Source organism: Phaenicophaeus curvirostris, chromosome 2, assembly GCF_032191515.1.
Source record: "Phaenicophaeus curvirostris isolate KB17595 chromosome 2, BPBGC_Pcur_1.0, whole genome shotgun sequence".
NCBI classification, from domain to species: domain Eukaryota; kingdom Metazoa; phylum Chordata; class Aves; order Cuculiformes; family Cuculidae; genus Phaenicophaeus; species Phaenicophaeus curvirostris.
The window spans coordinates 93,731,629-93,803,717 of NC_091393.1; the positions used below are offsets into that span (position 1 = coordinate 93,731,629).

Here is a 72,089-nt window from a genome sequence, read left to right on the forward strand (position 1 = left end):
GTACCAAGTTCCTCACAGAACTTACTTGTAAATATAATCAGCTGGCAAAGTACCCAAGACCCATCAAAAGAACCACACAAGGATGTACAAATCAGGAAACAAAAATTAATAAATTAATCACACAGGTGAGTGATCTGGACTTGCAGTATCAGGTAACAGCCACAGGCTCCCACTATCAAGAATCGCGTTCAGCGTCCCCTTTCTCCAAAAAAAAAATAACCAACCAAAAAAACTCACCACAGCCACACATCCAAATCTTGGTTTAATATTTTTTGGGTTTTTTTTTTTCTTTAATAAAAGACAGCTTCCAGATACCTTATCATTACTGTGCTGTTTGTGCAGAACAAACAAACTTTAAATACTAAAATACACAAGGCAAGTTGAAAGAAGCCGTTTCAAACTGCTCAGCGGTGCAGCCTCAAGCGCTTATTTGCAATGGCTTTTACTCTTTGTACAATCAGTTCTATGTAGCAATGACTGTATATAAAGACTATAGTACACACTATTGTTTTCATTGTCAATTTACAAGGAGAAAAAAAATAAATATTTCCCATTATTATTATTAACACTTCTGTAGAAAGTTACAGCTGTTGTGTTGGCATGACCTGCAACTTCAGGAGGAAAAAGGACATGCAAGCCTATCTATTAAGAACTCTAACCTATGACTTTGTAATAAGTTACAGAGGAGAGATAGCAGACAACAGAGTATTGATTATCCGAATCCAGTACATCTGTGATTCTTGCTTCGAGGAAAATCAAACAAAAAAAAATCTTGCACAATACAAAAGCTCATAGCTTGTAGTATGTGACTAGACAAACCATGTATGGTACAGCCTTTCTTAAAATGTTTGTGGATAACAGGCTTGTAGTTTTAGGCAGAGACGATCAAGCAGTTGAGTTAGTCCTTGCACCCTTCACACAAAACTAGCACCGTAAAGATGCAAGGACCTCAGCAAACACCTAAATTTCATGCTTAACTAAAGCATGCATTTGTAGAGTTTGTGCAGGGTACATAATTCTGTTTGTTACTGTGCAAAAAAGATTCTCAACCACTGAAGATGTTTCCGTAATTCTGTTAAAATTATTAGCAACATCTCTAAAGTTTAGCAGGCCTGTGCAAGATTCATAAAGAAAATAAAAATATCATACTTGTGGTTCACCCCTGACTGTGGTGCAGACACTGTACCAGTGAATTGGCAAGTCAGAAAGTAATGGCAGCAGCCTAAATGTCCAATGAAGTGGGGGAGAAATGAGTTAATATGCATTGCAGTTTACTTAAGGATACACAGATGCTTTTAAATGGCACAAAGCTTTCTACAGATGGATCTATCAGTGCAAGTATGTATATACGAGGTACCACTGTATTTGGGCCAGATCTAATTGTGTGTATCTTACAACGATGCTCTTAGATTCCTGTTGTCAGCTGAAAAGCTATAGCACTGAAGTAAAATCAAACCCCAAACATTTTTTCAGCATATGCATTACCAGATCGTTGTAATTTTCCTACACTAAAGTTTCAGGGCTTCTCCACTTCTCAGACTGTTTATTTTTACTTATTTTTAAAAGCACAGTGTTAATACTCAATTTTCTTTTTCAAGATCTGAGATTTGATTACAGGAAAACATTAAAACTGCAAATGTAAACTGGAACTATAACCAGCTGAATGTTTTAACATTGTTTGAAATTTTACCAAGTACTTTCAGGAAGAAGGAACTCAGTTATTGCTATCTGGGGACTTAAAAATAAAACAAACCTGGAGGTATAGATAGCACTGTTCCAATAGTGGAAATTAAACAGGTACAAAAGAGCATTCTGCCTAGAATCAGTCCTTTTGCATATGAACACTCATCAAGTTATCTACAGCTTTCTCTTCCAGACAATTATGATGACATTTACATGGAGATAGGGATTTAAAGTGGCTAACTGTGGGACACACACAGCTTTTCAACTCTGGTAATTCCTTCTTGAGACGTTCCAGCTGCTCCACCTGGAATATGTTTGGTTGCTCAGGATTCGAGTCATATATCCTGCATAAATGAGAAAAGGAAAACACCAATTAGCAACATAACCTGACAGTTCACAGAAATATAGACTAGAAGGAGCACCTGGGATTTTTTTCCTCCTCGAGTAAAATTAGGTATCAGCAAATCTATAAAACCACTATGATCGAGGTCAGTACCATAGATTTTACTGCTCAACGGTATTCCTTTTACAGAGGTTTATGTTTCATTGGATATACCAAAAAACTACCCACTAGCACTTACCTCATCTACTTCCCTGAAAAACGTGATTTTACAGGTGGCACAAAACAGTGAAGAGCAGAGTTGGAGGTTTCAAAAATCAAAGCATAAGAAATTTCAGAGTCCTGAGATTATTTGAAAAGATTGTAATATGCTACTTGTACATAATGCTGAATGGAGTTTGTACTTACTGTTTCAATAAGTATTTTACACCCACCTCCAATTCAGAACCATTTTTTAAAACTATCATTACAATATTAGGTGAAGAGTGAAAAACAGAACATCTGCTCTTTATACACCTAAAGCAAATTTAACCATTTACACTACTTGAAATAGTACATCCTCTTTTCATTTTATTTTCACACATGTAAACAAAGCTGCAGGATATGAACTCTCAGCATTGTACCAGATCAACCAAATCCAAAACACACTGAGCTTGTAGGCGCATGCATACATTCTGTAGGCACAAGCACAACTAAAATTTTCATGTAATACATTATAAAGCAAAAGCATTCATGCTCTCATAACCTAACTCTGGTACAATTACTGTGACAAGGATACAGTTATTAATTAATGCTGATCTCCCAGCATTAATTTCTAACATCGGTATGTTATTGGTATCCAAAATTTAAATCCTGGCATCCAGTTCCCCTGACTTGTAGCTATTGCGCTTACACAGTTTCAGATATTGCAGGTCACAAGGTTTGTCTTTATTGAATGAAAGCTTCTGGAAGAAATTACCGTGGCTTCTGCTTTAGCCTCTTATGAATACTTTCATTCGTGATTCCTTCAAGAAAGTGGTTTGTTTTTATTGCAGTATTCTTTCTCTTCAATACCATAATTTCCAGGGGTGCCCAAAACTGACTCAGTGTCACAACCAAAAGAACAGGGTGCTATATGACAGACTGCCAGGTGACTTTTTACCCCAGCAAGACAACTTGCGAATTTTTTTGCAAGTCCAAGACAAAAAATAACACGCGGCTCAACCACAGATAGAGTAAATGGAACTCAAAACGAGGAAACACTTCTGCAGGGAAAAACTGACATCAATCAGGTTTCCTAGAGTAAGATCAAAGATAGTTTCGGTAAAGAAACTCATAGAAGGAAGGGCTTCTAGGACTGGAAATGCTGTCCAGTTTTGCGGAAGGCAAAACAAAGTCACAGCAGCTAAATTACTTGCGCAAAGCCTATAATCTAATATAGGCCTAAGACACAACCTGAAATTGCCTAATAGAAACTATCTGCAAAATAAAAGTTGAACTTCCATTCTTTCCTTCCAGTATGCAGGTACAAAACATGCGCCTTCTTCAGTTAAGTTAGCTTATGTATTCTAAATTTCTCTACGCATTCAAGACAAAGCACTAGCATTAGAAGATGAGTTTTCTATATAGCAATACACTTTAGGAATTGCAAATCTTAAGTCCTTCCCATGAGTCAGGCACTAGAAAAACAAAGGCACATTTCTAAGCCCCCTGTTCACAGCACATAAGTAAACATGTTTCTAAGCAGCTTCTGGTAGGTATTTTATTAGTTCTTTACTAGGACAAGTACAAATTCTGTAATTCTTCCTTCATATTCAACTCTCTACAACTGAGATTTCAGAGAAGTCCAACCCTCCAAGCTCCTTTCAGACCACAGAACCAGTCTGCCTCAATGTGTATATAATATTTCATCCAAACCAAAAGCAGAGAAGACAACTTGAAGCACAGCTACCCTCACACCTCAACATTTCTTGTCCCACTTTTTGTTTGGGTCCATGAAACTACAGCATCAGTCAACAAGACCTGGAGCTCCAGGACTTATCTTATGAATTATTTCCAACATCACTGGCAAAATAAGGAATAAACTCTCATCTCCCTATCCTTCATTCTTCAACAGCACAATTATTTACAAGTAACTATGAACCACAGTCACTCCAACCTACTTCCTATTCACAAGCAAGCCCTGAAAACATCTGGGGAGTCTTCTAATACTACTTTTTTAAGTAAGCACTTTCTACAGAAAGCTTTGCAGGAAATTCCAGGGTTGTGCAGTGCACAGAGAACTGATGTGCTTATCTCCTATGAGGTGTTTTTTAAACCTCTGAAAACACATACATCCAGCAAGTCTCAGTCACAGCTTTTTAAATTTGTTATTGGTTGGTCTAAAACCAAAGAGTCAGCACCACCAAAATATTGTTTTCATCCCAAAAAGATTTCCTGAAGCTTTTGATTAAAGCTTTAAATTCTTTACACCTCGAGGTAAACTTGAGTTTACTTTGCAACTCACCACATAGGAAAGACAGATTGCCATTGCATAACATCTTAATTCGATCAGCAAGTAGATTATTATAAATCAGCAAACACCCTTAACTTCCTTCATATATTCATGCTGTTATTTCAGTAATGTTCTGTTTCAGGCAAATAAACAGTACAGATCTAGACACTCTTCTAGTCCTGAGAAATGTTTTGAATGTTTTTGCCTTTATTGCCAACTAAATTTGTGTTAGGTATAGAATGCTACCAGTAACAACAGAGCACAGAGCTTTTCTCTGGAATCTGCAAATGCAACCTGCAACCACAAGGAACTGTGCTTAAAGAGAAGACAAACAAACTGAAGATTCTCATGGAAAAGCTTTCAGCATAAATGTTTGAGGATTACAGGTTTAATTATATGCATGCAGCTCTGTGTATTATTAAAAAACCAGAACTTAGAGTGTAAAGTGAACTAAAAAAAAGATAATGCAAGGGTAAGTTAGCGACCACCCTCTCTCCACATTGTTATTTTACTACGTAGCCAACCGGTGTAAAACAATAAGATGGCATTGTTCTCATTGAGTTAAGTATATTCCAATACAAATGTTTTCTGTGTTATTTACAAGCTTATCCAGGATAAAAATACCAAAGAAGCACACCACAAATCATGCTTTAAAATTCATAGGTTTTGCCAATCCAGAGGATTTCACTACGCTATAAAGTTTCCTCTCTAAAGAAAAAAAATCCAAACAAACTGACACTGTTTTAAGCATGAGATTTAATTTTTTTGCATGAACAGAAGACACCTGGTCATGCATTTAAAGTACTTTTCTGGATTAGGGCACCAAATAGAGGTGGCACCTTTCTGCAAGCTGCCGTTCTAAACACAAGGGGTTTGGATACCTGAGATGCTGAGGCCAGTGCCAGTTGAACACAGAAAAAAATGAAGAACATTATCCCAGCAACTGCACTAGATGATCCATTTGCTTTAATGACTTTGGGTGCAACTAATAACCTGCAGCCCAAGTGGAGAAAGGACTGGGGGGAGGAGGGTGGAATTCTTTCCCCTGCCCAATTGAGATTGTTCTTTTAATAGCGTTGGCATTTGTAAGCTGCTCAGATTTAGTCTTGCAGTTTCTCACCATGCAAAACAAAGTCAGACCCCCTACCTGCAGGGTTTTTTTTGCCCAACACGATGTCAGCAACTTTTGGTATTCAGGACACAGTTTTCCTGCCATCTTCATGAGCGGCTACAATGTTTTGCCCAATTCTACATGGATGATTGAAGTTCGGAAAAAATAATTTATAGAAATCCTCTCTACCCAGACAGTTCATTATCTTTGATGTAATTACTGCATGCAATAACAATAACTGAGGGCCACATGCAGGCAACCTAAAATTCACTAACATTCCTGTATTTACTCCTTACCTTATTCAGACAAATAACACTTAAGATAATTTCACTAAAGGCCTAGTAAAGAGCAACACAAACCAGCAGGCATAGCAATTTTTGATAAATATCTGGACTTGGCTTTAAGTCTGGAGGAAAATTCTGCAGGAGCCATGGAAGAAGCACATCTTGATTCAGCCCTGGAAATGTTCTGGAGCTTGAAGAAAGCGAGTATAAACTGGCTTTACACTAATGAACAGATTACTGCAATCCCTACTTCCTTCTAGACCCTGAAAAAGGATCTTTTTTCAGGTAAGCAATATGCAAAGCAATGCTGAAGCAAAAGGTTTAAAAGCCTTCTTTAACTTGACACTTCAGTTACAATTAATGCTTTCCCAGGTACATATTCTTTGTAACCTACCAGAATTTAATGCAGCTTCCCAAATTAATCATCATCTTGTAATAAGGAATTTCCCATCTTTTATGATAAAGGAGTCAAAACTTTTGGGTTTTGTAAGGAACTAAAATAACACTATCATTCAAAGATTTACCATAGTATTCTGATGTGCACCTGAGCTGTGTGGCTATGACTGCTTTCTGAAACGACCGGTTTGGCAGTTTGCCCTGGGGAGTCACTCCAAGCTAGCTTTAATAGGAAAAACGATGAATTCACAGCTTGCAAACACAACAGAACATTGGCCAAAAAAATTAAGTTAAAAACATTCAATAAAGATTTCCACAACTAAACGTAAAAAGCTGACGATTTCAGCCACACAGTTAAACATTATCCTCACCATATGTCACATACGAAGTTTAAAAATTACCATCAGGAATGTTAACGGCATGTTAAATGTGTATGCTGTGCGCTAGTTCCTTAAAGAATCAAATTATATTTGCGTTAGCCTCAGGAGAAACAAAGCTATTTCACACCGTATATACAGATGGATGAGTAGGAATTAAGTGTCAGCCATGGTCTTGAGATTTGTACTTGGAGCATAAGAACCTAAGGAAGATATTCTGCACCCAGTCAATGAAAAAGCTATGCAAAATTTCCCAAGAATTAGGATAATAATAAAGCTGAGAAGCTACTGTATCATTTCCAAAACACAATTAAGTACCTGTCATATATCAGTCCATGAACACCGTATTCTCTCAACTTCTTCCTGTTATCTGGGTCATTTGCATCATCACCCCATGAAAAAATAACTAAGCCTTTCGATTTGGCCCTTTTAATAAAAGATGGGTTCCGCAGCAGGTCTTCAGAATGCACATTAATTCCCTGAAATACAAAATACTTCAATTGCAATCCATGTTTCTGAAACTCTCACACCAGTTTTTCTAATCTTTTGACACTTGCAGCTCCTACTACATTTATGAGACTACTACTTTCATGAGATCAGTTGTAATTCTAAACAACAGTGCCAGAAGTGATAGATTTACAACTAGGAATAATTTAGTTTCATTTCACTGCAGAGTAATATCAGAACTTGACAGCTTACCAGCAAGTTTTCAAACTGTGCAAAAGTAATGGCAATTGGAGTTGTACGAGATCTAAGATCCATAAGTTCTGGATAGAGTTTAGATTCTCCTTGGGTGAGAAATAACACAGGATACTTGTTCTGCTTATGCCGAACCCTGGTAGAGAAAAAAGTCAGCAAGTAGCAAACGTGTTAAAAAAGCACATGAATTCAATCTTACTGTTTGAGGAGAATTATGCTTTTTACTGTGAGTTCTTCCAGTTCCAAGCCAGTGCAATGAGATAGTACTACAGTTTAATATCAAACTGTGTGACCAATTGTTCCAACTGTTCCTTTTACCACTGTTATACATTAACACAGTTTAAGGGAAGCTAGACTCCCAGCTGAATGCAGATCTACATCCTCAGGATGTTTAATTCAAAATCCTCAAAGACGGTTCAATTCCGTAATTTTCTTATTAGATGAATTTCTGAACATGGTTAATACACAACACCTAACCTTACTGATGTATTTTTCAAGCTAGATACCAGTACAGTGGTATAAAATGACAATAGACGGAAGCAAAATTTTGGCATTAGCCTGTTACGCACTCTGGCACGCTTAACTCTTATCAATACCTTGATTTGGTTTTGTTCCTCCCATAAACCCTTTCAATAGTATTTCATCCATGCAGCCTCCCAGCCACTGGTATTTCCACAAAGCCTTTCATCGACAGAGCTACATTACTTCTTGTTACAAGGTACTACAGCATAATTAGTTGACAAGTATCCCAACAGTCTGCTCCCCAGTTCAACTCCTATGCCTTCGATATGACAACCCAGAAAAGGAAAGCAAGTTGCTTAACCCAAAAAAAAAAACAAACCACCAAGGTAGATATAGCATAAAAGTTCTAAAAAGATAGTTCCGTTTAAGTTAGGCTTTCATACCCCTTAAGTATGACTTTCTAATACCAGAAGAAATCTCGACCTTTACTTCATTGTGTGAAGAATGACTGAAGCATTCTGGAAGGCACTCGTCAAAAATATCTACTTTGATTTTGTTCTTATTTTATTTTTGGCACAGCTCAGATGGCAATGTGGTCTCGTTTCAACTCCCATCTATTCTGGTACCCAAAGTTTAGGTGTAATCAGAAACATGCGTTATTTGTTTTCTGGCGAGTACTCTTACGTCCAAAGTATGTTTTGCCAAACAATAAAATAAACAGAAGAGGAAAATATAGTACTTCTCTCTCCTTAACTTACATCGTACAAATATCTGCATTAAAAGAAGAAAATACAATTCTTCTTCTTCCAGCATTCATCAAAACTGTTTTTAGAATAATATCTAGAAAGAGGTTCATATCAAAGTAAGTTGACAAGTTGCCATCCCACTGTCCATCCTAGAAAAAGAAAGGACAGGTTTCAGCCATTTAAATTACTGCTTACTAAAACTATTTTAACAAGCAATTATTTTATTCAACCTGAGCAACATGAGAATTCAATTTGCAAGACCAAATACAGAAGTCACTCCTTCAATCTATGAAGGAGTTACAGCCTCTACCGGACTGTCAGTCTGTGAGGTGCAGCTGAATTCTAACAGCAATAAGATTCAATGAAAAATTCACCGTCTTCCCATCCAAGTAGAGTTTCTATAAAGCCATTTTTAATTTTGAAAACACAAAGGAATTCCACGAAGATCACAAAAACCCAATTACAGATATTTTGTATTGCTATTTCTAGATATAAAAAGGTACAATAAGATTTGTAGAAAAAAGTTATATTCTTTGAGAATAGCTGGTTCCAGTCTTTCTGCAGCTGACCCACCTCTGAGTGTCTACGCCTAGACTTTCACCTACCATTCCACTTAGTTTCTTTTCCCTGCTCCAGGTCTCCAGTCCTAGCCATAACAGTCTCCTTCTAGACCAAATGCTAAGCAATCCAGTTGATTGTGCAGTACTGTGGACTAGAAGCAGTCGCCTGGATTACTGCACCATGGTGTAGCTGCTCCTGCACTGTGCCGAGAGAGTCTGAATTTCCTGTCACTTCTCCCACGTACAGCATGCTTGACCTCTTGTGATCCACTGACTTTAAAAGCCCGACACGCAGTATCAACTCAATTTTAGCAATATTTCCTGTTGTTTTAAGAGTAAGTTTATTCATTTCCTAGAGCACTGATATTACATTCCCAGTTTCAAAGATAGTGGGTTTATAATAAAACAAGGAAGTCACATAAAACCCCCAAAACTACGCCTTTGTATGCAGCTCAAATTGCTGTATCGAGTTAAAAGCTTTGGCCATGAGAAGAGCAAAGTACCAAACTAAATCACATGTACATTTACTTACCCTTTGTTGGCAGATCCATTTGATTTCTATGTTGAACCCAACATCTTCAGAAACAGATTCCAGGACCTGAAGAAAATTTCATTATAAAGAGAAGCCAGAGCAAAGGACGGCAACCAAGATCTATGAGGGCCATTACTGGGAGAATACACTGGAATTCAACGCCAATGCGGTCTAACAGAAAAAAAACCCACCTAAGTTTTTAACATGTAACACAAGATACATATGTACCTTTTTCTACTTCAGTTCAAAGAACATCAAAATGAATAAAATCTTAAGGACGTTTTGACAAGTTACAAATGCAAATCAATTCACCTCAACACATGTGAGAAATGCCCCACTTGTACTCCTAAAGAAGAAATGTTTACTTCTACAGAAAGTTATTTTTGAACGCAGGAAGTATCTTAAATAACACATAATCCTCATACAAAATCCGTGAGCTTGCCATTGTGACGATGATGATAAATGAATGTGAAATTCTTGCAGAGAATTACCTGTAAGGTGACTCCAAATCAAAAGGTGAAGCTAACAACTTATTAAGCTAATTAACTTACAAGCTAATGAAATTAAGGAAACATTGGTAGATGATTCTTTAACCCAGTAAGGATTACAGGTACAGAAGAGCAGAGAAACACACTCTTTCTTACAGGCAGAAAATTAAATTTGGGGAATCAGAACAGGCAGAGGAATTGAACCTCAGTAGTCTGGACTGTTCCACAAAGTTGTTTTTTCTGCAGTTACGCAGTCATCTGATTAGACAGTAAAAATACAGTGGGGCACATAACCTGAAACTGACAGATATTTCAAATACGCTCTAACATAAGTCAATAAATAACTGGATATTAATCATCTCCATAATCCAAATAAAAAGGAGTATTGTTGTATAAAGCAAGTCCCTAGAAGGCACGTTAATGAACAGTTCAAACATTAGGAAAAAACAGTAGTTCTAGAAAACGAAACCACATTGAATTGCGTCAAACTGTATTCACTCAACAATTATCAATTGTTCTACACAAAGCCCAGAGTTCATAAGTAGTCATTAATGGGAACAGACTAGAAACTGACTTAACATTTCTCCATGCCTGGCTCTGCTAGATGGCCAAGAGTAATAAACTGCCAAAGGCCAGTTTTTTTCAAAATTAGCAAACAATTGCCACTGCATTACAATGCAACACCCAGACACTAACCAGCTGTAAAACTGAGTGTATCCTGAGTAACACAACTTGGGTTCATGAATTAAGAAGCTTGAAAAATATGCAAACTGGTACTTTTAAGTACTGAAAAGGCTTGAGTGGCCAACAATAAAGCCTTATTCTCATTCCAGCATTGATATCAGAGGCCTAAAACCTAAAATGAATGTCCCTTGCTATGTGTGCCAAATAGAAAGAAAAAAGCATGTTTCCACGTTCCACAATCATCACAACTGCTTTATGTTCACTGCTTACTCTCTGCAGAGAAGGAAATGGCTGGGTCTCAAAAGCAGAGTTTTCTTCTTCTTTAAAAGATGCTGAAAAGAGACACAAAATATTAAATCACAACAAAGAGCAGCACTGCTAATCCCAGTAAGAAAAGTCTGGCCTTCAGGAGTCAAGAATGGAAATCAGGTCTATCTTTTGATTACCTAAGCTTTTCCTCTTAACACTGACATACTCCAATGATGCTGCTGGAAATTCCTGTTTTGCCAGTGGGAAAACTTCCTGACCCCCATTAAAAGCCTTGCCAGAATATTCATCAGAAACAGCTTCTCTCATCCCTTTCTGTTCCAGTCACTAAAATGCATCCAATAGAAGCAGCCTTGCCTGTCGAGGCTTAATATTATCTTTTCCCAAACAAGTAGGACATGTGAGACACTTTATAGGTACAGTAAAATGGCAAGGGGGATAAATTAAGCCCAAAGCACTGGTAAGACACCCATCAGCAGTTACCAAAGTTCTTGTTAGCAATTCTGAAAGGCTGCCAAAAAGGTACAGCTAGAGAAGCATAAAATGGAAACATTAGTGGCAACTGTTATCAATATTCATAAATATATATTTATCAATGCATTCATCCTCTACCCTCTTGTTCGCTCTTCCCAGGGGAGTAACTCGCATCCAGGTATTTGCCTCCCAGCAAAACACTCCACAGCATGCACAAAATTAAACAATATAAGCATTCAGAAGTGTTCAGGAAGAAGCCAAATGTGATTACCAGAAGTGAGGGCAACCACAGAATACATATCATTACAATTAATACATAAATCTCAAGACTCTTGCTAACTAGTACCTACCATTGTGATCTTTGACTTTCATGGCAGTCACGTGAGCCAGCTAAAGAGTATAAGAAGAGTAAAATTAACAAATACTCCATCATAGAGACCTTACACATCGAAAATGTAACTAATTTCCCTTATAAATTGTATTTTAAGTTTTAGGATGCAGTATAGACACAACTTCAGTAAAGGAATAAAAGAAATCCAGTAAAAATCATAATTTTCTTTCAAAGTATAAACCAAAGATTCCACAGGAATCTCAAAACCAAACTGAAAATTCAGAAAATACGTTCAAAGGCAGAAACATAACTTAACATTAAGATGTGAAGAAGTCTGAACATTAAACACTCCTCTACCAGGTGTGGGACTATTTCCAGTAAAGTGCAGACAGAGGACTAACAGTGGTTTTCTGGTGTAGTCACAAACTGAGATAGTTGGGCCAGGGATAGGACCAACGCCTTCACTCAGTTCAAATTCCCTCTCCATAAAAGTTAAGGGAACAAGTAATTTTAAGTAAAAAGAAACAAATAGTTCTTGGTCCAGCTGAGGTCCTAGGCCTTGACTGAAGACGATATCTCAGATGGGTCTTCAGTGGCCCAGTCTCAACCCCTTGACTCTCCCCTTCTATGTAGGAAAGCTATTTCTGTTTGGAAGATACGGTGATACCCAATTAAATGAAAACAATCAATTACTTCTAGCCAGTTAGTCCAATCCATATAATTGAATTGAATCATGGATTCTTCTATACTTCCACATGCACCTGCAAAGAGGAGGCCAACAGAACCGAGACCTCCCTCGTTAATATGGAAACATTTACAAATAAGAGATAGACTTTGTAAGGATTATCTTCCTTCTTCAACAAAGACTCTAAAGCATCAGCTCTAAATGCATGCCACCATCACTTTCAACCTTCCTTATTTTTGATAAAAAGTTGCTGGACTTTCTTTCTAGAAGATAAGTAAAAAGTTTATTCAAGCTGTAATGATGGTGTAAAAGTCCTAATCCTGAGATTAGCTTTCTCTACCTGTGCAATTTTTAAAACTTGTGCCCTCTCATGCTACCTGTACTTATCAAACCTAAAAACCTAAGCTTCACAGTTCCACACCCAGCATATCATACTTGCCAAAGTAACAATACCTTCAGCAACTGCAGCTGATCAAATGTGAGTTCTTTGACTGCAATCTCAAACAGTTCTAAAGGCTCTGTATCCAGTTTCTTTGAAGAGAAATAATACATAATTAAGCATTGCTGAAAACTGCAAAAAAGCCCACATGCTTTTAATATGGATACATTAAACACAGCTAATTTTCTCTTTTATTGATAAAGATACAAGTTATATCTTGTTATAATACAAATAAGATGGAACAGTTTTCAGGAGACTACACAGGCACTCAAGCATAAAGAACAGCTGTCAGTCTGAAATAACAAGATTTGGTCTTTCATGCAAGTCAGAGGTTTCAATGCTCCTTTTTTGTAAAAAGTTACCACATTTATTCTGTACAAACTCGATCGGTTAATTTATTCAGGAAAAAAGTCTGCAGGTAAAGAAATGGATTAAAGATTACTCCAAGGCAGTCCAGTTTATTATTGTCTATCTAGCATCTCAGAAATCAATTTAAAATAACAGTGTCCTGTTAAAATTGAGACACCAAGAGGTCTGATGACGAAAAAAAAATAAAATCGTCAAACCATTTCTCACTTCCTCTCCTGACTATAAAGAAATTTTTACTCAACAAGACAATTCAATACACACTGAAAATGCATTTCCCTTAGTCAAAGTGCCATTTCCACAACTGTTCAAAACCAAGCTACTTAGGAACTGCAACAGCACAATGGTCGTGACAGTTGGAGGACACAAACTTAGTGCTAAGAAGCAAGAACTCATCTTGCAGTCTGCCCTCCCATGCTATCTTTGTTTTCATTGCCAGAACCAGAAAAGAAGAAAACTACAACAGAATGGAGTCCAGTCTCTCTGCACTGCCGCTGAACACAAGTGTTCTGGCCTCAGTGGAGAACATGCAACCAGAGCAGATGCAGAAGCACCTCAGTGGCTTTTTTGAGTGACTTGTCCTTATGCCTGTGGTCCTCTCGATATTAAGTGTTATGTCACTTTACTCTATGAAAACATTCAAACGTTATGCTTCATAGAACTTGGATATTTGAGAAGTATTGTGACAGTCTGTTGCCAGCACCTTTCAAGGAATGCTTATCTGTACGTATGAGTAACAGTCCTTCCTGTCCACTCGGGCTCACAGTACTCTTAATGCTTATAAAAACAGCACAAGGAAGCTTTTTGGTTAAAAAAGAACAAGCAACTGCAACCTCACGAAATAAGCGAGGTAAGGTAGACTTTGGTTTGACCTAAGCAGCTACACACTCATAAATGCTCTTTAAGAAAAGGTTTAACTATCAGCAGGAGTGAGAATCACAGAATCACAGAATAACCAGGTTGGAAGAGACCCACCGGATCACCGAGTCCAACCGTTCCTACCAAACACTAAACCATATCCCTCAGCACCTCGTCCACCCGTGCCTTAAACACCTCCAGGGAAGGTGACTCAACCACCTCCCTGGGCAGCCTGTTCCAGTGCCCAATGACCCTTTCTGTAAAGAATTTTTTCCTAACGTCTAGCCTAAACCTCCCCTGTCGGAGCTTGAGGCCATTCCCTCTTGTCCTGTCCCCTGTCACTTGGGAGAAGAGGCCAGCACCCTCCTCTCTACAACGTCCTTTCAGGTAGTTGTAGAGAGCAATGAGGTCACCCCTCAGCCTCCTCTTCTCCAGGCTAAACAACCCCAGCTCTCTCAGCCGCTCCTCATAAGGCCTGTTCTCCAGCCCTTTCACCAGCTTTGTTGCTCTTCTCTGGACTCTCTCCAGAGCCTCAACATCCTTCTTGTGGTGAGGGGCCCAGAACTGAACACAGTATTCGAGGAGCGGTCTCACCAGTGCCGAGTACAGAGGGAGGATAACCTCCCTGGACCTGCTGGTCACGCCGTTTCTGATACAAGCCAAGATGCCATTGGCCTTCTTGGCCACCTGGGCACACTGCTGGCTCATGTTCAGTCCCCTGTCAACCAACACCCCCAGGTCCCTCTCCTCCAGGCAGCTTTCTAGACAGACTCCTCCCAGTCTGTAGCACTGCACAGGGTTGTTGTGCCCCAAGTGCAGGACCCGGCATTTGGCCTTGTTAAACCTCATGCCATTGGACTCTGCCCAGCGGCCCAGCCTGTTCAGATCCCTTTGCAGAGCCTCCCGACCCTCCAGCAGATCGACACTTCCACCCAGCTTAGTGTCATCCGCAAACTTGCTAAGGGTGCATTCGATGCCTTCATCCAGGTCATTGATGAAGACATTGAACAGGGCTGGACCCAGCACTGAGCCCTGGGGAACCCCACTTGTCACTGGCAAGAAAAAGTCACGCTGTGAGTCACACAAACTCTCTCTCAGAACAGAAACAACCAGAAGTTCTTATTCTGACAGTCTAAGAGACCCAGAGGCGCTACTGAAAGGAGTTGTCTGCATTCTTCATCCAAAGCATAAAAAAACCCAAACCACTCAAAAATAACTGCAATGTATGCTTAAAGAGCCTCAAAACCATACATCTGAAATGCTGTTGCTGCAACATCAAAAAGGAAAAGTTTAACTTTCTTGCTCTACTTTATACACGCAATAATGCTGCATATTTATTCCCATTCCATCCCTTGATTCCCAAGTATTAGTTCCATAAAAAGCCTGGCACTCTTGTTTGTGGAATGGTCACATTTAAAGATACATACAGGTATCATCATTATCTTTACCTTTTTCATGGCCATGCAACACGTGAGATCGTGGTATACAATAGGAACATGATCTTTAGAAAGATGTACATCAAATTCCACATATGCTGCTCCCTACAAAACATTGAAAAACACACAAAACAAAACAAATGCATTAACTATTTATGCACAAGGACTACACTACTGCAGACAAGTTGCTGAGTATTCACAGGTCCTGGACATCAAGAAGCTGAATGCAGCTGGCTGTTACCAGACAAATTATACTGAAACAATTGACTGGGAACGAAAAATGCAGTTCTGACATATATATATAACTTGCTTAAACTTGTAAGCCCTCTAATAACATCCAAGTATTATATACTTTATTTCAGACAAAGGCTAGGATGATGTTTTTAAACACAGATGCCTTTGCAGCGCTCTTTCTCCCTCCTCCCCATGGCCTCACCAAGAGGCAAGTGATTGCTACGAACTGGCAAAGCTTTAGGGAGATAGTCCATATACCAAGGAGCTTCTGAAATCACTAGTGACTAATGCTGTAGCAGTGGTGCTACAGTAAGTGCAAGCGCAGAAACAGTGACATCCAGTATTTTCCTATTCTTTTCAACTGTACTTTCTGTTAAGATTAAACAGGAAGAAAGATCAAACAAGAGCTCTGATTACAAACTTTTAAAAGAGGGAGGGTCAGGAGAAAAAATAAAAAGAAATCCACTTTTTTTTTTTTAACTTATTTTTATCTGTCTGTAAATTCTTCCTTTGAAAAACCTCTAAGAAAAACATCCATCAAATTATCATGCCGACTCGCATACTCTTTTGTTCAGTACAGAAAGGGTTTCTTTCCAGCCCTTTCCTCAGTAGGAATATTTGTAGAGCTGTGGCTTTCAGCATTTTCATCTACAGAGAGTTAAAATGACTTTTCTGGTGACGCTGACGATGACTTCACAGTAAATTTCCGCCTCCATGCATATTACTTGCAGGTTTTTTAAAAAGCTGTCTATGAACCTGCTGTGTCCACTCAGAAATTAAGAACTATTGTTCAAAACGAGTGCTTAGTAGCTGCAGTTTTCTTTTGCTCTGCAGTGAGTGCGTGCTTCACAAACTGTGTTCAAATTATACTCTTGACTCCCAAACGAGAGAAAGCTTTCAGCTGTGACTCTTGGGCAGTACAGTACTCCAGAATCATTAGCAAATAAGCATAATACTCCAGATTCTGCTCCCATCCCTTTAACAACTTCAAAAGATGTTTGGTAAGAATCAACTTTAGTGAAGAAGTACTTGAAAAGGCTTAGTAACCCTACAAGCTAAGCAGCTGATGATCTCATAGCAGCATCTTTATGTGACTGTGGTCACAGCTCTTTATTGTGAGAACAGGAGCTAAATAAGGAACCTCTAAGCACGCTTCTGACTTCAGCCACTCTGCTACAGCATCTCCCTAGATTGTCTAGATCAATCTCATGAGAGATGGCTTCAGTGAGAGATTATTGGAAGGAGTAAAAGCGACTACCTCAATCACAGAATTTAAGCATCTGAAGCTACTATCTCTCAAATTGGAAGTCTCATCTTCTGATTCCAAGTTTTTGTCATAGCAAGCACCGAAACAAAGGATTATTCTACCAGCTCAGCTCCTAAGTCTCTTTTCTGGATACTAATTTCAGGTACTCAGTAGTCTCTGAATGAGACCATAGCCACCTGAGAGTATGCTGACAGATTCTAGCAGATCCAGAATTAATTTGTTCCAAATTATTCCAACCCTGTCTCTGCAGCGTTTACAGCATCTGCCTGTATTAGAACACCACAATATACTGGGTAGAAGTTTTGGGGTTTTTTTGAGAAACCTAAGAATGAGAGTAATATAGCTATTACTTCCCCTCCTATCTCTCAGGGAATTTCCATGGTGATTTGATGTAATTTTATATCAGTGCAATTAGCATTCATCATACTGAATTATGGAAATTAAGTGTACAAGCCAAGCTAATCTACAGGTACTACGCACATGCAAATTTGTGTACATACGTGACTAGCAGCATTCCTCAGAGAGGCAATAGTGTTCTCTTGAACCTTAGCAAGTCTGAAATAAGAGCAAAAAGTTTTGTTAGACTCAGCATGGTACAAGAGTCCATTGAAAGAACAGAAATACAAGTCAGAAGTCTGTTTTACAGAAGATGCACATTTAATATTGAAGTGACTTAAATGATTATGAGTTGTAGCTTTTATTTTAAATCATCTGCTTTCTCAGTTAATGTCAGTGTAACTAAACATACTGCCCCCCCCCCCAGATTAAAATGCAAGTGAACTTACTTAGCTGTTGTTGTAGAATTTCCTGCTCCCCTGTGTCCAACATCTAGAGTTGTTCTTGGTTTCCAATACTTCGCATATGAAGCCCTCATATCACAAGTGTATCCCTGGATCGGCTTAATGATTATGTAGTCCACTACAAGAAAAATAACAAATGTTTCATGTGTCAATAGACAGCGGATGCCTTCAGGTAAAGGTATCTACACTTGTTTACATCAACTGTACCTCTAACTTTTCCAATTGTCTTCCTTGGATTTCTGCTCATAATAGCAAGTGTAAGAATTCCAGCACTCTTTCCGAGTTCTGCAATTGTGGATGACAGGAGGCACGCAGAACCTACGTGACCTGGGAGCACATCGCCTTGTACTACCTTCTCACTTAAATCTTCCTAAAAACAAACGAAAAAAAATCCAAAACACCTACTGTTATACATAGGCGAGAATTCTGAACAAATTCTTTTTTCTTGATCCTCAGGAAGATATATGCAGGCACTAATGTAACAGAAATTTCTTGTGTGTTACAGAAAACACTAATTTCAGGCTAAAAATTGTTTAGTTTAACCGTGTGTTGCAAATTACCATCAGGAATACGAAGTCGTTGATAAATACCTACAAAACTTAAGTATGTTTGTCTTTGAACACTCTTGGATTTGATAAGCTTTTCAGATCAAAACTGCATGTATGAAACAGTCTGTCTTCTAAAAAGCTGAAGACATAACAAAGCTGACCTGGTATAATATATGTGCTTAAAATATATGGTTAAAATAACTTTCTATTCATTTGCAGGAAAGGAGGGCAACTAAGACACAGAACATGCACTTGACTGTGGTCAAGTTCAGGAACCATGCAGCCACTTTACAATTATGAACTGAAGTGATCTTGCTTTAGATCAAAAGGAGAATGCTCAAAACTTTCTTCTGCATTAAGTGCATGAAGAAACAAGAGTTGTTTTCTTTTAAAAAGGACACTGAATATTAAGACCTTTCAGGGGAAAAAAAACCCCACAAAGACTGCACAATAACAGATGCAGTACTGAAAATCCAAAAATAACCAGTTTTAAGTTGCACTAGTCAGTTCAGAGAAGTCTCTCTTATAACAAAACTTAAGATCAAACAATTGTAACATAACTAGTTCACATGCACATTGTTTGGATTCAAGGATAGGCAAAACTTAGTTCTGATAAAGGATTAAAACCAAGCCAACATAACTACATGCAGTACTGCACACTAAGATTTGAGTCTAATTTGTATTGACTTTAAATAAGCAGAAACTGCAAAACTTTCTGCACCACATCAAGAAGACTCAGAGAACCTTATTGCAAAATAGGGCAGTAGCCAATAACCCAATAACTTGTTTACGCAAGTCCAGAAGACCACAACTATCGCCTAGTAGCTCTATCCCAACAGTAGAATCTTCATGGCAACTGACCAACTCTCACAGGTAGACTGGAATTGCTTCTTAGTGGTAGAGACATACCTCAAAGAAATCGAAGATTAATTCCAAATTATCAGGCTCCATGGTTTGTATTGTGTATTCTATCCATCGGTCTGGCTGCAAGGCATAACCACAGTCTGGCTGAGTGTGTCGACATTTATATTCATTGTTACTTATTAATGAGAACTCCACAGTGTTTGCCATTTTCTGAGGAACAGTAGGAGATGTTTTTTCTTGGCCCTCTTCATCATCCTCATCTTCCTCTAGGCCTTCTATAGTCAATTTTACTCTATTAAACCACAAATACAAAATAAATGGTTATGTCACGGGAGTGTCTTTGAGAACATGGAAGAACTAGACAGAAGCTCGAGCTAAAGTTCATACAACGCAAGAATTCTTCTCAACACCATCACCTACAGGACAGCACTCTGCAGTGGGCCCTTGCAAGAGTCAGGGTTTGCAGCTTTTTCTCTAAGTCTTATTTTAGTGAGATTTAAGTGCTGGAACTTAAAATAAATAATAAAACTGGAACTTGAGCAAATGTGAAAATTATACAAGCTGTTTGAGAAGCAGCACTCCACCAGACTAACAATTTAGGCTGACAAATAGCCTTCCTCCACAGACACCCATAAGGGAACTCCTGCTCTCCTATTTCCCCATTGGTAAGAACAGCACAAAGTGAACATACTACCAAAGACTGCTACTGTAAAAAAGCACTTTTGCTGAGGATTGTTAGTAGTAACAATCATTATGCATTCAGAGATGTGTCAGGTTTCAGTTAAGGAAGAGAGGCTTTTATACATCTCTACTCTTTTTCATTGCTTCACTCAAAAATACTAAAAGATGCAGAAAACAAGCCTACACGACACACAATGGTATGTGCTGGGATAAAGTTCGGTAACCATACAGCCCCAAAAAAATGCATGCAGGAAGAAAAGGTGCTGGGGGCAAGGAGAGCAGAGGAGAGAAGAGCAAGGTCTAGATCCCACAAATTCAAAGGGGGAAGGAGATCAAAAACCTGTGACACAGACCTCAAACCATCAGGATCAAGATACATACTTCTGTCAGTTAACTGTATGGATTTAATAATGCCTGCTTTTTGAGACATGTCTGCAGATAGAACCATTAAACTGATCTAAATGACAAGAGATGTGATTAGAGAATGCTATTATCTCTACCATCCACACTGACTGGAAATCTGCAACACCAGTGGAGAATTAACTGTATAGTAAATGAAGAAGCCTCTTTACTCTGGTAAGGAGAAGAAGTAGTAATAAAACACTAGCAGCCTTCTCCCTTTCCTTTCCCCCAACCTTCACTTCCATTCTCTTTTGAAGAGGTTCAGAAAGAAAAAGAAGAAAACGCTCTGAAAGTAACAGTAGAGAACTACTTAACACTACAGTTCCAGCCAAGAATCAGAGAACACCAAGTCAAGTATGCAATAAGTACTTGTGAAAGACATCTGTCACATAGTGCTTAACTTGTGCTATTGCATCTGCTTTATACATATTGAATAGTGTAACTACCACAAAGGCAAGAACTGAGAAGCAGTGAAACTGGCATAGTTTTGTTGAACTGTTTGTCTTCCTTTTTTGAAACAGAAGATATTCTTACAACACTACATTAACAATAAAAAGGTAACTGAAGCACACCACTGAATGTTATTGCCATACTTTGTAAAAGTGCTTAAACACCTCAAAATTGACCTGATACTACACCCCTGTTAGCAACCCAAAATCAATTTGAAGGTTACTTTAAGTAAAAAAAGAACCATCAATACTGACAATTAACATGAGATAAATTGCAAACTGAAATGAGCAGCCTCTTACCTAAATCTTGATGTTTTAAATTTCTTCTTAGATATCAACACAGGTGGTTTCTCAGAATAATGCAGCCGTAATCTTATTTCTGTTTGACATGTCAGCCACCCAGCATCCACAGTTTCAATACCATCTATCAAAAAGTAAAGGAAAAGTCGAAGACGCTTTTAATAACTCATTTTCTAAAGGGAGTTCTAGACACCTTAATATACAAACAATAAATACAGTTCCTCTGACACCATCTTACAGACAATCCTCTTTATCACCAGCCATATTCAACAGTATTTCCAGAGCGACTGTTCAGTGCATCCGTTCACTCATCTTTTCTGAAATGCACAGAATAGACAACAGATACTGCAGTTGTTTGCTGGCTTTTAAGGGGATTAAATAGGAATGATGATCCTCACCAATGTCATGTGTAAACTGACTGCAAGAGAGCACTAAATGTTCCAGTGTTAATTTTATTTATGGTACCAAGGGCTAAAGTTAAAGTCTCCAAAGAGAGAAGTAACATTCCCTTGCCCTGGGTTTTCTCGATATATGTATAACACTGACAGAAACTCTGAAGATCCACATGCAACTCGAGTCTCCCTGTTTTTATTGAGATTCAGGTGTCAAATATCATAACACCAGTAAAATAGTGTAAGTTTGCAGGACGAGATATAGCGACAGATATGATGGGGAAACAAAGCACAGAGGAAAATCCTCCACCTCACTACTAGAACAAAGAAAGCCTGCAAACAGGACAGTCAAAAAGCACAAGTTGCCAGACCAGGTTCTGAAGCAGACTCCATAGTTTTGAAGAACTAGCACAACTTATCATTTGATAAAGACATGTAGGAAAATGGGAAAGCTTTAAGACAAGATGTGAAAGACGTGACAAAGAGTTACTTCAGGCACCAAGGGACTGAGCATTAAGTGAGAGGTGGGTTAGAACTGCCACAAATGCAATGTGCACACACCAAAACATGACATTTGAGCTCATGAGAGATTTGGGCAGTTTACATGCCTAACTGAAGAGGCAGATTGCGTACATTCAGCATAAGTGGTAATATTTTTCTAGGCAGGAAGAGATTTTTCTTAAAACCTAGCCTTAGAAAAAGTAGTCCATTCTGTACTATCAAAAATCACAGGCTCGTGATCTAAAGTTTGCAAATTTCAACCTTTAACAGCAGCACGCTGACAGTATTTCAACTCTTCCTACCAATCTTATTACTACTAGGAGCCTGAGTGTGACATATTCAAATGCTGGATACAAAAACAATCATATAAGCAGAGGAAACAAACCCTTACAAGCAATTCCTGTCAAAACAAACTTAATAATCCAAATAGTTTTCAACTACTGCAGCCAATCTTGTTAAATTTAGACACGCGCTAAAGAGTATAGGTCAATATATCTCACTTACTACGGATTCCAAAGTATCCATCGTCAATAGTAATTTCATTTTCTAGAATTAAAAGGAAGGGAAAATAATGAAAAACTAATTAGTATTCACAATTTAAAGAATCATTGCCAAGTTAAATTAATTCTACTTTCCTACTTCACTTCTAAAAAGTATATCTAATAATAAAGTAGGAAAACTGAAACAAAGAATAAGCATGTTTATTGTAACCTTCTAAAAAGCTTTTTCCCAATGTATGCTTTTTCTTATTTCTGCAAGAAAAAACATTCAACACACAAAATGATGCAAGATGTTTTCCCTGAAGTAATCTGAACTGAGAAAAGCTGAGGGTTGTGTAACTTCCTAGTTTGCTGCTGTGTTTTGTTGATAATATCTACATCCTACTAGCATCTAAGAAGCTTTTCTTGTTAGTTTCAAAGACATTCAAGTTTCTTGCCAACATATAAAGAAATCTTTCCACCTGTACATTTATAGATAAAGCTTCTAAATCAAGATAGTCACAATTAAAATGCTTATTCTGCTTACATGAAAGAAACCAACCTAGGATGAAATACTCAAAACACTCATTTCACACTTACTTTTATCCTTATGCTCCCCAAAGTTTTAGTGATTGAAATCTTAAGGCACTAAGTAGATTCACCATCATTAACAGATTTACAGTGTAAAGCAAACTGAAGTTTCTCAGAACATAAAATCTTAGAGAATTTTGTCTCTATATCCATTAATCCCATTTTCATGTATGAAGAATCATAGGCCTGTCTTCAATTTTTAACAAGCACAAGAAACAGTTTCAGATCATAACGACCAAGTTTTGCTGCACTTTCTTAAAGACTGCTTATTAAGCACCGAGTATCACCTAGTGGGGAATCCTCACAGTTTGAAATTAAGTTATCCAAATTTAGAGATAAAGTCTAGGACCCTAACAGAGGGTAGGCTGCATCCCTGATCAGTTACTGACAAATACAGAAATGAAGCACTTAATTAATTCAATTGAAAACTTTCAAAAAAAAAAAAAAAGGTGGGTGGAGAGGGAGATAGCATGATCACAGTGCTATTAATAATCAACAAACAGTTTCTTTAATATCAGCTTCTGTCTGAAAGACACATTCTTTCAGTGCATCAAGGGGTACTTAATAGATGTAAACCCTTAAGTATGGAGGAAATAACATTTTTCATATCCTAGGAAAGACAGTGCATAAAACATGCCATCCCATAGCAGCATAAGAAATCTAAATTACACGCTACATTCAGAAGTTATTTCAGTCACTCTTAGAAAGTAAATTTTCCCCATTCAGAAAAGCAATAGGAACTTGTATACAAGTCTGCATGCCACCTTTTCTTCCAGCAAAATACATTTCTGCTAAATTGCAAGTAAATAATGCCATTCATGTCTGTATTTACTTAAATAATTTTTATGTATTTAATAAATTTTAAAAATAAAAAAAATACTTAAATCCATTTACTTAAAGAAGCCTCATTAAGAATTTTTACTTTAAAATTTTACTAATGAAATAAAAATATCAGTGACTTCCCCCCTCCCCACACTTTCTCTGAAAAAATAATATGGATCCTTAGTCTCAAAGAATTAAACTTACAGAAAATAATTACCATTCCAGATTTATAAAAAAAAACAACCCACATCATCTTAAGGAAAGCAGCAAAGAATTTCACATCCACTCTTTTTAAGCCACTTATATATTTTTTGAGAGTAAGGCCCATGTTGTGCAAAGAAAGTTTCTCACCCAACACATTAACAAATTTAAGTATTTTAAAATTATGAGTTATCAATCCCTCTAAACCGATGTGCAGCATATTAGCAATCTTATGCATATGCCTCAAACAGATGCAGTTGATGCCCATACCTAAAGGGGTAATTGATCTTGGTTGTAGATGAGTCTCCCACGTGTGAACTATGACTTCGCAGGGACCATCGATAGTCTGTAATTTAAAAGTTAAATGTCTGCAATAATTTCTTTTGTTATATCTGCTTTTCTACCTATGATGCTGTTTGGGATGGTTGTGAACTAAACTTACAGACTTAAGAAAGAAAAAGAAGATGGAGGAGCAGGAGGGAGAGGGAGAGAAGAGCGAGAATATGAAAGAGAGAAAGAACACAGATCAAGTTCATTTTGTATCCCTGCAATGCTGATGGTGCTGTCTGAAGCACCAGGTCACACTTTGTATGGCAAAACTTGTGACAAAGTTAGACAAGGTGGAGATGTTACATGGAATTGTTAAATCTTCACTTCTTACAGCTACTGGCCCGGACTACTTTAGTCTCCTTGTTACAGCAAAACCAAAGTGTTCCCAGACTCATTAAGTGGGCTTTCTTTTTTTTCACATATCCCACATCTTTGATTCAAAACAAGATTCAGCATCTACTCATGCAGTTATCAGTTGCAGGGGTGGCTTCTCACTCAAAATTTCCTGGGCTAATCCAAAGTCTACAAAACACAGTTATTTCAGATGTGGCATAGAAAAGCATCTAATTAAAACATAAATAATCAGAACTTTGCTGCCTCAGAAGGAAAGACACACTGATACTGTACAATTGGCCAGCAGTGAAGCTTCCTGCAGTCCATTCCCTTTGAAAGAGAATAAGTAAGATCCTTCCACCAAAAAATTACTGCCCCTCTAAATCCTGTATTTGTTGACAAACATAGCCAAGACTATGATAGCTTATCAGAACAGATTTCCTCTTTCGTAACAATATAACTTGGAAACTGCTTTTGAGGTTACAGCTTTTTGGTAACCACTGGTGAACAACCAAAACAACACGCCCGATTCCCGGCACCATCCCCCTAAGAAGCTGCTAGTTCCCCTGAGCATCGCACGGTTGTTACTATCAGTCACAGGAATCGCTGCCAAACAGCTGCAGAGTTTGTCATTTTGGTTGGTTTGGGCCTACGTAACTCTCATTTCCACAAAAGACTTGCTGCTATGCCAGAGTCACCTAAGCTTCAATGCCAACTTGTCACAGCACCTCAGGTTCTTGTTTAAATAGACTTCAGATCAGCAGGGACATCCAGACAAGCGTCACACTCGGCAGTGCAATTACACAGCACCACAATGCTTTGTCATCTCAGGGTCAACTGAATGAACTCTTTAGCAGCAGATGGGATTTCTTTACATATATCAAACATATTTAATCTACTCTGCTTTGGATGACTTAACAGCAAATGCCAAATATTTCAAAAGTGCTCAGTAAGACAGGTTTACTGAGTCTCAGCTCAAAGCAACTCAATTTTTCCTAATGAATTCAGATGTGCCTATACTTAAGAGTCACGTCAGAATAAAATACATGCACTTAAAGTTATGCTTTAAAGCTAGAACACTTATTTCTATATAGAAATATAAACAAAATTATACTATTACTTTCAGTTTATTCGTTTTACAGAGCAGTTTTAATTCCCATCCTCTCACTGCTGCCACAATGATCACTCTATGGACTTCCAGAAAAGTAAATAATGGTAAGTTTCTTCCCCTTCTTTCACAGTACATCCATACTTGCACATCACAATCTCTCTTTCCAAAGCCAAAACCTGTGTTTGCCAGCAGGGAGGCTACCATTTCCTAAAGCCATGCAGGCCTACAAGCTCTCCAACAGCAACTCCCACAAACACATACAGTACTTGGAGCTTGTCAGCCTGGGGAACGCAAGCCTGTCCTAACACAGATTAAGTTGTTTTCTTCAAGAGGGCAGCAAATATTTCCCTTGTAGAAACTGCCAAGGGATTATATTAAAATACCAATACCTGTTTATTTCTTACACTACTATAATTGTACATTTTAATTCTAGGTTCTAAAATTAGGAATGAGAATTTGAGTAACTATATGCCGACAACAAGCACAACACAATACATCCAGCAAAATTTTATCCCCTGAAAGGAAGAGTACAGTGAGCTGATTATCCATTTCATCTCAGGAACCCTCAACACTTTCCATACTAAGAAGAGCCAAGCAAAGCTACCTGGAAGGAAAGGGCACTGAATTGGAGAGGAGGCACAGCCATGACTGAAAGCCCTCTCAGTCCCTGCTCAGACAGTTGGGGTCTAGTGCAGCCAAAATGTTTTAATTACACGTAACAGAAGTCATTGTTACAATGAAGTTAAAATACTGATGTAATTTCAGTGGCATGTACTGACCACGTGTGAACAACAGTCCTGTTCAGATCTGCCTGTAGCAGTAGTTAATTATGTGTCATCAATATTCATAGCACAGTAACATTATCTAAAAAGTCAGCTTCTCTTAGGACAGTCTTAAAAGGGAACCTATCCAAATGTCACATCAAGCACCCCAGTGTGCAGCACACATTTAATGAGTGGCACTACATGGCACGGATCCCCTTTCCACTGACACAGAGAAGTGTTTCTTTGAAAGCAAACACATAAAAATTATGTTGCTTGATTTATACTTAGTTGAACATCTGCTGCAATTTTAAAGCTCTTGAAGGAGATTCAAGAACTTTCTAAAAAAATCAAGTTCTCTTACATTGTCAGAAGCCATAGGGTGCCCTGGTAGTCATCAGACACTTCTGACATGAAGGGTATAATGTCTGCGTAGCATAATGCTCCAGAGGTTCCAAGTAGTCTGATGTACACTCTGCATGAAATACTTGGGTGCTCAGTACAATTAAAAACGAGAGCACTTCTGTGCATGTTTAAATGATTATTTAGGAGGCCAATTCCAAAATTCCTGATCCAAGGCAACACAACAGAGCAGGCATTAGGAAAAAAAATACAATCTTACAACAACCACATATAATGATGTTTATCCAACTGCATTTTACTTCTTAAAACTGTACCAAGGATACTGATCTTCACGAACATAAAACAGCTAAATGAATTAGACTGAACTGCTGATGCTGGATTTCTGACTAAAATCTCTCTGGATTTGTGTACCATCTAAAAGAATAATTAAGCACAAAACCAACCAAAGCCATTCAGCCATTGTAACTAACTTTGCAAGGAAACAGTATAAGTCACCTGCAAGGAAGTCCTGGGCTAAAATAGACTTCATAGCTCTAGTATTTCTGCTACAGGTTTAACACACAAGCTCCTACCTCAGCTCAGTCACAGCAGAGGTGTTCCTTTGTTATTATCAGGTCAACCACAGGTTATTAGTCTAGCCAAAGCTATTCTACGGCACAATGAATTACTGAGCCTAGACCCAAGTGTCACATTCATTACTATATTCCAGGCTCTAAGTGGATTTGATTCATTTGTGTTTAAGAAAAATAAACTTGAACCTCATCCGAAACCTCTAAAATTAAGCAATGTTCTCACAATTGTGAAAAATGTTCACGAATCCAGTTTTAGATGTCCTGCTACATGTACAGATAGGTTAGTTATTTCACACCTTCCTTTAAGAAATATCCCTGAACTTGCATACTTATTTACTACTGGAAAAACAAATACAGAGCACAACTTAACAGAATAAGCTATGTGGTTACCTTACTAAGGTTTTCAAATACACATCATGCAAACAATACATATCAAAGCATTAATCCAAAACACATGATATGCACAAGACTTAAATGCCAGACAAAGCTTGTGGTGTGTCGTTATTGCCCAGCAAACAGCAGGTACGCGAAAAATAAAACACAGAAAGATCCTCACAGTAAGGTAACTGGCACTGGGTTATATTTAAGACAAGAACAAACCTGGAGCAAAATAGTTTAAATTACTGTCTCATTTCATCAAATGAATGTATTCACTTTTCTTTTAAAACGCTTAAGATGACTCTTAGAATAACATTGTTTACAACTAGTAAAAGCTCTTAATATGCAGGAGTCAAGATTTGCACCAATTCTGTAGTATAATATTCTTTCATATACATTGATTGATTTATTTTCCTACAAATATTCTATACATTTCAATATATTAAGTGTAAGAAAAAACTCTCAACTCTACTTATGTAACCACTATCATGTTAACACAAATGCTTCAGTGCAAACAAATCAAACTTCCCATCACACTGTACGATCCCTCAAGCAAAACAATTCTACAGGGACCAAGTGATGACTTATTATTTCATATTTTAAAGAGAGGTGGGAAAAACACTTTTCATTTTTTTCCTCCAAAATGCATATTATTACCCCCAGCTTTGCCATCATGTCCCACTCAAGCTTCTTCAAAGATGCAGCTGATATAGAAGGAAAGGCAACAGTGACTCCAGCTGCATCTCTCTTCAGCATGACTTCATTACGTGGTGTCAAATTCATATACCCAGACTTTAACATCTATTTAAGTTATCCTACTGCAGATCATGACACAAAACTGCACTGATATGAAGTTAACAGTGTCTGAGGAATCATGTATCACGAGGCTATCAAATTCAGATTAATCACATGCAATGCCTAATAAAAACCCCAAAACTGAAACATAAATATTCAGAATAATTTAACTTAGAAATACCTTTTCCAGATCAGAGCTATTAATCCTAAGCTCCTCCTATGATGTTTCATTTGCAGTACACTGTGCATTATATTCCCATTAGAATAAAGATACTCTGCTTTTTCATTGTTCTTCAAAAGACTTACAAGAGGAGGAAGAAAACATTGTAGCTGGAATTCTTTATTTCTTATAATATAGTCTTTTGAAGGAAAGTCCTGTGCATTTAACAGCTACAGGCTAGAGACCACTAAGTGGATAACCACATACCCTAGCACTTCACATACTTTGTTTTTCAGGGCGGTTTCTTTTTGCCTTTGTTTTACATACAGTAGCTCTTTATGCTGGTATTCCATAAAATTTATACTTACCTTGACGGACTCTGCATCACACGGTACATAAAGCGTGCACGATACAGAGCACCTACTTAAAGAAACACACTCACCAATACACATCGTAAACTTTTTCAAATGTTAAAACAGAAATTGTGTTGTCTACGAGCACACTTTCTGCCACATTTTTTCTGTGCTTTTTCCACCGCTGCTTACATTTTAAACTTATGGGCACTTGCAAAAAATATGAGAGTCCCCTCAAAGCTGCTAGGTTGTAAGAACCCATCTACTTTTGGCATTGGCTTAACTCCAGAAAAAGAAATCTATTACTTGCCTTCCCTTCCTTTGCCTCAGACTAACGTTTTAAACATCAGTTTCAGATTAGACTATCTCACATACTGCAACGAAAAAACAGAATGCAGTCTGTTTCATAGAGTGTTTCATTTAATATCCATATCCTTCACTGAAATGATACCTCTGTCAAATATTTTTTCAGTGAAAGAAAGGCCAGTCCTGCTGGCAAAAACTTAAATGCAATTGACAGTAATTTAAAATATTTAAAAGACATCGACCAGATAATTCTGTAACTCCTTTGCACATTTAGCTATAGCCTTTGTATTCCCAATTTCAATGAAGAACAAAAGCCCAGGGTGAACAGTTACAGGATATTAATAGAGTAAGAAAGACACTGAAGATAGCTTTAAACGGGTTATTTCTTACAGTCGTTAGCTGCTTTTCTTAGTAACACATAAAGAGTAACTGCTTATTTTCCTGTGGTCCAACTTCTTTCTGGATTCAATCTCATCCCTAGTCGGAAGAACTTTCCCCTTACCCTAGTATGATTTCTTCATACCAGTATACTGCCACATACATTCAACTCGCATGCAACTTTGACATCAATACCCATAAATACACACCTGTGCCTGTCTCTTGTGCTCCCTCCCCAGCCCCAGTCATGCAAATACCAATATACAAATCTACAGGAAACACTGAGACGCTTCATTCCGTGTTTTACCTTTTCACTCCAAGAGACTAACGTGTGAAACATGCAGCACAAAAGCTAGTCTCGTGCTTCACCAAAAAATCTCCAGTCATTTTAAAACTGTAGTAGATTAGGCAAATCTAAATACACCTGCTCACACTAAGCATTTTTCTCATTCTATCGCTTGCTTCGAAGAGATCCTTGCCCTGCTGAAGTCCATACTCATACTGAGCATAGAAGTTGTTACAGCTCCACTATAACTAATGAGAACCTCACCGTATCATTTAAGCTGTATAATAATGTCAGGCATTTCAGTATTTTTAACACATTAACACTGGTAAAATAGAGAAAAGATAAAAGTAATTCATGTTAACAGCATATGGTCATGCGTTTCCCAAAGTGAATTGCTTGTACTTCCAGAACTATTTTAATGTTTCATATGTTGCAATTTATTTCTAAGAACTCAAGTTTAATTCAGAAAACCCTTTTTACATCAAATAAGGGATTTTTTTTTTATTTTTCACTGAGGATGAGCCAACTTAAAACAGAAAAGGTTGTACATACCTTAGGTTCTAGGAAGTATCCTTTAAAATACCGATACCAAACAGGAACTCCTCGAGGAAGCTCTACAGCAGCTTTCCATAATTGTCTGTGGGGAAAAAAAAACAACAAACCCCACACCAGTTTCAAAATACAGCCTAAAAGCCACCTCAGACAAGCATCTGTCCTAAGAAATATTCTAAAATAAAGTTCAGTGCAAGAAAAGTTTTTACAAGGTAGTTTAGCCAAATACGCACAAAGCATAGTAAATATTTAGTACTAAAATTGTACTTTCTAATCTGCAGATCTGAAGTGCTCTAACGTGGCAAGAATTCTCATCCTCATTTAACAGATGGTGAAAACATGATGAAATAATTCAGGGACTCGAAGATCACACAAGCCACCGACAGAATAATAAACACATCCTGTGAGCCCCATTTTCCTGCATCAAACAGCGACAAGCAGAGCACCACTTCAAGAAACACTGAACTCTGCTGCTGCTTTTAAACTTTCTTCATGTATGTTCACGTTTACATACAACACGAACCACCTGAAGAGTTTTAATGCACCTCTCACTTTAGTCCGCTCCCATGTCTTTATAGCCACAACCGCTTGTATAGGTTAAAAGAAAAGCAAATACTATAAATATCTCCTATAACTTGCTGCATAGTTATGGGACTGATTTATGCACAGCAGTTTCTTATTCAAAATGCCTACTACTGAACTATGGATGTATGCCAGCCACAACGGTAAAAGCATCATCTGGAACAGAGAAGCATATGCAAGTTAAACATTTTCTTTGACACGTTCCTAAGCATTCAAACTGTTCAAGGGCAACACAAGAAATTCAGAAGAGTTTAACTAACAGTACATGCAGCTCAATAGCTTAAAAACCTCAAAGCCAGAATAAATTTGTTGCTCCAGAACCCCAGCTACTTTGTTATCAAAAAACAAAAAAATCCAACTTACCGATCGTCAGTTTGGAGAACCACTGCAACTTGTGGATTCCAATTCCCTAAAGCACTGCAGCTCCCACATATTGCAAAAACCTCCCCTAAAATAAAACCCAAACAGAAAAATCCCACGATCATCATTACTCAAGTCTACATATAGTTACTAAGTATTGCCTACAAGGTAAAACCTTCAAGTACTTTAAAGGTATATACCAGATTCATCCATTATAACTCCCTCCTTTCGATTCAGAAATCAGCATTTTCTTCACCATCCTAAGGATCTTGCAAAGAGATTAAAAATAGCAACATTTTGTACATCTTTGTGTACACGCCGGCCAACCTCTGGAGTGCCATCTAAATTACATTCCTGTTAGTAGCAAATAGCTAGAATAGGCTTCTGGGCTTCTGTTTTTAAACAAACACGTGTGAATGGTCAGTGAATGCTTATCACTCAGCAAAGCACAATACACAAAAGGCATCATTTAAATAAGATGCACAGTCATCCCTAAACTCACTGCAACAATTACACTGCAAAGCTGAATCAGGATCTGTATTGTAAAACACTGCTTAAATTATCCCAGGAAAGGCATGAGTTAAACGTACGATAAACAGGAACTGTGTTTTCAAAGGCAATTCTAAACTCAGCCTACATCAATCACAGAATCATAGAATCACTAGGTTGGAAAGGACTCACTGGATCATCGAGTCCAACCATTCCCATCAATCACTAAACCATGGCCCTCAGCACCTCATCCACACAATGTATCACACACATCAACATACCAGACTTCATCTAGAATCCATCAGGCTTAATTCTAGAAGTGGTTTGGCTAGAGGGAGTGCACAAAGGCATCACTTCTATGCTGGTGATGCCCTCCTATCTTGCCAGTTAGGCTCTGACATCTACAAAAAGCCATGGTGATGAGGACACAGGAAGCATCTTAACGCTCATGATGAGGATTCTTGTCTCATCAACTAACCACTAACCATGGTGATCTGACAAAATCAGTACATGACACTTCTAAATAAAATGGAAATTTTGCTGTCTGTAGAACAACTGACAGCTCTGAAAACCTACTCTTTTCTTTCACAAGACTGCATCTCGCTACTGCTGCATCTCAAACCTCTTCAACCCAGTCAAAACCAACAGTATCAATACAGTCATAAGCAAAAGCAAACCTTCTGTGTGTCACCTCTTTATGCTATACGGACATAAGTACTTCCAGGTAATTCTTTGTCAAAAGCCTCTGAGACAGGAACTAGTTCTCCCTAATCCTAATTTTTCCTCAAGAAATTACAAATACAAGAAAGTGTCACACGTGCAAGTCAATTTCGCTAGTGACAGTGCCACCACAACAGTGGACGCAACATTGAACAGGGCAAAAAGAGCAGAGTTTGCAATATTCCATTATACACTATAGTGTCACTTGATCGAAGGTCAATTTATTCTTTAATTTTAGATTTCTCCAGAACACTATAAAAACACCACTCCTTAGTAAAGGCCTCACGTCCACATTATGTGTCAATGTCTGGTTCCAAAATTCTCAATTAAATGGGAGAAACTCAGGAGAGGTCTAACATAGGGCAGATGTCAAAACTTTTAAAATGTTTTAATAATATTTTTTCCGCCCAACTACAGCAGACATTTAACCCATCTGGTATTTGTCCATAACAGGAATTTTGCCAGTCTGTACACGCTCCCAACATTCAAATGGTTCTGTTCGGCAACTACCAATTACTTCTTTCCTGACTATCCTGCAGAATGACTAGATGAAGATCAAAGTAATGAGCACAATTTAACACTAAATCTTGCTGGTTTACATGATCTGACACCTTACATTCCTCACTTAGGTTATGGAAGTTATTTTCCACATTTTTGCACAGACAGAATACTAAATTAAGCTGCAAATTCTTTCTATCCTCTATCTCCCAGTAGAGGTCACATCTTGTTATGGAGAACTTTCAGCAGGGATGCAGAGAGAATAAAACACGGAACATGCCTGACTAGCATGGTCCAGAACGTAAATACTCATTTCTGTGGAATAAAAAGTTACTAGAGACACAAAGCTGATTTTAAAACAATCACATCCATTTCAGTTATCATCAAATCTCTAGCTCGTGATTAAACTGTTGCTTGAAGAAAATGGTAAAAAATAATTCCCAAATTGCTTTTTCAAATTCTTACATGAAATTTATTAATGTATGTACAATGACTTATCATTCCGACATTTGACCTGACACGTTCTTTCACTTCTGAGGAAAACAGAGAAGACAGCCTTTAAACATTCAGTTTTCTTCTAGTCACACCATACAAAAAGGAGAAAGCATGATTTGGGTACCTGGTGCTGATGGTCCTCTTACTTCAAAAGTGACTCGAGAAGAAGTCATACTTGCAGAACTTCTGTCTCAGGATAGCTGTAATCTCCTGTGGTGGGAGGAAAAAAGATACATATTAGGAACAATACACTACATCTGTTGCTGCTCTAAGTAAGAGAAGAACAAATCCCATGTCTTACAGGGAAACTGGCACTAGTGATGTTATTGTCAGAGTGAGAAGTAAAAACAGAAAGCTCATTAAACCCAGCAGAAGCCCCAGAAAACAGTACCCAGCTGCAGAAGACACTGCTGCAACACTGGCACGAGAAAAAGGTTACTAAATCAAACACCACACTCAAGTATCACTATCACGCAGCATTTGTTAGTGTTAAGGTGACATTTTCCAAAAATCTCTGCTTTAACTAACACTGCTCACAAAGAGATCAATGGAAGTTGTAAGACATTTAAGATTATGACCTTTGGTGAGCAGTAACTTCTCTCCCTGTGCTATTCTTCAGCATTCTTTTTAAAACACAAGAAAGGTTTCATAGACAAGGGCTACCACCTTGAAGAAAAAGGGGAAGAACCCATGACAGATGACAGGTCTCTGCTGTCATTTTTTCTTAAGTGTCACTTATTTCTGACACAGTCTTCTCCTGTTATCATGGACTCTGCTTCTCCTGCCAATACTTCCAGCCCTTCCCATGGAGCACCAGCACAGAGAAGCACCAAGCAGCCCTCAAAACATCAGAGCAGGAAGGGACTGCCTACAGCCTTTGCAGATAGGACCGTAGTTAAGATTGACTCTGCTTCAATTTTCTATTCTCTAACACGCTATAAGTTGATGGAGAAAGCTGGCAGAATCTCATTCTCACAATACAGTAAAAACACTATTGATGTAAAATATACTGTTATATTCTTTCTGAAAGTAGTAAAGTTCAAGTCTGGATGTTGCTAGACTGTCATCACTCAAGTGTATTCCTTTGGACACTGGATGCAACAGAATCATACCAATTACATGCAGAATTAACTTTGGAATGCTCTCAACTAATCAATTTCTATCACTGTGGGTTTTATTTTTTTTTAAACCAAGCAAATGTTTTTATTGCTATTTTTTAACAGGACAAAAGCACTTTATTTCTGCAGTCCTTTAGTAACAGCTTTAATAGTATGAATAAGAAGAACTAACAGCATTAGAAAAAAAAAAAATCTATCTTTTACTAGCTCTATTACAAGCCCTTGCCTCCAGCGGGCACAGCGCAGTTTAACAGATACAGTGAAAGCAAGAAAAACTAAAGAAAGTCAGATACAAAGGCAAGGCAGGGAACAACCTCATAATCAATCCTCGCTCCTTCCAGGCAATCAGAAAGTTAGTTATGGTCTGAAGTTTAAGCACCTATGATTTTCCTTCTGGATCATCTCTTTCCTCCTCTCAATCTATTCATTTTCTAACTACTGCTGCTGCCTTTACATTCCTTTTTCTCCTCCTTTACTTCCTTCGCTCCATACCAAAGAAGATGACTTCTCAGGGGCAAAATAAGAGCAAGAATACAGTAGCAACATAGATGTTTCTGGTCACATATTTGAATTCTGCATGTAATCTTCTACAAGTAGCATTTCTGTAAATAATAAAACCCCAAAGTACTGAAGCACGCATAATAAACACGAATTCCACGAAGGATACACCCTTAGTCATGTGTGTGTCATTAGGCGGTCTGTATGTTAACAGTGACACATTCCAGCATTTATTTTTAGAGGTTGTTTATAAACACAGAAGCACAGCATGTTTCAGTGCTGAAACTGAAACTGGACTTACGAAACTGGTCCAGTCAGATGCAAACATCCCAGGTTAAAGCAGTGAATATAAGCTATAGCGTGCATTTATGATGACACTGAACAGTTCAGGGCCAACCGTGTCCACTGAGTGTCCTTGCTTGGGCACCTTTTAACTGAAAAGGCAGAGGAGCCAAAGGGAAGGTGAAATGGGCAAAAACGCCTTCCCAAAGACAGCAAAGCAGGTGAATGACAGCTGAAGCTGGAACCCAGCTCCCCAAAGCAAGAAACCAAAAAAATAAACAACAAAAAACCTGTTTCCAAAGCCCATACAACATGACTCAAAAATAAACTCACTAAAAACCATCATGTCCCTCTTACTCCAAATTAACTACCCATCCGTTCTTAGACAAAAATCTGAAATCCTGTCAAGTCTATAATGCTTTCAGGTACACAGAATTTTTACAGGATGGGCTACCTGCAAGGGGCTTTTCTAAACCACCTAGCAAAAACATACTACTTTTACATAAAACAGCAGCCAACTGTAAGGAGATTTTGATAAACAGACTTTGTACAGTTGCCAAAATTCTGCTCAAAAGCCATTTTATCTCACAAACCTACTCAACCCGCCCCAGGGATGTATACTCCTGTTTACAGCACCAAACACATGCATGATTTTTCTAGCAGATTGCAGCTATAGGTATTCACATTCACGTTTAGGTCAAAGTATTCTCATTTTGAAGAAAAGTCTTTTCTAGCAGAGCACTGAATGTAAACACATAGCAAGGAAAAAAAAGATCTGCTTTTTGTTGAAGAATCAAGCCTATACTGTATATTATGCTACACTTACACGGCACTCAGTACTTTAAAGACTTGATAAACAAATGCTTTATTTAGGCGGAAAAAGCATAAATTTAGCTGTCTAGTTACTGATCACTCCCGAGAAGAGGGAGCAATTTAATTCCCAGAGGGAAATGGCAAGAAACCCTAAACAATCCTCTGACCAGTAGGTGTCAGGCGATCTTTTAAGCTCTATACTCCTACCTTCTCATTTTCAACGCTGCCTTACAGAAGAAGCTGACAAAGAATAACCAAATCTTTTCTGCTCCCTGCACCTGTGATGATCGGCTGTTTGGGAGAATGTAAAGAATCCTCACAGGTGAAATGAAACTAGTTATAACAGTTATATTTTTAATGTTAAAAATGTTATTTGCTTTCTCAACAGCAAATATTAACAAAGGTAACCGAGCAGATTTACAACCTAGAAGTCCTTGTGCGATGACTATTTTTAAACAACCTCTGGGTTCAAAAGTATTAAAGCTGAATTCATATTTGCTGCTACTATATGCATCCAAATGTTAGCCTGGGGTGCAACAATTGCCCTTATCATATGTTCCACTTCTCCCTTCGGTCAGCTTTTATGGACTGCGACAACATGCAAGCAAGCAGCGAACACCTGAATCTCTCATTTCCTCATGGGAGAAAGAGGTCCCACCCAGGCAGACAAACACACAATGGTATCAGCACTCACAAGAAAGTGTTTCTCTACCTAAAGATTCTTGCTTTTACAACAGAAACATGTTCTCTCCCCCACCCTGTCACAGTTCAAGTCTCTCTCACGCTCTCTTCCTTTTGTAAAGTGAACCCTTACCTTTCATAACCTCTGGAGGCTTCCCAAGGAGACGGTGAGTGCACAGCAGCAGCACTTCGAGTCCTGGGGCTCACTATATACAACAGGCTCTCTGCAAGGCCTCCAGAGGAGGGGCAGGATCAACAGCTTAGTAGGCAGGGTCATGTGCGATATTCCTTCCCCCGCCACAAACCAAAGCTGTCCTCATGGTTTCAGACAGGAAGCAAAGCAACTGGGAATCACGCAGTTTCAGAATCCCCTTGCTTGCCTTCATACACCCAAAAGAAAGGCAACAAAGATTTCAAGCATAGTATCCTGCTGACTGAAGACAAGAGGAAAAAATGTACTCTTTGTTCTAATATTGCCTGTAAAGCCTTCCTTTCAGAATTTTCTCCTCATGGGCAGCTGAGTACAAGAGCAAAAAGAGTTAATTTAATTCCCTAAATAACATGGAATCCAAACTCTCCCCTCCTGCTACTAGAAGGGCATTTCTAGAAGATGCAGGCAAATAGCGATGGACCCCTAAAGGAACGTGGAAGAAAAGACATTCCAGACCATCCCTCTCTCAAAACAGAATCAACTATTAATGTATCACAAATATCATAGCTTTCCTCTAAAACGAGGCAGCAACATTCATTAAGGATAGGGAAGAGTAAGATAATTTTTGATTGCAGTCAAAATATACCAGAAGATGGAAATAGTTAAATAATTCCAAGCTAGATGTTCATTTGAGCCTTCTGGCTCCCAGGTCTGGTGGTATACAAACACCCCTCATAACCCTTCAGATTTAGTAGATTATTTCCACCACCCCTACCTAATGTTCTTAACCTTTCCAACATATTTCAAGAGAGATTTTTAATAGCAACTTAAATAGGTTTGCAAGGCTCTGACTTCCAACATTCTAAGGACAACATCTGAGACAGGCTTGAAGTACAAGACAATCATTTTTTTCTACTGCAGAGGCTTACAAGTCTGAAGGCCTTCAACTTTCATGTTGTTGTACAGACAGAAAACTTTCAAAATCAGGCAGGAAACACTTCAGGCAACAATATTAAGATAGAAATGAATGAGAACCTGACTATCAACTGTGAGTTGGCTGTAAGGGCTGCAGAGTGGCTGGCTACACTTAACACGAAAAGGCAAAATAATCATTGACATGTCACGGGGAAAGAGAGGGGAGACAGAGACCAAACCTCAGAAAGTTCTGCTATCTAAGTTGGGGGGCGGGGAGCTGAAGGCAAGATTTCTCTAATCAAAGGAGAAGCAAAATGCTGCTCTTCCAGTACACAAGGGGAATCCAAAGTTTTCTAAGTTCAGTCACCTCCAGGATATATCTAATGGGGCGTGAACCAAACCAATCTCATTTAAGCTCCTAGAAGTTAAATGATCCCAATCAAGATCTTGATCCTTTGCATGGACTTAGTCCATTGAGGATAATCGGTATTTGGCAGCATACTGATGAGAAAGCCAAAAAGCAGCATACTTACACTGAAATACACCGTTACATTTCCCCCCTGACCCTCCAAAAAGCCCCCAAACCCTATCTAATAAACTATTAGAAGAAATTTCTGATCAAAACCATCAACCCAAAACTCTCCTGGGTAATATTATATTTAAGGACGACTGGATAATACACATCACAGATCCTTCAATGAGGGTAAAATACAATATAAAACAAACATGTTTTTAATGGGGGTATTTTTTTAAGATACACAAGTATATAATTTTTGATAGTCAAATATTAGACAGACTATAACAATAAAACGCAGTTATCTAGGTGCCATGATATTTCTGTGAGGCATTTCAATACTTTCAAACACCTGGTTCTTAATGCAAGAATGTTTTTAACTACTTTACTACTGACTTTGTTTAATTATCTGTAGAAAAATAAAGACCATCTGTGCACAAACAGGCTGCTTCATACCGTTAGCACACATTTCATCACAGACCACAGTGCAGACTGCTGGTACAGCAAAAAGTAAACATATGCTTAATTATTTCAAAATATCACTCTATTGTTTTTTGCATATAAAGATCAAAAGACAAGAACTAGAAGGCTCTGCAGCCTTTTGCCTTTTGTTTTGTGGATTTTAAGCAGACATTCACCACCTTAGAAGTACAGACTCATGAGCCCTGTCAAAACCAAGGAGAGGTCCAACTCCAGCCTGAAGCAGGGGAAAGGTGCCACCATCCCAGCCAAGGAATTCGTCACAGGGAGCGCACGCCGGCAGGAGCGGAGGCAGCTGCAGGGCAGCGCAGCCTCCCCACAACACTACTGCACACCGGAGGAGAAGGTACTGTGCTTGTATTTTACCTGCTTGAAAGCTGTACTATATGCAGCAATAGAAATTCACCACGCGACAGATCTGAACAAAGATGAGATATGGGCCAAATCACACAAAACTGCTGGTTTAAGACACAGCTTTGTCTTTTTAGTCACAGAATTAAACACTCCGGCGTAAAAATATCAACTTGTGCTACTTCAAACTATACCCTTAACATTTAAATTATAGCTATTCAAATCCAACTAAATTTGTAGTATTAGCATATTTTGTTGCTTGTGGTTGGTCCTAACAACGCATCAGAATATCATGAAGTGCATCTAAAATAACTAATTAGGTATGCAATAAAATTAAGTAACAACAGTTGACAACACTTGGATGTTTGAGCAAGGTCAAAGGATATGCTTGCCGGGACGTTCACTCTGAAAACTGGAGAATTTTTAGAAACAACATTATCACATTAACTTCATTCTCACCCAACCAGAAGGTTCTTCCTGCCCCCCTTTTTTCCTCCTGCACTTTGACTGGATAAGGAAGGACGGCCACAAAGTCAGCAGCTCTCTCATACTGCATTGCAGTACTAACACTGGACAGAAAACAAACTTGCATACAAGATTTGGGCACGCTGTTCTCATTCAACAGCAGGAATTTTACAGGTAGGGCTATGCTTGCCCTTAGAAGCAAAGCCCAGGTACCATACCATCCCATTAGCATCTAGCAATAGAGAAAGATATCCTTGAGGTGTTATTTTCAGTATCAATTTAGCAGCCTGTTTATAAGGCCAAAACACGTAATCAAACACGAGATCCCCATCTATAATATCAATTCACCCATAGCGCACCTGCTTTGTTTTAATTAAGAGGAACTTGATGGGTTTCAGCATTTCTTAAATACCTGTCCAGGTAGCAGACTGCCCTGTGTTAGCTATGTCACAGCAGGTTTGTAGATGAAGTTCTTGGAAAAGACAGGAAATGGCTGGGACCTTTTCCCAAGTAAACCAGAACTGCCTCGGTTCGATTTCTTCTCGCTGAAGTTAAGGTGTGACTGATGAGATCGTATCCAAGTAGTAATTTAGTTCTTTGCGATCACACCAAGACCTCCTCACTTCGAAATAACACAGACAAACAACACATCCCATGCTCCCCACGGCTCTCAGTCCTCAATACAACAAAGAACTTTTTCAAAGCCTGATTCCATTTCATAGAGGAGCTACTACTGACAGAAAAATCATAATCTTACTGCAGAGCAACCTACTTTTACTAATGGCTAAATTATCATTTTATTGAGAAACAACCTAGCTCACTAATGGATAAATCATCATTTAACTGAGAAGCAATCTAGTTCACTAATATAATCATCACTTGCCTGAGAAGCAACCTAGTTCACTAACAGATAAATTATCATTTAACTAAGATGCAACCTACTCTACTAATAAATTCTCATTTTATTGAGAAGCAACCTACTTTACTTAAACAGCTGAATTACGTGGCAGCGCAGAGGAGCAGCTCCTGCTGAAGACAAACAGCGTTCCCGTTTGGTTTTTTTAAAAAAAATTTCCAGTTATTTTACAGGCCACAACAGTAGAAGAGTAAATATATATTAAAAACTATAAGAAAAACAGCTTTTGTGATAGAAAACAATTTTAAGACAAAAATTAATCCCGCTTACCAACCGTTCGAGTCAACCATAAACATTTAAAGCATCCAGAGGGCACCCTGCAGCGCGCCCCAGCGATTTAGCAGGATCCTCGCCTCCAGCCGAGGTGCCGCTCGCACACGGGCACAGCGGGAGGGCGGCCCGGCCGGGGAGCGCACAGCGAAGCCGCCCTGGCGTCCTCCCCCGGCGCTCTCTCCCCACCGGCCGAGCAGCGGCTCCCGCGGCGCCGGTGCGGCCTCGGCGGAGACAAAGGGCGGCGGCGGCGGCGCCGCCCAGCCCCGCCGGGCCCCGCGCCCGCCCCGCCTCCCGCGCGGCCCAGGGGCGGCGGACGCGCCCCGCAACCGGTTCCAGCCGCCCCCGGCCGCCCCGCCAGGAGGGAGCGGCCCCACGCGTCCCGCCCCCGGCACGCGCGTCACGCCCGGCCCCGCCCCGCCCCCGCGGCAGCCAATGAGAACGCGCCGCGGGGAGGGGCGGGGGGAGCAGCGGCTGTTCCTCGACAGCCCCTGTGCCCGGGTTTCCGCCCTCTCCGTGCGGCCGGAGACCGGCTCCAGCCGGGGAGCTCCGCCCCGCCTTTACCGCTGCGGCCAATGACGAGCGAGCACGGGGCGCCGGGGGCGCCGCGCCGGTTCCTAGAAAGCGAGGCGGGGGGGAGGCCGAAGGGGCGGGGCTAGAAAACGAGGGGGCGGGGTTAAAGGGGAGACGGGCCCGGGGGTGAAGGGAATGGGTTTAGTGACGGAAGGGGCGGGGTTTAGCTGCTGAGGGGGCGGGGCTGTGAAGCAAAGGGGCGGGGTTTGTGTGAGGGGGCGGGGCTTCCGTGCCACGGGGCGGGGTTGTGGCTGAGGGGGCGGGGCTTATTGCTGAGGGAGTTCATGGCTGAGGGGGTGGGATTTATCATAGAATCATAGAATCACCTGGTTGGAAAAGACCCACTGGATCATCGAGCCCAACCATTCCCATCAATCACTAACCTATGTCCCTCAGCACCTCGTCCACCCATCCCTTAAACCCCTCCAGAGAAGGGGACTCAACCCCCTCCCTAGGCAGCCTCTGGCAGGGACCAATCACCCTTTCTGGGAAAGATTTCATCGTGATGTCCAGCCTGACCCTCCCCTGGTGGAGCTTGAGGCCATTCCCACTCGTCCTGTCCCCCATCCCTTGGGAGAAGAGCCCAGCTCCCTCCTCTCCACAACCTCCTTTCAGAGAGTTGGAGAGAGCAATGAGGTCTCCCCTCAGCCTCCTCTTCTCCAGGCTAAACACCCCAAGGGCCTTCAGACTTGTTCTCCAGCCCCTTCACCAGCTTTGTTGCTCTTCTCTGGACTCGCTCCAGAGCCTCAACATCCTTCTTGTGGTGAGGGGCCCAGAACTGAACACAGGATTTGAGGAGCGGTCTCACCAGTGCCGAGTCCAGAGGAAGAATAACCTCCCTGGACCTGCTGGCCACGCCATGTCTGATCCAAACCAAGATGCCATTGGCCTTCTTGGCCACCTGGGCCACTGCTGGCTCCTGTTCAACCAACCCCCCCAGGTCCTTCTCCTGCAGGCAGCTTTCCAGCCAGACTTCTCCTAGTCTGGAGCTGCCCAGGGTTGTTGTGCCCCAAGTGCAGGATCCACTGCTGAGCAGGGTTGAATGGGCTCAGAGCGGGGTTAATGGGTCTCGGGGGCGGGGTTCGTGGCTGAGGGGGCGGGGTATGGCAGTGAGGGGGCGTGGGGTCTGAGATGAGGGTCTAGGTGCCCGTGTGGGGCTGGGGGTTGCTTCGGGGCTTGGAGGCCGCCGCTGCCATTTTCCTACCCCGTTTAGGTCCCCTTACCTCAGCCCAGGAGCCCCGTTCCCAGCCTGGGGGCACGAGGGTGCTCTGGGTGCCCTGTGTCCTCGACGTGCTGCTGGGTTGCAGGGGCTCAGGCTGGCTGTGGTCTGAAGGCGCAATGGCTTTTCTGTGGTAGTGAAGGAAGGAATAAATGATTATGTTAAGGGAATGAATTAGCTTAAGCAGTACTAATAATCAAATCTTGGCCAGCTCGCAGTTAGAAAGGATGTGATTGTAACAGTTTAGATTGTTTACTAGTTAAAATGGGGAACAGGCAGTTCCGCAGCAGGAACAAAGGACAGACCTGAGCTCTCCAAGAGGACACAATGAGGAAGGAGATAAGATAAGACCATCAGAGGCTTCTGAAGACACAAAGGAACTGTGATGTGAATACAAGAGTGGATGAAAAACAATGGATGTGTAATGTTTCTGGGAATCTATATGGATGTGTGTGTTTAACCAGTGTAAAAGTCATGTAACTGGTCTCAGCAGTTGGACACATTAGGTGGATTACCCCATGTGTACTTTGCTGCCATTTATTAAAGGAATACCTGCTTAATAATCAAATTGGTGGTGACTATTGAGTTTGGCTTTTCACGGCACCAGCAGGAAGAGGCAGGCAGCACGTCTCTCTCAAGAGGCTTTGGTCTCTGTGGGTTTGATGGTGTCTTTCTCTCTACGTGTGTGTTTTTCTGAGGCCTGTGTGGGTGCCCACCCCTGCTATTGAGCCACAGCCTCCATCACTCACCAAAACATGGGGTGGCAGGAGCCGGTGCCCCTTCTCCCCATGTGCCCGAGTTGGGGCTCCCCAGGAACCCTCCTGCTGCTGTGCGAGCTCTGCCTCTTCCTCTGCACAGGTCTGATTGCCCGTAAAGGGTCTGTTGTTCAGGGAACAGCTAAAAACCCGCCTTCACGGCTACGGCACCAAGGCAAGCCAATGCTGGATTGCCTGTGCTGGAGCCTTAAGGCTGCAGGCGAAGTTTAAGCCTGATACTCATCTCCCATTCAGGGTAGTTGAGACCCTTGGGTGAAGACCCCAGGGAGTTCTGCTGTGCAAAAGGGAGTGCTGTGTTTGTGACTACGACCTTGTGGTCTTCCTGAGACCTGGTTTTGTGACAAAAGTGTATCCAAGTGCAATTCAACCAACAAAGTATTAGCAAATAAAGGGAAACTGTTTTCTTCCGTGGTTTTGAGGGAGCTTGTGCTCTGTTTTCTATCATAGTATGGAGTTGTGATACTATGACCAGTACTTTCACTCAAATAAGTTTGCCTAAATAGTTTGGCAAGTAACTTGCTTCTGCTTTATACAAGTTATGTCAACTGACAAAGAAGCTGCAGTCTGAGTATGCAGAGAAACCACTTATCCTGTCTTCCTTTGGGAGTTAGCGCCATGGGAAGTACGTTGCTCTGTGCTGTCCTTCCATCTGTCGCTTAAATAGAGGACTATTTTCCACTCTTTCACCCATTGCAAATACAGCCATGTTTATAAGTGTGATAATTTGTGACACAAATGGATGTTGTAGGGAAAATGAACGCTAATATCAGATGTTCTATACCAGAAAATATGTAATACATCTGAATTGCTGGTGACTTTGTGTGAGTATTGCAAGATCAAGAGTACCCTGCTTAAAGGAAAAAAAAAAGCTAAGGAGATGTATGCAGTAAAAAGAAATGATGGCCAAAAGCAGTTTATTTTGAAGCCAAAAGGTTAAGAGGAATTCCTCTGGGTAAGGAGGAGGGAGGGTTGGTGAAAATCGTTTGTTGGAAAATGAGGATCTTGTTAAACACAAATGTGAGGTGCTCTAGTTAAAAACCCTTGGCAATTAAATAAATATTAGAAGCCATTACATCTAGAGGTGTAATCAACAGTGAGCTGAAAAAGGAGGAAGAAATTAGAGAAAATGCTATTTAGAAAAGTACCTGCCTGCTCGTTTTCTCTTGCCCGTTTTTAAGATTTATTATTTCAAGTAATTTGTTGTAAGGCTGGGATAGAATTGCACACTTTCAAACAAATATGCTTTGGTGTGTTAATTTTGTCAAAAATGGGTCTTTGATATGGTACCAGTCATGTTATAAAGTTGTACCATTAAATTTTTGTTGAAAACTAGCAGCATAACACTTGGTCTCTTTCAGCTCTAAGTGTTTATTAAAAAAAAATATGCCTCTATCTAGTCAAATCTATTATTGCATTTCCTTAAAGATGTACATCTCCCTACTTCTTCATTAAGATAAGAGAATAGAATCAGCTCAGTTGAAAGCCTTAGAAATTTTCTTTCCCTTTGTAAACTTACATGGTTGATTTAATCTAAAACCTGTCATTATGTCAAATAAGCCATGTTTTAATTCTTCAGGTATCTTTAAGTAGTATATGTTTATTCAGTCGGAAAGAATGTTAATGGAATTTCTATGCTGCCAACAGAGAAACAGCTAATTCTAAACAGCATCATTTGTCATGGCAACTTCCAAGGACTAATTTTCTTTTTAAAGGTAACTTGAGTTTGTCAAAACCAGAGATGATGTTCTTCATTCTGTAATTGGTAAGGCTTTTCAAAGTGAAGAAATTTTGTTCAGCTGTATGATTCTTTTCAATGAACGATTGATGTTACCGTGATTGCACTAGTAGGACAGGTCTTTGGGTTGAGGCAAGTCTTATGCTCTCTGCTCTGCCTCAGCCTGGGAGATTGACAGCCTTGTGAACATGAGCCAGCAGTGTGCCCAGGTGGCCAAGAAGGCCAATGGCATCTTGGCTTGGATCAGAAACAGAGTGACCAGCAGGTCCAGGGAGGTTATTTGCTCTCTGTTGCTCACTGGTGAGACCGCTCCTTGAATACTGCATTCAGTTCTGGGCCCCTCACCACAAGAAGGATGTTGAGGCTCTGGAGCGAGTCCAGAGAAGAGCAACAAAGCTGGTGAAGGGGCTGGAGAACAAGTCTTACGAGGAGTAACTGAGAGAGCTGGGGTTGTTTAGCCTGAAGAGGAGGCTGAGGGGAGACCTTATTGCTCTCTACAACCACCCGAAAGGAGGTTGTAGAGAGGAGGGAACTGGCCTCTTCTCCCAAGTGGCAGGGGACAGGACAAGGGGCAACGGCCTCAAGCTCCACCAGGGGAGGTTTAGGTTGGACATTAGGAAAAAATTTTTCACAGAAGGGGTCATTGGGCACTGGAACAGGCTGCCCAGGGAGGTGGTGGAGTCACCTTCCCTAGAGGTGTTTTAGAGACAGGTGGATGAGGTGCTGAGGGGCATGGTTTAGTGTTTGATAGGAATGGTTGGACTCGATGATCCTGGGGGTCTTTTCCAACCTAGTGATTCTGTGATCTCCATCTTGTTTTGTTCTTAAGCCTTTCACTGAAATACGAATGTTATAACGTTATTCCTGTATATAACTCCACTGTGCTACTTCTTGGTATTGCTGAATGAAACAAAACTATCTTATTAAGAATGATGATTAAGCTTGTGTGCAGTATAGAGACAGAGCAAGAAGGAAAAGGGTGGGATGGGAAATAATGTTACATTTAATCAAGCTTGGTAGTGTCTTTTTTTTGTTGTTTCTTTCTCGTTAGGTTGTTGCTTCTATATGGTTGGGTTAGATAAGGTCATACTTTGCCATGACACAGCAGGCAAGTCTCAGCTGCTCCTTGAGATAATACAAAACTGTACAGTAATTAGAGCACGTAGATGAGTTTATAGAACTCCTCTTAAGTATCTGTCAAGAAAAAAAAAAGATTAGTGATCTGCTTTTCTTGTTTGCGTAACCACGTAATAAAATCAAAGGAATGGGGTTTTATGTCATACAACCTGAGCTAATCTGCCGACTGCAAAAGTCCCAAAGAGATCCATAAAGAGCTGTTTCAAGTCTGCAAACACAAACTGTCTATTTAAACTATGTGTGCACATGTTGGAAAGCATGTTTTCCCCTTTTTCACTATACTAGTTTAATAAGAATTGCTAGAACTTAGCCGGTACCATCTGGCAAAATGCTTTGTTCTGGCAACGATGCTGTTGTGTTGGTCACTGAGGAGAAGGGGAAGAGCTGAAAGGTGCTGTGTGCCTGCTGCCTCCCCAAAGACTACATAAGCTGTCCTGTTCTCCCAGTGGTGACGCAGGGTCTGAAGCAGGGTTCAGGTAGTGTGCACCATAGGCAGGGTACCAAAGAAGCCATGAGGCTGTACTAGTTGAGATGCGAAGCCCAATGGGACTTAAGCGGCTTGGGTTTTTTTTGTAAATAATGACAAGAATACTTGCCCAAGTGCAGGAAATAAGTTGTTGAGGCTAATACACTAGCAAACCTATATTAAAAAGGTGCTAGGAAGTGCCTTTGATGTTCTATGTCAATTTAATATGTGCCAATGTAATATTTTCTTCAGCTGCCAGAATTATAGATTTAGCCTATAAATCAAAATTAATTCATACTATAAGTAGTTACAAAGATTGTGAATATCAAATTATAGATGTGCTTCTTCCTTCTTAATAATTCACATTATCGGTTCCAGTGAACTGGTTATACTCTGACACTAGTGCTCACTGCTAATGAAAGCAGTGTGTATTTGCATGAATTGCGTTTCTTATTTTACTCCATATGACTTTTCTGCAGTTGTCCTGGATCTCATGGGTTATTGTGAATTAAAATAGCTGGTAAAATTATGCAAATTAATAGCACTAGGCCTGCAGTATTTCATTAGCTATGTTTTTATCTTTTTCTAGAATCACTTATTCTTGAAAATGCACTCCTGAGCTTTTTCTCTGACATGGGGAATATTGCTGCATCATTATCTAATGTGAAATCTGGACCATTTACAGGCGCTAAAGAAAAGTGATGCTAAAAGACTGGAAGGCATCAAGCAAGAATAAAAACTGCAAGACATTAGGACTGCTAGTAGCATGGTAAAAGCCTCTCAGTCTCACAGACAATGATGAGAAATATTATTAGAAAAAGGCCTGTTATACAACGGCATTTTCTCTGTAATGTATACTGTAATACAGTATAATATATTTTCCTCTGTGGACAAGTTAGCAGTTAGTCAGGGAGCACAGAAACACATCAGAAAATGGGGTGATAAGAATTAAGCAAGAAGATAAGGCTGTGTTCAAAACTTTTTAAGTATCTACAGTGGGGAGGCCTAAAGGGTAAGAAAATGGTGTAGAGGGAAGGGAGGGATGCTACTCTAGATTTGCAGTAGCTCAGATTACTCTTTGACTTGGGGACATTATTACCTAGGTGTGAGGACTAGGTGTGCTGGTAGCATCACTAAATACAAAATAACATAAATATTAAATGAAGATCTCATGTGGATACTGTCAACAATTATCGAATTTATAACATGGAAAAAAATAGTTACAGATATTACACTTTCTCCTGTAAAAAATTCAGTCATTTTCAGATGCTCTTAATTTTCACATATTGGTAGACAATGTTACAACAGAACGTTTTCCAAAAAAAAGCTCCAGGTGCAAACACAATATTGCAAAAATGGGATTTGTATTAGAAATGAGACATATTATAATCTCGTTTTGAGAGTGTCTGAGCCATATTTGCTCCTTGATCTAAGCTGGCTTATGGTTTCTGAAGTGAAATACATATAAGTTAGGTTTTATTGTGAAACACCTAAATAAAGAAATTAAGTGCCACACCATCAAAGCACTAAAACAAGTTATGTAGTAAGGTTTATGTGGGTATATAACTTAAGCTGTGTAGCAGGTTATATACATAACTTTTGTTTTATTTATATATATATATATATAAATGTGTATGTGGTATCTGTGAAGTCCTAGCTTTTTCTGCATTCTAATCTCTTGTATTGATGCACAGAATCTTCTCGTGTTACAATCTCTGTCTCGTTTTCTCTGCAACTCTACTGCAGATCTCCCACGCTCCTCTTGCCAGCAGCACCCGTTTCACTATGTCAAAGACAAGAGTGGTCAGCAAAAGAAGAACAACAGTGGCTAGAGACTGTGACACAGATAATGTTAACTGTCGTTGTCTTGTCTTTCTGTCTACAGCAGGGAGGAACGCTTGCCTGAAGGTCAGGAAAGATGGGGTTTCCTATGACAGCAGGAAGGTTTGACTTGGTGCAGTTCAAAATCCCATTTCAAAGCTCATGTTGTGCTTTAAATTAAATGAGTGGCTGAATTTTATGCTTTGCCATATAATGATAGTAGTGATGAAGGTGCTTCCTTTGGACTCTGCAGATCAGGGCTAGCGATAATGCAAGGTTGCAGTGTGGGGGTGCCCAGTGTTTCCCTGGGAGGAAGGACAGCGATGCTCCTAGTGCCCATGTGAACACCGAAGGGCCCAACAGGGGCAGAAATATGCCACTTGTTGTCTGTTGGAGCTCTCTGCTTCCAGACCCAATATTTCTTGAAGTGTGCCTGTCCTGAATCTACTTACATGGAGAAAGTAAGCAGGAGACTTCAAATCCAGTGGGGGAAAAAGTGAGCTTTTCTTAACCTCTATCGCTTTTACTTCTCCTCCGTCTGCTGCACATACTGGTAATGACAGAGATTCGTGCTTACATTTCAGTTTATTTACATGGAATTCTTTAAAAGTACAGTCTCCTGTCTGTGACTGATCTTTCTCCTTTTTTATGCTTATTAAATAGATATCAATTCTCATGTGGTTGCCGTAGGTTTACTCTGCTGTTGTTACTGGGAATGCAGCCATACCCCAGGGACATCATTTCTTCCTTCTGAGCAAGGCTCAGCCTGAGAAGAAGCTGAAGGTGTCCCTGGCCTAGGCCAGTCTAACATCTGGCTGCAGCATTTTGTCCCTACTACTGCTCTTGCACTCCTGCCAGCCATTTGTGCTCTCTCTGGCCCTTGTCTAACCTTTCACAGAGCTATCCTAGCTCTCTGTCAGGAAAGAGAATGGGGGCATGTTTGTTTTGGGTTGTGGTTTTAGTTCTGTGTTGGGTTGGTGGGCTGAAACAAGTCAAAGGATGAACGTCTCGGCACAACTGGAGACAGCAGCAGCCAGAAGTTAAATCCTCTTTAGCTGCCACAGAACTGCTTGCTGCAACAACAGAGTTGTAGGGAAAGCAGCTCAGAGACAGATTTAAAACAGAGACAGCTACCAGCTAGCGACCTCAAAGAGAACTTCTGTAGGAAAACAGGACATATCAGTTATTTTACACCTACTCTGTATCCTTGGCCATCTCTGACATGCTCAGCCAGTAGCTCTTGTAAACATATATATGTACACTATATATATATATTTTTTTAAAGGCTAACATGATAGTTTTTAGAGCAATTCTGACTCTCATTCTTCTTTCTGGGAGCAAGTAAAGACTCCCTTCTCCAAATTCTGAAAATACATACAGATGTATGTAACTTTAAAGATGGCAACATCCCTTGTTTTACAAATCCAGACTTGCTTGTGTGTTGGTTGTTGCACCAGCTGAGCCTAACAGTTCTCCTCAGTAGCTGTCTCTACAGGAAGCTATTCACAAGTTTGCCATTCACATTTTAGTCAAAGCTTTAAAGATTAAGAGCGAACACTGCAAAAATGCAAGATCAGTGATAAAAATGACATGCTCTTCTGTAACAGCAGCAGAAACTGGTTTATCAGGTTCACCCCAGATGTGTAAAGGATAGGTAAACCTTTAAAACAGTACAAAACCTGATGGAGCATTGGCTGGTTTTCTCACCAAAAAAAAAAAAAGAGTACTAGGACTAATGGTAGCAGAATACAAGTTGTAAAATGTGGGCTATACCTGGTGTAAGGTAGTGAGATCTCAAAGCTAGCTTGTTGGTTGGTGTGCACACCTTTTTTCTGAATCACAGAAGAGCACTGAAAATCTTCCCAGCTGTTCTCAGCCATGAGCCTAAGACAGATCAAGGTGTGCCAGAGGACTGGCCTGATCCCAAGCCTGTGTGCAAAGGCAGCACAGATAAAGCTGTAGACGGGCCAGAGATAGAGGGCTGATTAATTAGAATGTGCAAGTCTGTTTTGTCAGTGTTGGCAGTTCTGCTGGTGAGATTGCAGTCATGAAGTTCAGCTGCTGTTCACAAGCTGGGGAAACTGCCTGTCACTGGAAAGCATCTGCTGAAGGAATAACTCCCAGTGATGTCTTGCAACTCTTCCTCTTGGGACCTGACCCTGGGGGGAGAGGTCAGGTGAAACAATGATTAAAAGAATCCATGGGAAAGGTTCCCAGCGAGGGGGAGCTGTGCTGCAGTCATAGGCTGAGTTTGATCACCCTGAACTCAGGCCAGGACTCCACAATACGTAGTGAGCACATTCCCATCTGGTGCTACTGGCAGGAAATGGGGCACCCCTTTGGTGCCATCAGTAATTTGAAGACTTCAGTTGCATGACTTTACTCTAGAAGACCGTGCAGGCAGAAAGTATCTTTTCATATCACACAGCTTGCATTTCTCCCTCTGGGCTGATTATTTGCACGGATATTCTGGGGTTCCTCCTGATTTTTGTTAACAATTGCCTAGGGCCGAGACTGTGTTGCAGAGGAGTGTGCTGCTCCGTAAACAGCACCCACCTGCTCCCACACTAGAAAAGTATTTGCCTTTAAAATCTGCAAAGGCTGAGTTATGGCCAGTTATGCATTGTATTAAAAAACTTTAATGTTTTTAAAGTACAAATATATGTGTTAGCATGAGCAGTAAAGAGATTATCTTTTAGTGTCAGTGGGAAGCTTGTGGTGTTTCTCGGCTCTCTTCCAGAACAAGATGCAGCCAGAACTATTTCTGCTCTTTTCCTTCGAAGTATCGCTCCACAAACAGTTGTAACCGTTAAAAATCAAACAAATTTTTGACATTATTAAAACAAATCGAAGTACTAGTATCCTGGGGGCTCAGAATGTGACACTCAAAAGATATTTTGAGCAATCACATGACACTCAAAAGACTTTTTGCAGACTAAACACCTACTTTTCTTCAATAGAATTAGAATCACAGAAGAGTTTGAGTTTGAAGACACCTTTGAAGATCAACTACTTCACACCCCCACCCCCACCACGGGCAGGGACATCTTTAACTAGACCAGGTTGGTCAAAGCCCCGTCCAACTTGGCCTTGAACACCTCCGGGGATGGGGCATCCATGACTTCTCCGGCTGACCTGTGCCAGTGCCTCACCATCATAAAGAATTTCTTCCTTATGTCCAATCTAGGTCTATCCTCTTTGAGTTTAAAATCATTCTGCTTGTCCTGTCACTACAGGCCCTGGTAAAAAAGTCCCTCTCCATGCTTCTTTAGGTAGTGAAAGACTGCAATAAGGTCTTTTAGATTAATGAATACTGAGAATCAAACAAAGTGTGATCTTTCAGTGGGTTTCTCCTCTTGGGCCAGGTCCCAGGACTGTATGCATGCAGACAAAATCTACAAAAGCTCGTAGATACTATCTTAAATGAGGAGGCTTTTAGGGAATTGATGTTAAAAGGCACCTCCAGAAGACCCATTCTTTCTACTCTGGGATGGAAACACTGGGAAGGTTTTGAATGGAGTAGTCTGATTCTGAGACAGCCGGACTGCCTTGCCTCAACAAACTGTTATGTTGGCTTTTTAATTCCTTTATCCCATAGATCTTCTGCAACAGATCCTGCACCAAGCTAAAGGTCAGACCAAACTAAATCATAGTATTGAAAGAACAGTAAATGCACCAGGGCTTGACACATTCTAAAACACGATTTGTGACTTGTGCATAGGAATCATCGCCTCCAATGTAAAATTTTATTTTTTCAGACTCTCTAAAGGACAGAAGGGAATGAAGCAATTAAAACAGGAAAGGAAAAGTGACAATCACTGGAAAAAAAAAAGAGAGAAAGAAAAATTCCTAGAAAAATTACACAATGGGAAAGGATACAGTTTAAATCCAAAGGAAGAGGAACTGACCTTAATAAGCAGTGGCTACTAAAACACTTATTTCCTCTTTATTTCAGTTTACTTTGTTCTGCAAGCTTCCAGGCCTTTAGTATTTTCTCATCTACATAAAGAGTTATGGTTTGTTTTGCCAAATAACTTCACCCACAGCAGATGTTTTTGCAGAAATGCATATTCAGAATATGCTTTTTGTTCCAATAAGGAAAGCATTTTGCAAACTACTACAGAAACAAAACAAAGATATCTTGTTTTTTCAACTCATGCAGTTGCAGAAAATGACTAGGCTGCTCAGAGAAGTTTTTATATTTATTAACTGAGTTAAAACATTTTTTAAGTGTTTTTAAACTAGATGTTACAAGCTATGAAGATAAAAAAGACTGACTGTCAATATCGCTTTCCCACTTGCATGTTTTGAAGACTGATTTCATGCTGCAGGCTTTTCCTCAGCAGTGGCACATAAGCAGCTCTGCCTCTCCTGTCCAGACTGTGCCTCTTGTATCCTAGGACATTAAGATCCTAATCTGCACCACTGGGAAGGTAACAAGGCAAGATGGTGCAGGGCTTTTTTCAGGTTTCCGGAAGGAAAGCCCGACAACAAATGCCCTAATAAAATATTAAATAGAATATAAATTAAAATAGAATAGAATAAAACCAGGATATAGATAGCAAGTAAATATTACATCCCTTCAGGTCAAACAGACCCTAGGTGTATTTTCTTATGGCTTGCTGCGCAGATCCTGTCTGTGAAGAGGCTCTGCCTCCCCGCCATGCTGTGATGCCTTTTATTTTGCATAACAGACCCCCCAGGTATCTTCTGACAGCCTCTCTCACCCACCAGTGCACAGCCCAAGGCTGTCAGAAGGCACTCCAGCAGGGTCCCTTGCAGCAGCTACTCAGGCTGCTCAAGCCCTGCATACAATGCCTGGTAGGAGTTAGGTCACTAACTCCTCAAATACAACATCTTCCATGAGGCTCGCAGTGCAGATCCCAAAGGCCTACCCACTTTGTCAATATTGTCCAAAACCAATCAATGGATTCAAAATGTAATGGGGGACAGAAAAATATAAACACGCAGCCTAGTGATGTAAAACTCAATTTTCATAGGGAACTGGGCAAAAGAAATGAAGCATGTTAAAAAATAAAAAGCAAAATTGGCACTAGCTGAGAAGACAGCAGGGAGAGTGACTTGCACAGAATAATGCTGAGCTCCTGCCAAAATCTTATGCTCTGAGTGACATTGTCACCTTTATTTGCCCTGTTACACATAGGTTGCAGCCTCAGCCATAACTTTTTGGTCAGTAGTTATGTTTAAAATAGAACCATGGCTTTGCACTAGTAACAGTTTTGCTCATAAGCTCAGGACACAGTGAAGCCTTGTGACTCATGGCTGTCATGACTTCATTATCTACCTGTTTCTAAACATTAATTAACGGCTGTAATGTCATACTTTGTTTACTCGGCATCTTATCTCAGGACTTCATCCTGCAGCCCTTAATTGTATTGTAATCCCTGGGTTCAACAGGACTGTCTGTACGATGAAGTATTACTCATGTGAATAAATTATTATGGAAAGCATGTGTATGAGTCCCCTACAAGTACTCCACTTGGCTGTGCCCAGCTCAAGAATTAATTAGTTATTTGCTAAAGGCCTGACCCAGCTTCTTTATCCATCAATGAGAAGGTGTTGACATCCGTATGCTTTAGTTTCTGTGCTCTTTCATCCTCTGGGACCTGGTAGCATCTTCCATATTGAATACCTCTTTCCTGGAGGACAAGGGTTGGGAACATAGTGGAGACAGCATACACATCTGTCATGGGTCCTTGTCCCAAGTCACCAAAGCCCACAAGGCCACTTATGCACTTCTAATTTAGCATGTTCCTAGTATTTTGCTGAATCCTGGGCCTTTACTCCTAAGCAATGGCAATTTCCAGGGGTGTGTGTGTGGCACTCTTATCATATTGTGATCCCTGTTTGTTCCCACAGAGCTGTCGTCCATCTGTAGTCACCCTCCCTCCATAACACCTCAAGCAGAGCTGACACTGTATTGGAAAGAGGAAGAGCAATGACACATACAACATCAAAATATAGAGCCGTTTGTTTGCTTTCTCAGGTTTTCTGTGGAGGAGCACTGGGATGAGTCCTGCAGTCCTCTTCTTCTCCAGTGAAGCCTTACCACGGATGAAGAACTCACCTGGCAGAAAGCCTGAACCCATAAAATATCTCCTGAACCTTTTCCCAGGAAGCAGTTTAAGGGGTGAAGTTGCAGCCCTTCCATCAGCAGTTTCAAATCATTTGATCAATACTGCAGAGGGCTGGTGAACAGCCAGTGCCAACAGTGCATCAGATCATGGCCTCACTGTCCCATGCACGTGGTGACCATCAGTTCACAAATCTGCTACCCAGGCCTGGGTGCTTGTTGCATGCAGAATGCCATGGTAAGGCACAGAGGCATCAGGAGAACATATTCCTTTGATGCTGGGGTTACACTGAGGGTTATATCACCTTCCCATCATCGGCTTCAGATAAAGACTTCTAACTGCATCAGGGTTGCTCAGCAGAAACCAAGTATGACTCCGGTACCAAAATATAAAGTCTTTCCCTTGAGCACGGTGTGCCTTGTGTAGATAAGTCACACAGGCTTGGGGCAAAGCCTATGGCTCCGTCACCTCTGCGTCAATCTGCACATTTCTTTCTCCTGTTCCCCGCAGACTATCTGCTGTGTCTGCACTGTTCTACACACCTCACTAGGAGCCAAGCACACCCCAGAGGAGAGCATCTTGACCAGGGAGGATGCAGAAATGAAGTAAGAAGAAATAAAGGTAATCAGACCAAAATGTGCCAGATTATTTGGCACTTTGAGCTTTCTTCAATGTTTATAGAGGTTAAAGCAGCTATTCTCCATCTGTCCTGGGTACTGGCTGGATATGGTGCTGATTAACCAGCTCTACGTGGCCCTGCTTGAGCAGGGGGGTTGGCCCAGATGGCCTGCAGAGGTGCTTACCCACCTCAGCCCCTCTGTGATCATATGATCTCAGAGCTGGCTGGTGCAGATTTCCCTTTGTAGTAGAAAACTCCCACCTGGTTTGCTAAGTCAGAGAAGTGGTGTTTATCCCATCTGTGCCCACAATGCCAGCAGGGAATGTGTTCAAGAAGTGAGAACATGAGAGAGACATGGAGTGGAGCTCTGCTCCACCAGCTCTCACCTTGCTGGTGATTTAGGGAGGAGGTCCTGGTTCTGGGGAGACAGAGGAATTAATTCAGGAGTAATATCTTCTGCCAAAGATAGAGGAATTAATTTCAGAACATGCCTCAGAAACTCCAAGGGTGGGGTACATCTAGAAAAACAGGTAGAGCTAAAAGACCATGTCTTTTCCAGGACACAAGAAGGATGCAAGAAATGGCTGTGTCTAAATTTAACGCTAGCATAAGCTAAGGATGGTTAATTTAGAAAATAGGAAATCTTCTGTTTAGATCCTAACTCTATTTTCCAATGTTTTGGTGCTTCAAATTTCAGCACGATCTGCTTTCTGAATAGTAAAGTATCTCTTTTGCCACAACTGCCTGTATTCAAAAGGCAAGGGGAAGTAATTACCAGTGTTTACATCAGCCATTGCCTTGCAACTATTGTGTTAAGAGAATATGTCCTAGGATAATCAGTGGTTTAAAACTGTTTTTTTCCTTCTGAAGTGTCTAATCTTTGTGTCGTCCATTTCCTGTGGTGTGACCAAGTCTTGCACAAAAGCAGATAAAATCTTAAAGTTGGGAAAAAAGTGAAGAATTTGGGAGAGCTGAGAGTTTGCTAGGAACTGTATTTGTCTTTAATCATAGAATCACAGAATCATAGAATCATAGAATAGTTTGGGTTGGAAGGGACCTTAAAGATCATACAAGTCCACCCCCCCTGCCATGGGCAGGGACACATCCGACTAGACAATGCTGCCCAAAGCCCCACCCAACCTGGCCTTGAACACCTCCAGGGATGGGGCAGCCACAGCTCCCTGGGCAGCCTGTGTCAGTGCCTCACCACCCTCATGGTGAAGAAATTCTTCCTTACCTCTAGTCTAAATCTTCCCCTCTCTAGTTTATACCCAATCCCCCTCATCCTATCACTACAAGCCTTTGTGAAGGGTCCCTCTCCAGCTTTCTTGTAGGCCCCTTTCAGGTACTGGAAGGTCACTGTAAGATCTCCTGGGAGCCTTCTCTTCTCCAGGCTGAATAATCCCAACTCTCTCAGCCTGTCCTCGTATGGAAGGTGCTCCAGCCCTCTGATCATCCTTGTAGCCCTCCTCTCGACCCGTTCCAACAGCTCCATATCCTTCTTATGTTGAGGATTCCAGGACTGGACACAATACTCCAGATGAGGTCTCCCAAGAGAGGAATAGAGGGGCAGAATCACTTCCCTTGCCCTGCTGGTCATGCTTCTTTTGATGCAGCCCAGGATACGGTTTGCCTTCTGGGCTGCAAGAGCACATTGCTGGCTCATGTCAAACTTCTCATCGACCAGCACCCCCATGTCCTTCTCGGCAGGGCTGCTCTCAATCACATCATAAAATCATGTCCATATTGCAATGAATTATTATTATTTCCCAGACAGAATGCCACATCATATTTTGCAGTTCTAAGTTATCTAAAATAACAACAACAGTTTCTTGGAAATGGATAATAAAGGAAGCATGGGGTATGAAGGTTGGATGACAAGGGAACACCAGAGAGCACAGACAGAATATTCTTCAAATAGAAGCAGCAGTTTTGCTGGAGAAGTTAAAAAAAAAATCATAAGACCAGTCTCTCAATCCAAAATGCAAGTGCTGTTTCTTTCTTACTTGTCAAAGTGGTGAACAATGGTTAATTCTTTGTTCGTAACATAAAGAGATTTTGGTAAAAATCTCTGTAAAAAGAAACTGCCTCTCTCAGATTCCATGTTATACTTATTGGTCAATAGACAAAGAAATGCGAACTAAGCCTGATTCACCAGGGGAAGTTGTTCTGCCTTTCATCGAGGAGCAAGATGAGATCATTAAGGATGAGCAGAAATGCACATCAGGCTCCTTCCTGTCAATATTAAACATGCATACCGTTTGCTGTGATGACTCCTAAAAGGAGCATATTTTTATGGGCTTTAATAGTAGTTTCACTCTTTTCATCCTATTTTTACTCTTTTCGCCCTACAGTCAGGCCACTTGCACATCTTGCATGCCTCCACTCCTCCAGAGCAAGGAGGTAGACAAAAAAAAAATAACCTGATTCTCAAAGAAAAGTACACAAAAGTTGAAAGGTAAAAGGAAAGTTGACATGGCAACTTAGGCGGCTTTTATACCCCAGAAAACTCAGTAAGTCTCATTAAACCCCTCCTAGAAATCTTAAAATCTTAGAACTTGAATCCAGCACATGGGCTTTGTGGCTCCAGCTGTGCTAGGCCAGCACTTGAGGGCAGTGTCCTGGCCACTGGGCTCTGTGGGGTTAAGAAAAGCAACCAGGATATGAGCTGTAAGCAGCGGTGTCTCCTGCTCGTGCTTTCTCCATGTGACACATGGGCTTCTCTGCTTTTTTGCAAGAAGACTTACCACTATCTAATGGCCCAGGTGGGTGTAACTCCTTGTACAGAGCATATTTGCACCCCAAGGGGATCTCTGCTCTGTGGCAATGCCACAGATTTTCCTAAGGGTCTGCTCTTTTAAAATACAGTCTATAAATACAGTCTCCACTTAAGGACATTGTATTTATACAACCCGTCATAAAAACTACCTGCAATTTTCTGTAGAGAGGAGGAGGAAGGAGGAAGAAGAATGTTAGCCTTCTGGCTTCAGTTACTGGTGGGACAGGCTTGGCAGGAACAAAAATGTAGTATTCGGTGGCAAATTTGTGGCAGTCAATCCGAGAGCTTCTGCATAAAGGCATATTCCTCTGGCTACTGCCAGTAACAGGTACACCTGAAGAACTGAGAAAACAGTGCTTGATTCTAGGACTCAGGTGTATGGTCAGCACAAGATGCACAATTTCAAATGCCAAGAGTTTTCTGGTGCAACATGGACAGGCTCCTTCTGTTGCAGGAAAGCTGTGTTGATGGCAGCTAGAGGAGAACTTGCAACACATCTGTCCTTTTAATCTACAGTTCAGCCTATTGGCTTGCCGTGGTGTTTCTAAGTTTACTACCTAGGCAGTTATCTTGTTTGATCTTTTCAGTTCTTCTTCGTAAATCCAAATCATGAGATAACTTTTTCACCTTTTAAACTCACCAGTCAGGAAATAAGTGACATTTTATTGGCAGACTTCTAATAAACTAGCCAACATCGGCAATTTTTTTGCCAGCTGAGTGGCACAGACCTGTCCTAAAATAGAAAGCAGATTCTTGTCTAGAAGATTCTTGCCCATTGCTGCATAGAAGTTGCTAAGTCAGTACCAGGAAGATCCGGTGGGTGTTAACTTGGTGTGGTAACACTTGTGAGAGACAAGGCATCTGGGGCACGCCTGTGGAGGAGCCTGCAGTGGGTGGCCAGCAATCCTCATAAGAAACCATGCCTCCATTTCTGGAAGCTGATCAAGAAAAGGTCTGAAAAGGAAAGGTCTGCCAGGTAACAAAACCAAGTTAGGGGTAGGTTTTAAAAAACTATCATATTATTATCCTTTTGCCCTGAGCTGGAGCGCTGGTGAAAGGTGGCAAACGTGGGAAAGACCACTTTGAGGAAAGCTCAAAATCTCATGGTGAATTGAACAATTCTTGTTTTTCAACAAAACCTCAGTCCTGTTCCCACTGAGCTCACCGGCAAAATTCCCTCTGCTTCTAAGGTCAACCAGAACCAGCATCAAAAATTTGTGCTGCCTTATACAAGCCTTGCTAGGGGGCTATGCCTGTGGAAGTAACCACTTTCTGATACAGTTCTGAGGGTGGCTTGCACAATTCCCAAGCCAAAACAAAGGGCAGCAGCAGCAGAGATCTCATTCTGGCAAATAATTCAGCTCATTTGCTTAGGTAGCCACCTGGGCTTGCAGTCAGATACACACAATGAAGAACAAAACAGGTGAAGACAGAGGCTGAAGAAGCCCAAATATACACCAGGGAGGGGAAAACAAAACAAAACCTAGAAATCCCAACCCCCTTTTTTTTGCTTTTGTTGTCTGCCTACATGTCTTTGGAGTTCAGTTGCAGGCAGTTAACATCTAAAATTGCAATAAGACCTTGAATTTTCTTAGATTTTTTCAAAACTGTGGAAAGAGTTTAGATGCCAGATTTAAGCCCACAGACATAATCTCAGCAACAGCTTTTTTTGTGTTCCTACCACACAAAACAAAGGCAGCTATATTTATAAATAGATGTTCTTGTTGTGATGGGTGACTTCAAAAAGCATGGTTTCTCTGCCCATGGGAACAGCTGCCAGCTGATTTTATTCTCATCCTTGCACAGCAAGGGAGGAGTGGCAACCTGTCTGGCCAAATTTAGGAGAAGAATTGGAGCTGTCAGACCCAGGTCAGTGCAGTTCAACCCACTAATTATAGATATTGTCCTTGTGTGCATTCAGGGAAGCAGTCAGTGACTGTTTCCTTGACCAAGAATATCACCTACAGTTTCCTGAAGCCACGTTGATATCTTACACCTCACAAGCAGAAAGACCCTCAGGCAGGCAATGATCTTGCTGTGCTTCTCCCAGGGACAGCACGGGGCACAAACATCATTTTACCCAGGAAGAAAGGGATGCGCTTAAGGGTAAGATTTATTCCACTGCAAATAACATCTGTCCACAGCCAAACATCTTCTTTACCCTCTCTGCCTCATCAAGGGAGTAGAAAGCATTTCTAGAACAAGTTTATTCTGAATTCTTCAGGTGTTTTCATTAGGATGTAATAAGCAGCACATCAGATGAGCTCGTTGCCCTCGGCCAACTGAAAATCTGCTCAGCTGACTTTGACCCAGGAGCCTACACTGCTGGCATTTCAAGTAAACATAGATGAAGCTTTCCTGCTTCTCCTTGGACCCAAAGCCAAGCTCATCACAAGCCTGAATTCAAACTTTTCCAAGGCCAGCTATGTGCCTGCAAGGCACTCAGGGAGCTTATTTCCAACAAGAAAGCTGGAAGAAACTAGCCTCCTTTTGAAGGAGATTATCTTCAACAAAGATTTGTCCAGCCAAAGTACAGTAAAGGGTGAAGCCAAGGCACGTCTTCCTGTGACCCAGTTACCTTCAGGAAACCCAAGCAGTTCAGAGAGGGTTCTGGCTTCCAGCTACATGACAGCAGCTAAGCATTAAGACATAGTAACCCATAATAAATTTACTCCATCAAAGATGATTACTAGCAATTTTATTTTTTGTTGCAAAGTAGCAGCCTAATATTGGTGCTCATTTTAATTAACTAGCCAATGGGAGGCAGGATGGGCTGAGGAAAGATTTCATACAAAAGTTAATTAATGCTCTGACCTAGTTTAAAGTGTTGCTTAAGTGGAAATTGGGGGGAAGTTGACATACAGTTATTTGTCTTTTAGTATCCATATTACATGTCATATAATCACTCCTCCCATGTGGTCCAAAGCACTTAAATTAGCAATCTAGAAGAAATTATTGAACACACAAGAAATAAGGAAGTAATTTCCAAGGCAAACATAATTCTGTCTTCATGAACATGTCTGAATTAGAAGAGGAAAAAGCTCTACTTGCTCAAACCAAGCACCTGGTGTACAGCTGGGTGCTACAGGCTCTGCTGCTTAGCCAGGAGGCAGGTCTGAGTAGCACCAGACCAGACGAACTATATAGTGGGACCAATCCAGTGCTCAGCACATGTGAGCAAAGCACAAAGCTCAGTGTTACCTGTAAGGGCTGTACTTCTGTGGGACAGTATTTTGCACCTCAGATAAAATGTGTGGTGTTTACAGAAGCATCCCAATGATAATTCATTATCTCTCTAACAAGACTATAACTATCTTTGGGTTTCTTCCTTTTGTTCTCCCACCCTCCATCTCTTTTAATTGTATGTGTCTCAGATTAATCACTTTTGCTTTAATTTATTTTGCCATTACTGAAAATAAGACACTTTGGGATTGTTTTTTAATCTTTAGATTGTTTGTTTGGGAAATAAAAGAGGATTTATCTCACTGAATATTGGTAAATTTTTCATACAAAAGCAGATTTCTCCTCATCTCTGAAAACCAGAGTCCACTGTGTTGCTTGTCTTGGGCATATAGGTATTTATAGCCACCAAATCAATTTTGCAAACTGATGCCAAGGAATGCAGGACATTGATTATTCCCTCATTATTGTTCTGTGTTTTGCTTGGCATTGCCCCCGTCTTGAAAAATTAGCCATCTAATCAGGCAGAATAACCACCCTGTTGGAGAAAGGAGGTTTTAGTTCAATACTGTTTCACAAGCAGGAATCTGAGGGAAAAGGACATGAAATGACCAAGGTCATGCTCGTGCAGATTCAAGTCATTCCATCCTTTGCCCCTTCCTTAGCATTACATCATCTTCCTTTCAGCTGAAAAAGTGCAGTTGGGATTATTACAGTTGGAAGGGCACAGAAAGACATCAATTTAAAATTAGTGCATCAGATGAACTACAGACTTGTAAGAATATCTTCCTTTCTATAATAGAAACAGCTTCGTCAAGGTGGTTGGGAGTCAGATCTTGTACCCCAGTTTTGCGAAACATTGAGTCATCAGGCAAGCAGCTCTGTTTGAATCCCTGCAAATCACTGAATTACTGAAGCAAACTATTATCTGGCAGCTGAGCATCACTCCACAGATAAGCAGTGTCCTACACACTCTACTAGTGGAGCCTTACAGCTTTTTCTAGGTCACTTCATGAAAAAAAAATATATACATTTCTTTCTCTGAGAACCACATCCTAAGGATTTGTTGGACAACTGAGATGACTCCTTCCTGGAGGCAGGAATTATACACCCTTGGGATCTCACTTCTCCCTGAAGTGCAGCCCAATCCTAGGTGGAGAATAATGTTTAGACCTTTCTGAATCCTATTAAAAATACCTTTTGTTGAGGATACAACAAATATCTCTTTTCTACTTTTTCTCTGGGAACGTGTAAATAAAGTACGTTTTCTGGTTGGCATTCAAAAAACACCAAGGCTGGAAGAGACTAATCAATTGTGGCCCTGCCTGTAGCACTTGACTTGGGTAGGGAGGCAGGTTCCTACAAGAGAAGGGAAGGGAGAGCTGCACACAGCTTTTGATCAGCCTTTGTAAACAGCCTTGGGCTTGGGAGAGGCTTTAGTTTCTTGCTGCAGTGATTTTGTCCCAAAAAGGGTACAGATGGCTTTCGAAGAGGAGCCTGAAGGAAGTAGGTGCTGAGTCCTGGGTGTCAGGGAAGGTAGGCTGCCCATCTTCTGTTGTCTATCTTACTCTTATTTTAAATATTGCTCCTGTTCCCTTTCCCTTGCTGTATTGAATATTCTACCATTTTATCTTGTTTTCCTCCATTTCTTCCCTAAATTGAGAGGCTCCTTTTGCTTGCTTCTGGTACCCTCCAGAAGGGGAATGGCCATGGGGAATGGCTGAAGACCAAAGCTGTGCTGTGCGACTGTGGCGGCCTTGGTGCAAGCAGCCTCCAGCCTGTACTGTGCTATGCTACGCAATTCCTATCTTGCATGTCTTGAGGCGCTATTCCCTCTTCTTCCATGAGTACTTCCCAAACACTGGACCTTCGCCCTGTGATGCTGGTATAGGCTGAGCTCCACAGCGGCCTCCTCCACTATGCCCTTGCACAAGATTCCTGTGAATATGACTGAGCTAACATGGTCCTGAAAGACATGTGCTTCAGAGATGCTTCCTGTCTTTATTATAGGGTTTGATGCTTGATGAAAGAAATCAAAGAAATTCTATCTCTCCAAGAGGGGAACTGAATAGGCAGCTGCTAAGAGATTCCTGGCAAAGGATCTTGCCTTTGGCACTCTGACTCAAGGCACGTGATTGCTTGGCTCTGTCTACACACACCCACTTGTATGTATGCTACGTGGCTTGTTTGCAAATACTGGTGACTCCACCTGAAAAGTGCCAAGTGCCCACAAGCATCCAGCAGGATGTTGGCAGTGACCTCCTCAGTGAAAAATGTCCCTTCAGTGGTGCCAACAACAAAGTCCTGGCATGACCAGGAGGCAAAAGGACAGCGTCATGGTGGCCTCCAACCTCTTGAAGGTCAGTTAAAAAGATGAAAGAGACTAACTCTTCTCAGTGGTGGCAGATGGCGTAACAGGAAGCAAAATTCACAAATTATGACTTCAGAGTTTCAGGTTGGATGACAGAGAAAAAATTCCCCATGGGGAAGGTGTGCAGCCCTTGGCCAGATCACCAGAGGGGTTGGGAGAACCTCCATCCTTAGAGGAGATTCAAGTATCTGCTAGACAGAGCAGCAGCTGACCTAATTCAGCACTGGCAATCGTTCTCTTCTAAGCAGGAGGTTGGAATAGAAACTTCCAGAGGTGACAGTCTCACTTGCTGGCATGTGCCATGGGAAGACCTTGGGCAGAGCCTGTGAATCTGGGACTGCTATGTCTGATGAGCCCATGTAGTGGGTGGAAGGCAAAACCCAAATGACAGCAGATACCAGCTGACTCCTAGGCACCTCACATGCTGTTCCACAGGCAAGCAACTCTCTGGCCTTTCTCTAGACGTGGGGTAGCTGCAAAGACTGGTCTGTGTTCTGGAAACACAACTTGCAGTGAGGGATACGCTAGCGCTGTCAGCAGACAGACAAGATGCTTGTCTATTTCCAATGTTGTCTTGGGGGACAGGAGAGGAAAAGAGCTAAAGAACATCATGGCCAGTGAACTTGACTTTCTGTGCTAGTGAAAAATCAATGTGAAAGTCCAAGTGTTGATTAAAGCCAGTTGTATGGCCCTTACCCTTACCCTCCCTGTCCATATCTTATCCAGGTCTGCCCAGTACCTCTGCATGTGTACGTGCTTAAAGTTTGTGCTGACACGTAACGTATTAACTTCTATAGCTGGTCAAAGCTAATGACTGCAATAATTCAGAGGCTGTATTACCTTCAGAAATGGAATACCATCCCCGGAGGTACGTGGCATATTATCTAAATCCACTTCGGGGCTTAATTTTATCCAAAAATCATATTTAAATAAATTTTTAAAAATAGCTATTATATCATTATGGATTGCTAGCCTTGTTGGCATTCAGTGTCAGTGGTCAGTTACTTCCTGGCAGGGAAGTAAAATGACTGTCATAAGTCATATTTGAAATAAAACAGCATGTACAACCTAGAAGCTTAATAGGCAAGAGACCATGTAAACAATATATCATTTTTAATTTTATTTTTATTTTTGTAGGGAGGGGGTGTTTTAGCTTAAAGTGTGCTAGGTCGTTAAGAAAGGAACTGAAGCACTATGGAAGCAGCATGTGTTACTGGGAGGCAGTTATACATATGCTAGTCCTTGGTTTTGAGAAGATGGAACTTATCCGTCATTTTAAAGGCTTACAAAACACAAAAATGCATTTTCAAGGGGAAAATTCAGATACATCTTGCATCTTGTACTTACACAAGGGAACTGGAACAAAGTAACTGTTATTAGCGCTAATGTAAAAATCCACCGCACTTCACTTGATTCAGAAGCACCTAAATGTACCATTAGCACTAAGAAGTCTCAAGTTAATGAAGTAGTATTCATGCTTGTCCTGAATGACGTAATGTTTTTCCTGCTGAGAGAGAGCCCTAGATGACAGGAACAAGGAACAATCTCTCCACAGTGAATTTTTGTCCCTCTGATTGTACTCCAAGTGGGAATGGTGAATTTGGGTGACTGTTGGGATCAATCCACATCCTTCAGTGCAAGGGGGTTTGCTGCCACTAGCTTTTGGACTGTGGAAGGCCATCCTTTGCTCTCTCCTTGGCCCAGTGTAGCTGTGTATCTTTTGGAGCAGGCGCCACTGCCTGTCACGAGGAAGAGGTGGCCCTGGTTTGGCTCTGTCTGTGCTGCTTCAGCATGCAGTCCCCGGCCACTTTAGGGCAGAAGGGGCAGATTTGGCTGAGCTCTGTTCCGTGGAGTTTGCCCTGCTTGTGACAGTTCAGCAACCCATCTCTTAAAGACCTTGGCTGTTGCAGTTGGACCCAAGGTGTTTGGTTTGGGCTTTTTGTTGCCTTCAATAGTCTTTATGATCCACTTCTCTGCAGGCCATGTAGCATGGATATCCTGAGCCATGGTAAATGCAGGGGACACCCTGCAGGACTACAGGGCATAAGCAGGACTGCAGGGCCTTAGCCCCTGGGGGTTTGCTCACCTGCAATGACCCAGCAAGAGCACTTGGCTGGTGAGTGTTTAGAGACATCATTGCTGCACTGGAGGGTGAGGTCCTGCAAGATGCTGGAGTTGATCAAATGGTTCCACAGTGCCACACAGCTTCTTCCCCCAAAGCTGGTTGTGCAGCCCTTGTGACTCTGTGTCCCTCCTCTAGTGCTCCACAGTGGGATGGTTGAGCTGGCATAAAACTTACCTGCTGTTGGGGGAGAAAAGTAGGGCTGGTGGTCCTGCACACTGAATTGGCTCAGCCAAGGGACTTGGGGAACACTGCAGTGAATGCAAGGAACAGGGTGAGGCTGGTGGTTTTGGTGGCAGCCAGCTGTGAAATGGTTCCCAGCAGCCATGGGACCATGATGGAAGTGGCTGAGCTGCAGCCACAAATGCAGCAATCTCATGTAATCCTGGGTTTGGACCCGATGCTGGTACTACTGGAGGGAAATGTGAGCCCTCTGCCAGTATCTCTTGTTACCACTACCCCTGCTGAATAATGGGATGGCTTTCCCACTGGAAGCTTTAACTCCTTATAACTCATATTTCCCACCTGCGCTAAATATGAATGGCACAGAGATCAGCACCAGCCCTGGTACCGCGGTACACATGGAAGGGAGATATACAACCCGCTATGGACTTCACAGTATCTCTCAGTGGTGGGAGATCCCACCCACTAGGAAGCATTAGACCTGCTACTTGTTAAAAAAAAATATTACAAGTAAAATATTTTTTTTCTCCCCCTGACAGTTTTGATTGAAAATTACTTGGGCACTCACGGAGACATCACCGTATTACCTTCCTGTGGAAGGACTATCTTCTTTCTGCTGCCATTTGTGTTAAACTTTGCTTTGAGTGATAATACTAATACAGGTGGGGATCTCTTACACAGAAACCCTTTTAAGGGTCTTTAAGAGCTGTAAATAGAGCTTTCATTCATTTCTGAAACCTTCTTTATGCTGAAGCCCATGAATCATGCCAGCTGATGCCAGCTCGAACTCTGATGTCCAATGGTTTCAATGTTCCACTTAAAGCTCTGCGAGGAAAGTCTCAAAGATTTTTAAGTCTTATCCTGTCATCATACGTTTTCACAAGATTTTAGATGGATTCAATATTTATGTAGATACAGAGCATCTCTCCTGATCCAGTCACAGTTTTGCACTCTAGATCTAGTCTGGTATTTTTAACTATGGCTCATAAACTTCTGGATGCTCTGCTTACGGCAGGATTTCTAAAGGGAATATTTTCCCCACCACCCCTCAATGCTAACAGGGAGTTCCCAGCACGGATATTCCAAGGATAGTTTTCATTTTTGTGCTACTTCGTGTCTGCTTTAGTTGCCTTTCAGTCATCAATAATTCCTCGAATATGTGATTCCTGTCTCATTTCACATCCTTTGCCATGGAAACTTGTATTAGTGCCAGGGAACTGCTAAGTAAATGCCAATGCGGAGCTTAAGAGTGGGAGGGAAGCATCATGAGACACGATGCTTATGAGGGAAGTGAAGGGTGGAATTCCTCATGTAAACCCAAAAACCTGCATCAGTACTTTAATTATATAAAATTCCTCTCGCTGCCCTCCCAGCCTATCTCAGTTTTCTATGGCTTTGTGCTTTTGTTACTCTAAGTACTTAAATATTTTCTTTATTTGTCCAAGAAATTAAGGGATTTTCTGTAAGAACAATGAGGATATTATAAAGGAAACAAAGCCTGCTTTGCCAACACTCTTCTCCTCTAAAACTGGTGGATGGGAACTAGAAGGGAGGGGCAAATGCAAGAGGAAAGGATGCATGTCTTGCCAGAGCAATGGTCTTGCAAGAATCCCATAGCTATTTTAATTTCCATAAATGAAACACACTGTGCTCCAAAATGTCAAGCTTTCTTTAAAAGCTATGGGAAGTTGCTGTTATTTAGTAACTCCAGGTTCCCCTGATGGTGAGTTGCTATTAAATAATGTGAGTCATAGAACTTGCAGTTGGAGTGACTGTTCCAGACAGCAGCTGTTCCTTAGACTCAGTGACAGATCCTAACAAAATCTTGAATAACATTGCTCTTATTTCTGATTTAAAAGATCAAATGGAGGTAAAAATACCCACTTGGTACTTCAAAGGTACAGACATCCATGGTTTCTCTGTAGTAGTTTTGCCATAGTAGACATGACCACTTAATGTACTAGGTTGAGGGGCTGACTTGCTTTCTGAACAACACTGTGACGCTGGAAAGAAGTCACAGACTTTGATGTGGTGAAAGTTGGGACTGGTTGACCTCTCCCAGCTTCAAGTGAGCTGAGCTGCTGTGTGAGTATCAAAACTTCAGCTGGAGAAGCAAACAAGTACTTCCTACCACAGGGTAAATGAAGAAAGGTACATTAGCTCTAGTAAGAAAAAAACACATTACAAAAGTAAAAATTGATATTGAACCATTCCAGCCCTTGCTTTTTGCATTAAAAATATGAAAACCCTATGCTCAGTTTAAATGCAAGCTTCAACTGTGATTTGGAGGCCTAACTGAAGTTAATTCAGTATCTCAAATTACTGGTTAGTTCTCTGTTGGTCTTCAAAAATACGTTACAAATCTCTTGGCTTGCTTGCTTGTACGGGTGCTGCTATTTAGAATGGAGTCTTAGCTTGAATCTTTCATAGTTTCAGCAAAAATTGCAATGAGCAGCTCCTGCCCTCTGACACTGAGCCCTGAGTATCCTGGATCAGAAGAACAGGACTACCTGGAGCTTCTGTGGTATGACCAAACCTTTTGTGGGCTTTTTTGGTGTAGTAGGAACAGAAGCCCTACTGTATACTGTTTTTCCTTGAGATAATTAGCAAAAAGCTTCTAAGGTTACCTTTGTCAGGTTGAATATATATATGTATATGAATTATGCATAGAAGTTCATCTACTCTAACAGCTGCTTGAAAAGCTGCAAACTTTCCTCCAAAATCTCTGTATTCCAAAAATTCAGCATTTCTTGTTAGTTCAGTCATTATTGGACTTGGAAACATTTAATTTCAATTTGCTGGGTTGAAGTAGGAAACCCTTGCAGTCCAGAATCGCAGTGACCGGCAGCGTGGCTTGGTCTCTGCATAACTACCAAGCAGAACTGTGGTGCAGAAGAGGCAGAAGGCTGCTGTCTTTTCCACCTAAAGAGGAGATTTGTGTGAATCTGAGTACTTGGGGTCCAGCACGGTTGTCTTTATTAGGAGGAAAAATTGGTACTAACAGCCTGATGGCTTTATGGGCTTCTAGCAACAAGCCAAGACAATATTTCATGAACACGCAGGGATCTTCTTTGCTTAGGTAGTTGAGTAGCATACATGTATTCTACTTCCTGGCTATTTCTGATGCCTCGAAACACAAACGCCCCACACCCTCCATTTATTATTGGAGAGGAGCTGTAGCCTGCCAGATCATGGAAGTGCCTTCTCTTGTTTTTGAAGACCAAATCAAAGCAGAAAGCCACAGCTACCTCAAGCTTCTCAGGTTTCAGACTATGCTCAGGTTCTGACATTTTTTCTTCCAAGACTGGAAAACAGAAGTGGTAACACATTAACAAACATTGGGCCTGTTGCTGTCTTGGGATCAGGACTTGGTGACAGCTAATAGATGCCTTCAGCAAAATAACATACAGAGCACTTGAGCCCTCCTGGGGTAAACAGAGGCTGACAGAATCTTTCATTTCCAGTCAGGTGATCCTTTACTAAAACCACAATGGTATCCGTGTCTGGGCACACTACTGTTTCCTTTTTTGTACAAAGAAGGGGTGCAGAGGAGCCGAGCACTGCAGTTAGCCACGCTTCACCCAAGCCTTTGCTGCATGAGCTTGGCCAGGGTGCAGAAAAGGCACCTGTGCAGAGGCTGTGTGGAGCCAGGAAGCTCCTTGCAGGGTCTTGTAGGGCCATCCATCTGGGCTGGGGGTGATGAGAAACTAGGGAGGGGAAGTCAATCCAAGTGGCTTGTGTGATGCTGAGAAGAGGATACTGCTGCTGGGAGCTCGTGATGCTGGTCCAGCAGGTCATGGTGGTTAGTAGATCAACAAACTCAGATTTTTTTGTGTGTTCCCCTGCTCTTCAGGGGGAAAAGATGAAACTTTGAATTTACAATTGAAAGTACAAGAGGAATATCTGCCTGTCTGTCAGCATAACGTAGCCCTGTGGTATGTGCCCAATTCTACCTAGAGCACCCTGGCTTAAAAATTCTTAAATGGCCAGGACTCGCAGATTGCATCACCCTTGGAAAAAAGGTCTCCACCCAGGGAATTAACTCTATTACCAGAGTAATGTGAGCTAGCAACTGAGTCACTACAGCTTTGGTTTATTTTAAATTAATTTCTTTTTTGTTCTTTAGGGGTCTCTGTTCCCATGCCTGTCTAGCCCAAACTCTGTGATCGGGTCAGTACAATATAAACTGGTGCGATGTAACTACAAATAAATCAGAGCATTCAGTACTGAGAAATATGAGCATCAGAAACCTCCAAGTATGTAGGCTTCAAGCAATCTCTTAAAAATAGCTAATCTAAAAATAACAGATTAGAGAGGGTGCTCTCCTGGAAAGCAGTTAAGGAGCTTACGTCTGGAGACTAAGGACAAAGAACAGTGCTCTATCTGCAATATATCTTTGCTTTTAGGCAATGAATAAGCCTTAGGCCAGAGGGCAGGGTCTATTCTGTATCTGTTCATATGTAGAGCCTAAAGTGCTCTTGGTCTGATGCCTTTACCCTAGGAATTCAAGGCTGTCTCCTGTTGACTGAGGAACATGGTGTATAAAATCATGCTCCAGCAGGGCAGAGGCCTCATGGGATTCTCCTGCCTCAGCCCAAGTCCAATGCATTTGTCTTCCTTCTCTCAAGCTGTGTCAGCACTGAATGTGGAAAAGCAGGCTGAGCAGTAACGAGTATGTGCCAGCCCTGGAAGCTGCATGGCTCTTCCTGCTCCAAAAGGTATTACAGGATGGGCTCTCTATACTAATTGGAGACTGTGAATAACTAGCGGACATCAGAAATACTAGCCTAGAGCCAGCAAGAAGCTCTGATCTCATTAAACAAAAAACATGATTAGCTTAAATTTTTCAGTAGTTGAGGGGGGCTTTTGGACATGCAAGGACTGAAGCTAGGGATGAGTGTGGTAATTTGGTGTAACTTCTGAGGTGGTCACACAGATTTACTGCACAATAGCATGTTCTTACTGTTGGTGACACTGGATCAGGGTAGCTCATGTGAACACTCACAAGCAAGCTGAAGGCTGCCACAGACTGAGAGGAAGATCATTTTATTGTATCACTCTGCCAGGTTTAGCTTTGCTTCCCTCTTATCTCCAGGCTGGAGGACAATTTCCATTGCACTTCTACTCTGCTGACAGCTCAGAAGAGGGAAGCCCAAATCCACCCCCTTACTGCTGAATAGCCCAAAGTGAAAAGGTAGCAGTGAAGGGAAGCCTTTCCTTTCCTCTTGGCATAACTGCTGGGCCTCCCAGGGAAATCAGCAGGACTTTGTGAGCATTCACAGCAAAGAGCCCTGCCCTGATCAGGTGGAGCGCTGGAGAAGAGCTGGAAGCCAACAGCACTCTGAGCATTTTCTTGCTGCTTTCCATCAGTAGCCCATCTCTGCAGAGTTAAAGCTCAACAGGGCCCATTTCACACAAATAGCATTGTATTTCCTTCTTCCAGACTTCCCCTCTTGCAATGCTTTTCTATTTGTCTACACACCCGTGCTCTTCCCTTGCCTTCCTAGGGATAGAT

At 40.9% G+C, this 72,089-nt stretch overlaps 1 protein-coding gene across 3 annotated transcripts; it reads right to left on the reverse strand.

Annotated features, from left to right (window-relative positions):
• Window positions 1-249: 249 nt before the first annotated feature.
• GPCPD1 (glycerophosphocholine phosphodiesterase 1) lies at window positions 250-41,715 on the reverse strand. Of its 3 annotated transcripts, XM_069852928.1 has the most exons (21): window positions 41,499-41,715; window positions 34,169-34,254; window positions 31,846-31,930; window positions 30,901-30,985; window positions 24,493-24,568; window positions 22,634-22,675; window positions 21,237-21,360; window positions 19,450-19,696; window positions 18,200-18,362; window positions 17,978-18,110; window positions 17,693-17,747; window positions 15,704-15,796; window positions 13,046-13,123; window positions 11,927-11,966; window positions 11,106-11,167; window positions 9,664-9,729; window positions 8,584-8,720; window positions 7,364-7,499; window positions 6,983-7,143; window positions 5,644-5,744; window positions 1,854-2,027 (listed from the first exon to the last, which is right to left on the reverse strand). In XM_069852928.1, the coding sequence occupies exons 2-20, from the start codon at window positions 34,215-34,217 to the stop codon at window positions 5,690-5,692; spliced, it is 1,887 nt and encodes a 628-aa protein (XP_069709029.1). In that variant the 5' UTR covers window positions 34,218-34,254; window positions 41,499-41,715; the 3' UTR covers window positions 1,854-2,027; window positions 5,644-5,689. The 3 variants fall into 3 exon arrangements, with proteins under 3 accessions (XP_069709027.1, XP_069709028.1, XP_069709029.1); XM_069852926.1 differs by lacking the exon at window positions 5,644-5,744 and having other exon boundaries at window positions 250-2,027; window positions 41,499-41,714; XM_069852927.1 differs by lacking the exons at window positions 5,644-5,744; window positions 41,499-41,715 and adding an exon at window positions 37,570-37,654 and having other exon boundaries at window positions 250-2,027.
• Window positions 41,716-72,089: the final 30,374 nt, after the last annotated feature.

Excerpts from the sequence above, each read along its gene's own strand:
- GPCPD1 (XM_069852926.1), bottom strand. The coding sequence starts at position 34,217 with ATGACTTCTTCTCGAGTCACTTTTGAAGTAAGAGGACCATCAGCACCA. Across the intron at positions 18,111-18,199 it reads GACAATTGGAAAAGTTAGAG|TGGACTACATAATCATTAAG; the intron begins GTACAGTTGATG and ends TTTTTCTTGTAG. Across the intron at positions 13,124-15,703 it reads GTTGCATGGCCATGAAAAAG|AAACTGGATACAGAGCCTTT; the intron begins GTAAAGATAATG and ends TTCTCTTCAAAG.